General features: G+C 34.1%; 4 protein-coding genes across 9 annotated transcripts; 1 reads left to right on the forward strand and 3 right to left on the reverse strand.

The window, feature by feature from the left end:
• Positions 1-11,533: 11,533 nt before the first annotated feature.
• LOC113781707 (carbon catabolite repressor protein 4 homolog 6) lies at positions 11,534-25,781 on the reverse strand. Of its 6 annotated transcripts, none has more exons than XM_027327678.1 (18): positions 25,671-25,781; positions 25,097-25,544; positions 23,605-23,771; positions 21,422-21,487; positions 20,306-20,358; positions 18,831-18,912; positions 18,675-18,721; positions 17,949-18,030; positions 17,128-17,220; positions 16,939-16,971; positions 16,741-16,829; positions 16,203-16,645; positions 15,871-16,106; positions 15,670-15,755; positions 14,662-14,746; positions 12,099-12,289; positions 11,830-11,937; positions 11,534-11,728 (listed from the first exon to the last, which is right to left on the reverse strand). In XM_027327678.1, exons 1-16 carry the CDS (start codon positions 25,686-25,688, stop codon positions 12,167-12,169), a joined length of 2,151 nt encoding a protein of 716 aa, XP_027183479.1. In that variant the 5' UTR covers positions 25,689-25,781; the 3' UTR covers positions 11,534-11,728; positions 11,830-11,937; positions 12,099-12,166. The 6 variants fall into 6 exon arrangements, with proteins under 6 accessions (XP_027183479.1, XP_027183481.1, XP_027183480.1 ...); XM_027327680.1 differs by having other exon boundaries at positions 15,871-16,088; positions 17,949-18,045; XM_027327679.1 differs by having other exon boundaries at positions 15,871-16,091; positions 17,949-18,045.
• Positions 25,782-39,000: 13,219 nt separating this feature from the next.
• On the forward strand, positions 39,001-41,980 carry LOC113780629. The gene is made up of 7 exons (XM_027326411.1): positions 39,001-39,184; positions 40,147-40,189; positions 40,276-40,368; positions 40,455-40,517; positions 41,151-41,246; positions 41,379-41,456; positions 41,667-41,980. The coding sequence occupies exons 1-7, from the start codon at positions 39,060-39,062 to the stop codon at positions 41,751-41,753; spliced, it is 585 nt and encodes a 194-aa protein (XP_027182212.1). The 5' UTR covers positions 39,001-39,059; the 3' UTR covers positions 41,754-41,980.
• Positions 41,981-43,026: 1,046 nt separating this feature from the next.
• On the reverse strand, positions 43,027-46,309 carry LOC113779097 (probable N-acetyltransferase san). The gene is made up of 3 exons (XM_027324536.1): positions 46,009-46,309; positions 43,510-43,632; positions 43,027-43,392 (listed from the first exon to the last, which is right to left on the reverse strand). The coding sequence occupies exons 1-3, from the start codon at positions 46,160-46,162 to the stop codon at positions 43,181-43,183; spliced, it is 489 nt and encodes a 162-aa protein (XP_027180337.1). The 5' UTR covers positions 46,163-46,309; the 3' UTR covers positions 43,027-43,180.
• A 3,238-nt stretch (positions 46,310-49,547) lies between these two features.
• On the reverse strand, positions 49,548-50,734 carry LOC113780651 (UDP-glycosyltransferase 85A8-like). Its single transcript, XM_027326433.1, has 3 exons — positions 50,446-50,734; positions 49,876-49,967; positions 49,548-49,790 (listed from the first exon to the last, which is right to left on the reverse strand). The coding sequence occupies exons 1-3, from the start codon at positions 50,732-50,734 to the stop codon at positions 49,548-49,550; spliced, it is 624 nt and encodes a 207-aa protein (XP_027182234.1).
• Positions 50,735-70,988: the final 20,254 nt, after the last annotated feature.

The raw sequence follows: 70,988 nt of genomic DNA on the forward strand, positions 1-70,988 counted from the left end.
GCAGAGAAGATGCATACAAAGGATGGTTCTCAACTTTATATATATATATATATATACACACACACACACATGATTTTTAACTTCCCAAAACCCTCACTTTCACCTAACCTATCTAGATCTGTAAAATTCTCCCACAAAAATCTGAAATGGACTGAGTCCCAAACATCTTGCTGAATCCGAAGTATCAATCTTACTGAAGTCAAAGATGGCACGTGTGATCAGAGAGACAAAGACAAAAGTCGACCCATTTCATTTGAGATATTCAATCGATAACTCCTCCAATTTTTTTTTTTTTCTGTTTTAGGAAAAAGATGCTCTAATGTAGTTGATTATCATATATGCCATAAAGGGACCACTAAATGAATGTCTATGTTTAAGGTTTACAAAAACTGTACTTTTATACTCGTGCGGCACTGTCTTCATTGTGCTTATATGTGCATGTACATAGTAAATTCATTTAAGCCGTTATTGGCAATGAGAACTTTACTATAAAAATGAACGGTGGTGGTTATTTTCGAAATGGACAAAAGAAGAGAATTGAGGGGACAAATGAAGTCATAATGCATGCAATAAAAAAGCTAGTTCCGTGATAGAGTCTTTGAATAGGACTGGATGCTTAATTGGTGATGGTAATAATGCTTCATGTTTTTAACGTGCTGAATGGAAGACTGTAGAAGATAATAAGAACAGAAATGATGATGATAGATTTGTAGGCAATGAGAATTATGCCAATGATGATACAAGTACACTCCAGCTCAACAAAATGCAAGGAACAAGTTTATGACTGCAGATTGGGTGGCTGGTAGATACATAAACTATAGATGAGGACTACCATGTTGAAATTACTAAGTCCGAGGCATATAAAACTTGGACAAAGGCAGTAATAATGATTAATGAATCGTATATACAGAAGTGTGAGTGTATTGCACAGAGTTAGATAGAACATATCTAAATACCACGACCAAAATTGAATTCACTCCAAGCGAAAATGGCAGTAATCCAAGATTCGCTAGGTTGTACTGTTGCTTGGGACCATTAAAAGAGGTTTTCTAGAGGCATGTAGATCCATCATTGGAGTTGATGAATGCCACCTAAAAGGGCTTTTTCCAGAGCAGCTATTGACAACAATTGTGACTAATGTTGACAAGTTTTTTGATCAATTGCATTACGCTGTTGTTTTAAAGGGAGGCAATGAAGCAATACAAGTGGTTCTTGAAACTTCTCAAGCAAGATCTGAATATTGATAACTAGTTTCATTGAACATTTAATTCTCATTAGCAAAAAGTAATTGTATTATTTTTTGGTAATTGCTTATCATGATGAATTGTACTAGCTAAAATATGTAATAAATTGTAGGAGTTGAATACTATATTTGCTGAGGTTTTGCCTGACTGTGAACACATATATTGTGTACAACATATGTATACAAGCTTCAAAATGCAGCACCCTAACAAAGCCTTGAAAATGATGTAATGGAAAATTGTTGCTAGTTCAACAATTCAACAAGAAGTTGCTGTATTAGATGAACTGAAGATACATCACAAAGAAACTCAAGCTTGGGTGAAAAAAAAAAAAGCCAAGCCTGTACAGCACTAGTGCAAGGCTTCCTTTTTCCACAACACACCAAATGTGATCTTCTTGTTAATAACCTTTATGAGTCACTTAATAGTTTAATCCTAGAAGCAAGAGACATGTCCATAATTTTCATGTTGGAGACAATTAGAAAGAAACTTATGCAAAGGATTTAAGAGAGGAGGACAGCAATTTTGAAGCATCTATTACCAACATATCCTTAAATTAGATAAATCTTTGATAGCCATGTTGTTATTACTAGTGCTTAGAAGTCAACTTGGAATGGAGATTATGTCTACTAAATGAAGGGTCTTGATAAAACACAATTTGTTGTTGATATGAAACCAATGACATATAGTTGTGGGCTATGGCAGTTGAGTGGCATTCCCTGTGTTCACCGGATCATACTAATATACAAGAAAAGCTTTGATCCTTATGTGTTGGTAGACAAATGCTACAAAAGAGAGACCTATGCCACCTTATATGGATACTTTCTACAACCTATCAATGGAATAGCAGAATGGCTTCCAACTGATCATGTTGTTTAGGATCCACCAATCCCATGGTTACAGCTCGGTTAGAAGAAGGGATGTGATTAAGGGTAAAAAACTATGGAAAGAAGTTGAAGAAGTTAGCTATCACGCATTATGGTTTATGCAAGGAAGCAGGCCACAGTAAGTCTACATGGAAGGGATCAAATTATATGCCAAAAGATACTAGAGATATACATAGACATCAAGTGCTGCATCTTAACACATTGGTCAACAATAAACTGCTGAGCCACCTATACCCAATTCAACTCCCAAGAAAAAAAGGATGCCTAAGAAAAACGTTGTACATTTTCTTTCTGTTTCAATTTTTCATGTAAGAGTACAGTAATAGAAAGGTTTGCTAATGTTCAACTTTATTGCACATGTAACAAGATAGACTCGAGCAGGTTTAATTGATGTTCAAATTGCTATTAGTTCGAAGGCCGCTATTTCTGAAGCAGGTTCAAGTTTTTCGCGACCTATTGTAGCTACTTCTAGAGTTGAAAGATCACAAATTTTCAATAGTGTAGCAAGCCAAAGTGCTGCTCAAAGCAGGAGTGTTTCAGGTTCCTTTCAAGCTGGAAAATCTATTGCTCAAATTCATAAAGTTTCAAGAAGTCATAAGAGAGCTACAAAAATGTCTCCTATATTGGATTTTCACCATGCTTGATTGAGAAAAGATACGCCACTCTATAGTCGAGCAGGAAAGGGAAAAAGGTCAAAAAAGAAAGTAGATAATGTGATTTGCTACTATTGTTGGTTTCTAGTTTTCGGAAGTTGACTACTACTTTGTGTAGTTTTCTGGTTTCTAACTTTTTGCAATTGGCTACTAGTCCTTTATTGATGGATGCTACTATTTTGACAACATATGAACTATGACTCCTCATTTTTTTTTGTCATTGGCATTTGTTTTATAATTTGTATGAAGCAAAGTGTCAATTTAGCATGTATATTCTGAATATAACTTATGAAATCTGATCTAGTTAGATCAACCTTTTAGTGTTTGAACCATTTTTGTTATTTGAATGAATCTAGAATTTTGCATCCTTTTTAATAAGTATTGAAGACTTAAGTTGATTAATCATTGATTTTGATGATACGAAACAAATTGATGATTTAGACTAATTGTTTTATATGAGAAAGTGCCTAGAACATATATCAAGTCTAAAAGAATGAGGAAAAGATTTGAAACAAATGAAGCAAAAAACGGCTCAAGGTTTCGGATGCGAGCATCAAAGTATCGAACATCCGATAATCAACGAGAAAATTTCGAATAAAAGCTATCAGACACTTTACAAGAGTATAGGACGTCCGATAATCAAAAAGATCTATTGAACAGTCATATCGGACACAAACTTCATGGATTGGCCATCCAATGAATTTTAAGGGAACATCTCAATATTCGGATCTCTGTCGGACGCAAGACCTATGGGATGCAAAAATTCCATCGGTCATCCGATAAGAACTGAGAATATACTACCGGACACACACATCAGTGGATCGGACGTTCGATACTCCTAACGGCTAGTTTTTTAACAGCTAAATTTTTGAATGAAAAAACTTTCAAGAGTGGTAGTTGATTGTTTATAGGTGTGGAAAAGTTGGATTTGTGTGGTTTCTCAAAAGAAAAACTAAAATCTTGTGAATGTGAGTCTCACTTGTATAATAGCTCTTGGTTGGTTGGTTAGTTGGCAATCAATTGTAACAAAATAAAGGTTTACTAGAAGAGTTGTAAAACTCTTTGTCTCAACTAAAGAATATTTAGGGTGAGTAAAGAATGATCCTTCTTATGTACAAGGTGGTTTGCAACACCATCAATTGAAGAGGTTATTGGATTGGATTTGACTTCAAGTTTGGAAGGAACTTGAAAGTTTTGGTTTGGATTTTTATCTCTTTCTTTTCATCTTTGATACTTAAATGTGCAATCTTTATTGCTCTACATTTGTTTTATAATTGTGAATTTGTGCAATTAGTTTGAGTGTTTTTATTGGGTGAAAACTTATTTTATTTGCTTGGTTTGTGTGATCAACCTAATTCACCATTTCTTAAGTTGTCTTTGGGCCTTACAATTGGTATTAGAGTTTGATCTCTTAGAGATTAAACTCAACCGATTTAGGAGAAAAGATCATAATGGCAACCAATTTTGTGTTAGGAAGATCCATAAAGGAACCACCTATTTTTTACGGTAAAAATTATGATGTGTGGAAAAATATGATAAAAGCCTTTGTTAAATCTATTGATTTTGATTTGTGGTATATTGTTGTGAATGGTCCTCATAAAATTTTAATCACAAGGAAGGGAAAAAACTAGAGAAAAAACTAAAAAAGAGTTAAATGAAAATGATAAGTGGATGTTGGCTCAAAACATACAAGTTATGGAAATTTTTTATGGAGTTTTGGATGGAAATGAATTAAAAAGAATAAAGTATTGTAAAAATGTTCAAGAGATTTGGAGAAAATTAGAAAAATTCTATGAGAATAAAAAGCTTACTTTTAGAGAAGAAAAGAAAGAAAATTCAACTTCAAATTTTAATGAGACAGAGAATATAAATGATTTAATGGTAGAAAAGATTGTTAAAAATTTGCATGAAAAGTTAAAAAAAGCTAATGAATTGAATAAGACATTAAAATCTCAATTGATTGAATGTACTTTAGAGAAGATTCAAATTAGAGATGAAAATGTAAATTTAAAACTCACCATTAATAAGTTTATTAAGTGAAGAAAAACAATATTATTCAAACTTTTTTTTTTTTTTTTTGTAATACACGAAATATGAATTTTTTCCATTACACCTCGAAGTGTTACATGAATTTTTTATTTTACTAATGACAGTAGTCCTTTTGAAAGACCCATGGAGCCACATTTTAGGTGTTTAATTTCACAAAAGAAGTTGGAGAACTCAAATGGAACAAAAAAAAAAAAAGGAAAATTACCAAACTCAATTCCGCAATTGGTGGGTGCCCTTTTAGTTATGTATATTAATTAAAATGTTGATTTTGTTCAACATAACGGATTTTCTTGTCCCACTTATTCGGGCAAATTAATCTCTTCACTTCTTCTTCTTCTTCTTTATTATTATGTTGTTGCTGTTACTATGTTGCGTTCCAAGTTGATCAAAGGATTTTATATTTTCAGTTTTCACTGAGAATATGTTGGGTTGGTGAGGAAAGGACAGGCAAAAACATTAAATATGCAATTCTTAAAGAATTTTATTTTTGTCTTTGGCTAGTAGGTTTAGTGCTACAAGGTAAATAAAATAATCAAAACAATGGGGGAATAAAAAAAAAAAAAACAAAGGGGAGACTATTAAATCCACAAGTTTCAGCTTTCAGTAAATAATTTTTAATAGTACAAGTCATCCATGCACGTTTGGATTGCATTTTTTTTTTTTTTTGGAGAATTTTTTAGAAAAAATTACTGTATTACTTTTCTAAAACGTGATTTACGTGTCATAGTTGATACATCAATATCGTTATTTTATTGTCTATTCTGCATCAATTTCGAAACTGGGTAGCCCAGGGCAATGATGCAATCTTGAATGAATTTCTCATGGTACTTAAGATAGGCATCCGATGTCAATTTTTCAAAAATTAAAAATAAAATTGAAAAGTTTTTCAATGGAAAACAATAAACACATGGGCGGCTTAGGAAATGTTTGGTAAGTGAGTTAATGATACACATATATAATTAAGGTCAGCCGAAATCGCATTAATTAGTTTCATAAACTCCTTCTATGATTTCATGATTAATTATCAAAGAGTAAGGCTTCACTTATCTATTGTTTTTTTTTTATTACTAAAACTCATCGTTATAAAATTACCAAACACTCTACAGACTCATTGCTACTCTCTAATTTTATCACATCCATAGTAATATTAATAGTGGGATTTGAACCAAACGGCTGGCTTATAGATAAATAATTTGGTGTAACTAATCAATGCCTATTAGATACCCATTAAGTAAATCCCTCCTAAATTGCTATCCGGAATGTGACTACTAAAAATGGATAAGAGGATGATTATAGAACATATACCCTATTCGGCAAATGAGTTTTTTAGGGTGTTTGTATAAAATTTTACCATAAAATTTATAGAAAAAGTTGTTAAAAAACTTGTAGAAAAATAGTTCGGTAAAAAACTCGTTTAACAAGCAACCCTTAAAAGGATAACTATGTACCATCATGTAATAAATGAGAATGTTGTCAATTGCTATCAATGTTGAGATGGAAAAACAAGGTGCGTGGCCAATTTGCCCACACGCAAGCATCCCCAATCAGAAGAAATGGTTGGTAGTTTTGCAGTGACCCTTAAGCATGAAGGAGGAATGGAAGAAGAAGGAAGCATCCACACCCTGTAACCCTAAAGTCTTGAACAACGTTCAATTCTCCATCTTGACAATTAATCTGCGGTGATGAGGGAGACAAATATGACAAATGAATTGTGTGGTCAATTTTATTGTTCCCATTTCTCATACGCCAACGAAATAAGGTCCAAGGACCAAATATAGACAGACAAGCCTACGAAAGGTTGATCATATGGTCATATTCAGCATATGCAGACAAAAGAAGCTCCAATAAAATTGTGTAAAAACTTCACAATGTGAAAAATAAAAAAAAAATTCCTTTTAGTGAAGAATGTGTTCTTATTTTTTATTTTTTATTTTTTTTGTCGATTGGGAGGTATCTTGACTTGGCCAGAATCATCTGAACTGGCCAAACTACTCCTCCTAAGTTGGGAGAGCCCGCCCCAAGAATCACAATACGAAAGCATCCGAGAGTTGAATCTAAGACCTGTTCCTAAAGAGGAAACTACGGAAACCGTTTGAGTTGCCTGAAGGAGGGGGCTGTGAAGAACGTGTTCAAGAATCTCAAATTTGTTGGTGATAAATGATTCTTTTGTGATTTGTTTTTGAACCTTTTGAGTATGTAACATGTTTACCTAAAACCAGGGGAATACAAATGAGGACGAATTGATGGATCGCTTTTAGCTAGTTAAAGGTGATTTGAATTATACTAACTAGTGGAAAATGATGAGCAAGCAACCCAAATTGCCCCATGATGGATGGTGTACGTGTAAAACAATTGATGACCAACTTTAACTTGTAATTGTTGGCTTTTTCCATTAATACGTTTTCTAATGTTGCAAACCTTACCTTGATTAAAATTTTATTGAATTCTTTTACTTTGGTTAATAGAAAGAAAATAGTGATGCAAGTCACAGCTGTCAGTGATAAATACGTGCCCTTCCTAGGAATGGGTCCATAGATTCCTCAAAGGGCTGTCCTTTGAAAAGAGACCAATCATGTAGGTCACGTCTACGGCGGAAAGTTCACTTTTCTGCCCACCGGAGTCAGAAGCAATGCCGGCTTTTGGGCTCAAAAGATACCGGCTTTTGGGGTTCTCACGGGATTAAGAGTTAGTAAAAATTTGCCAAAAAGCTTTGGGCTTTGGTCAAGAGAAAGCAGCCTCTGGGGGGGTCGGGTTCAGTTGGGCCTTGTAGCAGGCTTCCTCCGTTTGTGGAGGCTTTGTCCCACATCGGAGTTCTGGGGGGATTGGGAAGGGTTTATTAGTTCCCTGTGAGACCTCAAAAGATACCGACTTTTGGGGTTCTCACGGGATTAAGGGTTAGTAAAAATTTGCCAAAAAGCTTTGGGCTTTGGTCAAGAGAGTCAGAAGCAATGCCAGAGGGTCAACTGTGTCGGGGGGACGCACAGGGCCAACTGCCCACCGTCTACAGTTATGTGTTGTGCATTATTAAAATAAAAGAGGAGAGGAAATATAATAAAAGAGGAGATAGTGGAATATTAATGCAGCATGTGGATCCATGCTATTATACTTTGTGAGTGTAATCCATTATGAATGAGAGTGTAATAAAAAGAGAAAACAGTAAAATACTGATGTGACATGTGAATTATATCCTCAAGGGTATAAACCGCTGTGAATGGTCTAATGGATATTATGCGTGTAATCTCCATGACACGGTCTTCCATCATATTATGCGTGTAATCTCCATGACACGGCTCCAATGGAAGACCGTGTCATGGAGATGCCCTTAGGCTAAATGATGAGATTTTTATGATGTGGAGTACTTTTAAGGATTTTTATGAGATTTGAGAACACATTTTTTATGCATTTAATCTAATTCACATTTTATTCCATTTGAAATATAATTATTTAAAACATCAGGGACCATATTGACCAATTTTTCAAATATTAGGGACCAAAAAAATACAAAGTCAAACTTTTGACTATTTTTAATTTGATTTTGACCGTTAGATATTGTAATTTTCTATTAGTTGTCCTAAATTTGCTTAAAATAAAAAATTTTGGGACCGTTTTGGTTAAAACTTTAGGGATTAGTTTAACTCATAAACCAAACATTGGAGAACCAAAATTGCACATCTCCCTTTATTTTAATCATGTCTGAGTTCCCAACTCTTCCTTTTATATTTACGTTTCAATTATTTCAAATATCAAACTCAATTAAAAAAGAAAAACTATCACAACATTTGCTTTGAGATGTATAAAATTAACTAATTAATGTTGAAAATTTCACCAATTTTTCATTACAACAATCTTGTCTATCTTTCCGTGCCTTTTTTTCACGTTTCTTTGACATTCACTTTTTCGCTCTTCCCCTCCTTTTATCGGGACCTGCATCTTGCTGGAGCGTTCACAAAATATTTTCTAAGTATTGGGCATTAGATGATGAACAAATTTTTAAGAGGACTTTTATTGTGATTTCAAAATGCATTGCATTATTTCATCCACGCACAACCGGCTTTCTCCAATGCCCGGTACGTCTTTTCGCTGCCAGAGAAATAGTTATTCACATGTTATGATCGCGAGTTCATTAAAGTATAGAAAGTTCATAGTCAATCTCTAACATTCTATTAATGAAATTCAAAGATAAAATGTGAAATGTTCGTTTTCTTTCTATTAACAACGTGAGTAATGTAAAATATAGAGCGCAAAGCCAATCACAAACATCGTCTTCGTGAATAAAGAAAAAGTGTGCAATTCTCATGTTTCTTTTATGATGTCTTTATCTCGTAAACATATTCATTCAAAAAAACAAAAAGTACTGCACCGAAATTTTTAAAACCACCATCCACCTGGAGCAACTATTAACTCCTAGGACTAATAGCTGGTCCTTCGCATGATATTCAATCGTGTTTTCAAGATGATGCATGGACCTTGAAAATGATGCATGGACCTTTGCCAGCTGCTGCAGAGTTTGTGCAAGACAAAGGGTGGCCGAAAAGGCTGAAAAACTTGACAAACTGTGCGGGCAGCTTTGTTAGCAACTTGTTGCACGGATTTAAATCAAAACTGGTGCACGGATTTAACTGAGTAGCAAATGCATACGTATTGTTTGGTAACAAAGATGTAAAAAGAATTGGTTGAAATAGTTATATGGAGATATACATCATATTTATTTGTCAAAACCTGAACCATCAAATTGATGGCAATAAAATAAAGGGTTCAGTCTGATAATAGCCCGAATTTAATTGATGCATGGATTTAACTAAGCAGCAAATGTATACATATTGTTTAGTGACAAAGATGTAACAAGAATTGGTTGAAATAGTTGTATGGAGATGTGCATCGTATTTATTTATGGAAGCCTAAACCATCAAATTGATGGCAATAAAATAAAAGGTTCAGTCTGAAAATAACACGGATTTAATTGGTGTACGGATTTAACTAAACAGCAAATGTATACGTATTGTTTGGTGACAAAGATGTAACAAGAATTGGTTGAAATAGTTGTATGGAGATGTACATCATATTTATTTTATTGAAGCCTGAACCATCAAATTGATGGCAATAAAATAAAAGGTTCAGTCTGATAATAGCATTTTGCTGTCACTTGTACTCGAAATTACTGTCTTTGTCCGTTCTCAAGAAATTACTGTCTTCGTTTACAATTTAGGAGACTGAAGATGGTGATGTTGATATTGCTTGTTATCAGATTTAGGGATATGAACCACCTATCACCAGAAATAATATCAAGATTTCTTTGCATGTCAAACATTTGTATCCACCAGGGTCTGGATCAAGAAATAAATTTGGAAGTTGGGATATCAAGTTGCAGGCAAATGCTAAGAGTTCGTTTAGACTGTATTTTTTAAGTTTTTGTGGGAATTTTTGTAGAGAAACAACATTGTAGCTTCTTCTTTTTTTTTCTGTTTTTGGAAATATGATATATGTCAGACAAAAAAAAGATTGTGAAATTTGTCAGGCTGCCCCAATGTTCTTGTTTTGTCCAAATTTGTTCAACAATTGGGGCATGGAATTCACGAAAAGCTATGGCCTTGATTGAACTCTTTACGAGGCGCCGAGGCCTGTGGAAAAGATTACCACAATTCCAGATTGCTTTTCCCTTTTCTTCAAAAGGGAAAATTTTAGTTCTTGTCATAGGCCTAAAAGGTAAAAATTAAAGGAGTTCGCCAATAGTTTCAATTAGAGGTGGGAATTTGGATTGAGATCCATTTATCCATCCATATAATCCATAATTAAATGGATTTGGATTATCCATTTATAGTATTGATTTTAAATGATTGACCAAAGTAAAATCATTAAATTAAATGAATTTATATGGATTATCCACAAAAACCATATATATCCATTTATTTAAAAACCATGCTTCTGTCTTGTGCTATTGTGGCATACATTTAAGGAAATGCTTTCATCATGAAAGTTTCATTTGATTTTGAGAAACGAAAGGGACCACCCTTGCTGTTAGGCCCAGTGTTGTACTGGTCTGACTGGCAAGGAGCTTGACTCCCATTAAACAAGGTCTCGGATTCAAATCTTGTGAGTGGAAAGACAGGTGCTGGGAGAGCTTGCGCCTCTTATGAGGTGCAACCTAATTCAACTCCGGATTAGTCAGGACCCAAAGTGGCTACTGTATACAAAGGATCTGGCAAAAAAAAAAAGTAACTAAAATATTTAAATTGATTATAAATAAATAATTGATTTTTTTATTCAATCCATCATTTAGATCCATTTAATAAATGAATCTAAATGAATTGGATAAATTTCATCCACCATCCATTAAATCAAAACCAATTATCAACCATTTATCCATATTGCCACCTCTAGTTTCAATCATGTATGTAGGATTGACTATTCTATTTACTTCCCACTCCCATTTTTCTCGTGGCATTTTATGCCTTGTTCAACCTGTACTATTAGCAAGCTATCTTTAATTAGATAAGATGAAAAAAACAAGACTTAAACAATTGCAACCAAACAGCATGACACAATAATAAACATTCTCAAAATATACCTTTGTTTAGTGAAGGACAATGTAGTGAACATTCACATCATATACACTCGAGCAGTAGAACCATCATATTCTTCCACAGACAAGGTGAATATTTTCAAGAATAAGCGTTAATGTAATAATTAAGTTTACATGCTTTGGTACAGTTGTAATTACAATAATAGTCTATTTATACAGCTGTTGCAACTCAGTTTTCTGTCCGTCAAAGACACAGACAGACGCACAACAGATGAAGACACAAAGCCAGAATCATCTCCGTTAAAAGAACTGAGTGTTCCTTTGACACAAGTTTCCTACTTCACAAATGGTGACAACCTCTCATCGAATTACAATTTCCTTTAAAAAAAAAAAAGTAAAAATAAAGAACAAAAAAACAAGAGAGCCATAAATACAGGAAATTAAGAAAAGAAAGAATTTAGTACAAGAACTGGACTCACTGCCAGACTTCTGGATACTCCTCAAGGCACAGAATATAGGGCTTAAATTAAGAACCTGGTGGACCCAGTTAAGTCTGAAGATTCAAAAGTTGAATGCTGAACATGATCCTGCAATTTTACATCAGCATTCAGGCTGGAAATATCTTCTCTTAAGGCCAATTCCGAAACCAAAGATATATGATCACTTCCCCATTTTCTAGAAAGCACAGCCAATAAATTGACGCCAGCATATAGAAAAAAAAGGAAAAAAAGTGTGTAAGTGGACTCACTGTCAGACTTCTGGATATTCCTTGAGGCACAGAATATAGGGCTTAAAAATAAGAATCCATGGACCTACTTAAGTCTGATTCAAAGTCAAATGCTGAACATGATCCTGCAATTTTACATCAGAATTCACGCTGGAAATATCCTCTCTGAAGGCCAGCTCCGAAACCAAAGCTATATGATCACTTCCCCATTTCTGGAAATCACAGCAAACAAATCAACGGTAGTATGTACAAGATATTAGATTCTTAGTAAGTTCACAAGGATCGGTATATGAGAAGGCTGTTACAAGAGATATGAATGCCAAAACAATAATCTAGCTAAGACAATTAATTGAAGGACTAACATCAAGAATATGAAGTCACCTACCACACTGATGAAAAGCAGAACCTCCTGAACTTAAGGTCTGGCTCAGTTAGGTTTTCTGATATACTAATCAAAGTGAAAATATCACAATACTGACAACTTGGACAGGTTTTTATTAAATGAGTTAAAGACAATCATAACCCTAAACGCACATTATACATACTTTAAAATAACTCTCCAAAAGTAACTATTTTTCATTTGAACCAAAGATTCAACAATTCAATAACGCATCAGTTTTTTGGGCCAATATTTCAGCAATGACTAAGAATTCCAAAAAGTGAACTAAAAAAATTTAGTTGGGGAGAAAGTAACCAACTTTTGATCAAGTACAACTTCAAATGTTAATCGAGTTAGTTGCAGCAGGTACTGAATTTTAGCCCCCACTTTTGGACTGTAAACAGGAGGACAGCTATTCTGCTTACTAAAGTAGGTCAAAAGTCTGCTTGGATTACTGTGCTCATGTTTTTTAATTCTAATATATGCTCAAAGATTTCCCAGTTTCAAAAACATTCTAAGAGTGGTATCCATGGTTTTTCATACTTTTCATACTAAAAGGACATCACATGGTTTTACATATTGGAACAAATGTACACAAGCAAACTAGCTTCATCGGAATATAATTAAAAATAGAGCAGGAAGCTTAATTCTAGAAGAGCAGAGGCAACATTATTTAAGAGAGTCAAAATATACCACAAATACAACACCATTGGTATCTTAAACTAGCATCAAGGAAATATAGTAAGAAATGGGGCAGACAATGTAATTCTAGAAGAGCACAGACAACATTATACAAGGAAATACCTAAAATTCCTACCATTTGCAGTGATTTGTATGAAGTAAAATAGTTATGTTCAGAATTTTCTGATTATCAATTTTACAAGCCCTGCAGACAAACAAAAAATAACCCATGCAAATGCAATACTAAACAAGGATAGAGTTATTAGGCAATAGGTGCAAGTCTAAGTACAGTTACACAGCTTTCTATGTTACACATTAAGAAATGTCAGGGTTGCATATGCTTGACCCTTCATTATATTTTACCTACTAAAAATTTGAGTGATTGAAATACTATGAGATTAAGATTGAGAAATTGTCAAATTGTAGTCTTCCAGAAGTAGGGAAAAAAGCTGTAAAAATGTAGTTTTCTTTGATATAATGTATAGTCATGATTCTGAGGTAGCTAAGGTTGAATGCCTGTTCCGGTGAATTTGAACATACAAGATTAAAAAGACAACATTAACCACTCTAAACAGTAAATACTTTCAACTTTAATCAGTCATTAAGCAACGTTAGTAGCTTATAGTCTCCCACAGAAAATACAGCAAAAGGCATAGATACATGTTAGTAGGGACTTGAAAATAAAAATGTGACACACTAAATCCTCTTAAAGCTATGAACAGTAGTCATTACCAATTATTTATGCAGTTAACCAATTTTGTCAATCAGTCTTTGAGAGCCCATGTATGTGGGTGGTTTTAGTTTCAAAGATAACCTTTAAAGAAAAACAAACAAGCAGAAAAGAGCTACACTTCCAGAACTTTTTATGCAAGAATAAACAAAATGATTTAATAATGAACAACTTTTGTTCAACTAAAAGGGTGACAAAATTTATGAAATTACAGTATGATACTAAATGAAGTCATATTCTTTTAGCAGATGGAAATATGAGACCAAAGGTGACCCAGATCATGAAAAGGATGGAAACTGTTATTCATCTGGACATCTTTAGTTTGATTTTCAGAAGATTTTTGTGTACCCCAGTGTACACTACCACGGAATTAGGAATATCAAGCATTGAAATGACCTCAGCAGAAGTTCCTCTTGTAGGATAAAGAAACTTCAAACTTGGACCTGTTTCACAAATGACCGATGTTGGAAGGCTACAATTGAGGCTGGAGAGCATTCATGTGATTAGAAACTTACTCAAACACTTGGCTTATGACAACCACGAGAAACAACTGTAACAGAAAAATTTTCAGGAAAAAGACTAAGATAATACTTGATCCAGAGCCCACACAGGAGTTATTTAATGACAAGATATTAGTTGCTCTACTTGGATTTGATTTTGAACAAAGATGGTCAATACCATGTCAAGTTGTTTCCATGAGCAAGCTCATAAGCCTATTTCATTAAACTTGGGAAGAAAATGGAAAAAGGCCATATTATATAATTATTCAGATGGACAAGGTTTGAAAGCAATACCTTTGTAGGGAATCCCCGTGTCCACTGCATAGCATGCTTTGGAATAGGGGCAAGAACCCTGGAAGTTTGGAGACCTTCAGAGCGCCTACAGCTACAGAGTCAGGAGCCAAATCAACAATTATTGAACTAAAACACCTAAAACAGTTTTTAAACATCTACCTAGCAAAATGATTCGGACGTGTTTGGTAGAGAGCATAAAGAAGAAAAGCTAAACTTTCCTTCCTAGCCTCCTATTCCTTTCCAATGAGGAAGCAAGAACCAGAACAACGAAATGGCCCATAATGTAACATTTCACAAACCTAACGTACAAGAAGAAAAGGATAAAATAGTAAAATCCAGAAAACTTATTTCCTGTATATTACTCCTCAAGGAAAAGAGTTCTTTCAGATTTCTTCCTCTCTCGCTACCAAATGATCTCATACAGTCAAGCATATCCAGTTTAAGATGTTGTAAACAAACCAACTGAAGTCATATCCTTATAATCTAAATGCTGTAAGTTGATAATCTCTAATGATGACTTTTCAAGGACCAAAAAAAGATAAAAAATAAAAAATTCAAGGTCTACTTAAGCTTAATGTGTGCACATTGCTTTGTTTCACAGTATGGTATCTATATTTTCTTCTTTGTTGATCACAATGTCAACCTTTTTTCTTCTGTCAAAATTTACTTAGTTTAGCAAAATAAAAAAGAGATCTTAATAAAGTTCAGATTAGGTTAAGCATGGAGATTTTTCTAAAGTAATAATTTATTTTTGCTCAGGATAACCAACACAAACTTGTCCCATCAGATTGTGAGTGGTAAAATAGCACCAAAATTAGATTTCCTACACACTAGGATCTCAAGAAAGAAATGAACTTCTGCAAAAAATCCTGAAAAGGAAGAACATGCATCCTCAACTTATTTACTTCTTCGGGGGACATAACTACTCGAGTCTGACAAAGGTCCCAAAAAGAGAGCTGTTCATCCAAATAGATGTTGTCATTGACATGAGGGAAACTACACTCTCACCATATATAATCAACTGTGCCCAAGAAACGCCTATGGTAGCTGGTTACTGCAGGTTCTCCAGTTGAATCTCTTGTACCTGAAGAATCCTGCAAGTTAAAGTACCAAAACTTTACAGTTCTTCACATTAAATAGATACTATCAAGAAGCAATGCTTACAGCAAGTAGACTTATCAAGTATGAGCTTAAATATCTTAGATCCACCTCAACTTCTCCATATACGCTTCGTAGCTTCAAAGGGTGTTCCATTACTAAGCAATCTGAACTTCCTGTCGCAGTTTCTAGTTCCACCGGAGTCCAAGCTGATGGATCATATTGTGACTGTTCCACATCAATAATCTCGGAATCCACAGCTCGCGTGTCAATCAGACTCTCATTTCCAAGTGGATTAGTCTCTTGGATATCGGAGCTTGTAGTTGTACCTTCTTCAAATGAACCATCTGCTTCAGGTTTTACACTTTGAGAGTGACAAAAGTGATCTGTGAAAGGATCAAAATTTAATATATTTCAGACAAAAAAGCTACAATTGTGTTCACCTTCCTTTGTGTCTTCAAGAAACTCATCTATAAGTAAGTTGTCCATTTCATCACCCAACAAATTGATATCTTGGATTACGTCCTTAACAGGACTAACAGAAGATTTCATGTCATCCTGAATCACAACTGGACTTTCCTCCAAGTCATAAGAATCACAGATGGTAGATTTAATTTCATTGTCGCTTCCATGAAAAATTTCAATATCATTTTCTCTTAATTTTGTATCAGTTCTTTCATCTACGTATATGCTGTTAATGCAAGACTCCACAGGCTCTTCCACCACAGAAGAGAGAGGCTTAGACAAGCAGTCCGCAAAATGCTCATTTCCTGAACATTCATCAGGATAATTTTTCTTCTCTTCAGCTAATGGAGAATCACAGCTCTCTGCTTTCATCTGACTGGCTGTTGGCAATACTTGAGAAAAGTTACCAGTGGAAAGGGCCCTATAATAATAAAAGCAGTGTCAATTTTGGAAGCGTGTAATGTAGCCTCCATGTGCTTGACACATAAAAAGTTAAAAAAGTAAGAGCATAGATACCCAGAATTAGGATTAGATGGCCTTGATGGATAAAATTCTGCCGATGTTTGTCCTGAAACTTGATCACGAGGAAGTTCTGACAGGTCTAACTGCAATAATACAAGGAAACTATGACCAACGTTTGCAAACTGAGTAGAAAAGTGAAATTGCAGGAAGTGGGAGGGTGTGGAGCTGAAGGTCATCAATGCTACCATTCACCTTTTGTTCTGCAACAAAGTTGTACAATGGACTCTGATGCAAAAGCAAGAAAGAATATCAGAAAAATCAACATGAGGCCAAAAGAAAGGCAACACTATGGGCTAAGACATAATGGAAGCATATAAAGCAAGAAATCAAGACAACAGACCAAAAAAAAAAAAAGTTACTTAACAAAATGAATTATAGCACCTTTGGAGTACTATTAAAATCCCCACAAATAATGACAGAAGCATCATCCCAAAGCTTTGAAACAGCATGAGCCCGAGCTAGAAGCACCCTTATCTGCTTACAGAACAAGAAGTTGCAGCAACACTTAGTAAAGATAACTTGCAGTAAACAAATAAGCAGACATTAATTTTGTCAAAAAGCCCAAAGGAATTTGTATATTGATCACCATTTTCCCCATAGCCTGTGATTCAATTCAAGTCAAGTTTGCGACATTTGGTACGATCATAAGCAGCATCTTTAAAGAAGCTATACTTGTGATTATTAGATAATTTCTGAAACAAGGTTGTTCCAATCTCGTAGAAACTAATATTCTAGAATTGAAAATCTTGACCTAGCTAGAACATGAAAAAGTAGAAACCCCTAGCAGTCAAAGCAGATGGGAATAGAGCCAAAAAGTTCCAGTGGGGCTGAAGCAAAAGAATTGTTCAGACCTATCCATAACCACCCATATAAATTAAGATTCCTGCTCCAACTGTTGTACTGAGTTCCTTATTCCACACCGTCTATGTACATCATTGAATCAACTTCCAAAAGCACCTTTTTATATGATGTATAAACTATACAGTAGCTAGCAGAATGGCTCCAGAGAAGAACAGAATCAGGAAAATGTTCTTTCTTCTTGCTAGGATGTTGCTTAGTCAATTACACGTGTCCAAAAACATTATAGCGTGAAGAAACTTCCAAAAGCGAAAAGTACGAAATTAGCTGCTGCTGATTCTTGGATGAAATCATAGAAATCACAAGAGACTATCAACACAAAAAGGATGAAGAAAAAATGTTACCTGACCAAGCTTGATTTCTCCCCTTCTAGGATTGAAAAGCACATGAATGTTACAAACCACAACCTTCTTTGCCTGTTTTGAGCTGCAATAACAGGATCTGAGTCCAAGCGAATGAAGCAGAAAAAATCCCAGTTACCCAACAAAAGGAAAACCCAGAAAGGTGGTCCAATTATATATCAGAAAAATTGGAAATTTATGCTTATCAACAAGCTCCCCCCAACTTCCTCTTTATCTTCTTTCCCCATATGCTCTTGTTCTGCTTTGAGCAGATGAGTTTATTAATTATTGAATGAATTTTTTAAAATATAATAATAGCAATATGAAGATTACCCATGATACTTAAAACTGTTGCAGCTATATGTGACTGAAACAATCATGAAAAGCTTCAACTTGATTGCCAAAAATGTGTAATTTTTGCGAATTGGTTCTAAAGGGAAAAAAAAGACAAGATGTTTAACAGAGAATAATTGAAAGAGCAGAAACAACTGAAGTCCAATGCCCGAGGTGAGGTGTAAGCATATGAACTGTTTTATTCTTTTCATAACGCCACTATCAAAAAAATAAGGATCTAAAACTCAGCAACCCCTTTGAATTTCGTCTAAACAAGAACATATACATTATGAAAGCTTTAATACTCTTTTCCATATCAGGATCACAGAACATTCAAACTCAGAACTTTTACTATTATACAACTTATCACCAATTTTAGAAAAATGAAAAAACTACCTTTTCGAGGGAGCTGGTGCAGTGGTACTGTTGCACTGAGATAAAGACTGTTCAACAGAGACAACAAATTAGATGGACAAACTTGACATTTCATGGTAAAATTACATATCCAAACCACTTCAAGTTTCCCATTTGGCATCTGCAAAACTCATGTACCTCAAATACACATATCTGTGCAACATTATCTCGAAGGCCAAGTGCACTGAATTCGATGGACTCCTCATGCACCAACTTGAATCTAACAGACAATAATAAAGCCAATTCTAAGGGGGAAAAAATTGTTTTAACACAGCAATATCATATTCGTGAGGAAGCATAGCGTCTAATTAAATATACAACAAGGAAGGAGATGCCAGTTCTTGTACCTTGAACAGAAACACAACTCAATTACAAGCCAAAAACTCTTAAGAGGAGAAACAAATAAATCACTAAGAGAAAGAGTGGGTACAAACAAAATGACATGGAAATATTAAAACACAGAGACTTACATGAACAACTGCAGAAAATGTTAACCATGAAAAAATGACTTCCATTTTATTTAATCTTTTGGGGACAGTATTTGGAAACAACATAACAACAATTCGGGATTGAAGATTTCTATGAACACTGTTGCTTCCATGGCATTACCCGCATCACTGAATTACAAATATAGCAGGAGTTCCACAGTAAAATGAGTCAAATTGTCCTAGTCTTGGCTAGTCGACTCTACAGCCAATATACAACCCATTTACTAAGGATAGCCAAGAACTTGGAAAAAGCTTTTAATAGACAACTATTTAGTGCATCACCCTCGTAAAAAAACTAAATACAGCATGTCTATAACCACTCTAGAAGAAACCAGAAGAGTTTACTACAAAGCAGGAAAAAAAGGTGAACAAATAGGGCAGCAAGTCAAATTCTTTATTGCATCTGCGTACTAATGGATCTCTTAATTCACCCAAATATCCATGGAGTGAGATTAGTGCACTGCTCAAATAGCAAATCCACAACCACACAAACACAGAAGCAAAGAGTTCTCAAACACAAGCCCATAGTGGCATGCATAACAAGGACCTCACACCAGAAAGTAAAACCAACAAGATTCATCCTATTGCTTCTTGTGATAAAAATGACCTAAACTACTGCTTATCATAAAATCTATAACATGAAAATTCATAAAGAAATGAAGCTGAACAGATTGTTTTAATGAACAATGAAAACCAAAAAAGTGTAAATAGCACACAGATTTATGTGAACTAGAAAAAAAAAAAAAACATTCCCGAGTCCTTTGGATCTGACGATAAAGCACTGGAAAGCACATTACTCAAATTTGCTATTTGTACACCACTAAATTCTAAAACAGCACAACATAACTTATACCTAGATAAATGCCACTTGGCAAATATCAATCACTTCATCTAATCATAATTAAATGTTAAGACATGATGTAAAGTACAAATAACATGGGTCAATAAACTTTACAAGTTACTTAAGAGAATGTTTTGTGCAGAAGAAGAAATTCTTAAATAACGAATGGAGAAATGGTAGTGGTACTGATTCCAACAAAAGGTATGTAAGAAGCAATGCCCATGATGTAATGAGTCACTGAATGACTTCACCACAGGGGACATTTGAGACTGGGCTTACACTACCTTGAGTTACGCCAGAATATTGCGCAGCCATCAACTCGATCACCGGTTCGCATCTAAAAAGTAATAGACAAAAAATTACCATCTATTTGATGTTTTTTATCCACTTTGAAGGGGACCATGTTAATAAATCAAAATTAAGTCAAGACAAGTAAGTGAAAATTCTACTATGATTTCATTCCTATATCCCACTTACTTATGAAACTCTCTGGACATCAGACAACCAATTTAGGAACCAAGAGGCAATGCAATTGAAAACTAAGTTAAACTAAACCTATTGGTAACCCCCCCCCCCCCCCCAAAAAAAAAAAAAAAGAAAGAACAGTTTATTTCTTGTTAAGCTCAAAAAGATGGCATCATTTTGCAACTTTCTGCAACAAAAAATTCTTTCAGCCATTGGGTGTCAGTCATGTTGGTTAGTCTTAATTTATTTTGTTAAGTAGCATTGATAGCATTTAATTGGTAGACATCATTGGTATGGACTGAAACTTGTATTTGAAAGGCCAAATGCAGGGGATGGTAACCAAATCTAGCATAGAAATGATGAATCAATAAGCAAAGAAGAAAAGACTAGAAATTTTCCTATATAACCATTATGCATCAAACTTCCAAAAATACAAACTGCCCAACAGTGCTGATAGAGTATAACATAGCAAAACAGTAGTGTTTAAAGACCCAACCAAAGCATCACCAATTTTTGTGCAACTCCAGTCACTCACACACACACTCACTAACTTACTCACTCTCACATGGCTTAATGAGCAAAAGAGAACCAAATAAATGTATAGTTTACTGCAGACCCCCCTATGGAGCCCATGGAACAAACTCCCAAGGCATCTTGGAAGGAAGCCAACCCCAATCATCGTATTACAGAGAGAAAATGCAGGAACCCAATAGAAATTTACCATTCAAAAATCCCTCGAGAAATCTATGTGATACCAATTCTTATTGCAAAGGTGAGAACAGTACAACTATAGCTCCTTGTACATTTTGGAGCATCAATCATATCATTGCATAACACAATGCACATTCACATCATGCAAAATAGGTAAAACAGGAAAGTTTGAAAGACAATAACCATGTAATAGCACACAAACAACTAAGCACTTTTCTAAACACCTTCCAAACACCATTATATCCTCGAAGCTCCAGTTCTTCTTTCAAGTCTTGGAATCTGTCAACCTCCTGAGGTTATAAATGAAAAATAAGATTAATACAGAAAGCAGGATCACTTTTCAAGACAGAGAGTGAGATGTAAACATCATTAGAAAAGGAGCACACAAGGAAAGAACTGAATAGAAGTATTTTCATCAAATAATTATTCAGAAGGACAATACAGTAACAGCACTACATATAACATTAAACCATGCATTAATACATGACAATAGGAATAAAGGGGCTTGTTCATTGTTATCAACAGAGTTTACAATTCTTGTTACAAGTCAAAGGACAAAAGTTGAAAGGTCTTTTTAAGCAATGAGTAATACAATCAGAATGTCTGATTCATAACACATATCACTCCTGTACTAACTCTTATGCTTCAGCCTAAACCAGAACGGTATGGGCACAGCAATGAAAAGAAAATATTAAGATAAATCAAACCAAGCATATGAAGGCAACCATTGAGGATTCTGAAAAATACATTAAAGAACCATCTGCCAACGTTTGTCAACACACAGATGACCATTATTTAAAAGACTAGATGTACTTGAGCAGAAGCAAAATTTCAAAAACAAGATTGAGCTGATAATTTGCACAGTTAAAGTCAAACTTTGACTCCCCAGACTGCAAACACAGAATACGCCATTTATGACCAAATGAAAATATGCTAAATAGCAGCTTGCTGTGTATGAAAAAGAAAATCAAAATAGGTCCCCCTTCCCAAACCCAAAAAGAAAAAAAAAAAAAACTATAGCAGTCATTGGGAGCAAATCCCCAAACATGTAATGGAAAAAATGCCATACTCACATAGAACCCAAAGATCTCCAACCAAAGTTCCCCTCAAATGCTAAAATCCAAATTATCCTTCACCAAGTTGTCTCATTCATAAGATACCTACATTCTTTGCATCCTCATCAAAATACATATGCATCTCAGATAACATTCTTTTCTACTCTACCTACTATAGTTTTGGTAATTTAAGGTGGAGGGAGCAGTTCATGAGAAACCTGGCAAAATTATATCTCTTCATTTTTCCATTATAATGTTCCATTCGCCAGTCTCTTCACAAAGGACCGTGATAGTAAATATAGTGAATCAATGACATTTAAGTTACAATTCCATTCACTTGTTTTATAAGGTCTCACTATATAAGGATGACTACCATGTAAATCGGTTTCTCCTTTATGCACTTTTATAAAACCTCAGCTCTTGATCCTTAGTTTGAGTTTGAAACCTCTTAACCCAGAAAATGTTACACATACTAAAGAAAATCCACACAATCAAATATTTAGAGAATGAAAGCTTAAAACTCACGTTCCATGGAAAGCATTCATGATTCAGGGTCTTAATCAGCAAACTCAACTAAGCTACATCAGTAGATTTAGGGGAATTCAGGAGGTTTGAAGCTCTGAAAAAGAAATGCTCATGCTGAGCTGATTTTCTCAGACTATACACTGAATTTTTTCCGAGAGCTCTGAATGTATAAAGGAATTGAGATAATTCTTGCTGGAAATAGCACAGAGAAAGATCTCAATAATTAAGAAGACAGCAAGCAGAGGAAAAACTACATTTCTGAAAATCTCTTCGTTTCAAAATCTGTTCCCAAAGAGTGCCGATACATAACTATTTTTTCACGGGCATAATAAACTTGGAAAATAGGACTACCTGGTACCCAAGTGAAATTAAACTAGGAGAGAGTGGCTGCTTTTACAGCTTGACTACAGCCGACCTAGGCAACATAAAAGTCACAAAATGCCAGGATACTGCACTCAACTTAGTGAAACTACTAGACAAAATAACGAATGCATGACTACTCAAACCAGGAAGATAAATCCGAAACATAACATCTAGATGAGCGTCAAGTGGGAATCTTGCTAAATGGCCACATATATGTTACAATTCAACTCTCCAATCCCTTTGAGTTATCAACCAATTCTTTACATAGCGTCATTTGCATCAGTTCAACGCTTTCCTTACCCAAAGCATCATATAACAAAGAATCCAAGAAGAGAGTTCACATAATGCAGATGGTGTCAGTTCTGACAAAATCTTCCTTGAATTTTAATAGCATCTAGACATAAATTCATCTTCATTAGAGGAATAAGGTAAAACTTAAGTGACCATAAATGCTGCAGATTAACCTGAAAACACAATATATCAGCTGACCATAACCGAAGCTCAAAAAGAATACTTCTCTTACGCCACTTCCAATCCAACATATGGCGAGGTACGTGAAAGTAAAGCTTATGCTGATGATCTGTAGCCAGGTAATCAGCAAGTATGTTGTACGATAGAACTGTAAACCGCTCTGCAAAAGTTAATATGGACCAATGGAAACTCAAAATACTGAGTTTAAGATACAACCATACATCGGAAATTAACTCACAGACAAAACTAAAACCTTTCAACTTATGCTTTAATATGAAGATTCAGCAGCCAAAAGGACTGAAATGCCATTGATTAAGAAATTCTCAAATTTGTAATAGCCAAACGAAGTATAAAGCAAAAAATACAAACTTAGAACAAGAAGAAATTTGGCCCTTAATAACTTGATCTTTTTCAGCATTAATATTTTTAAGTAGCATTAAGTATTACTGTCTTATCAAGTATACTCCAAGAGAAATCCTACTCAAACCAAATAACCATCCTGCCTCATAAAAAACCCGGCTGTCCTCAGTCCTCATAACCATGCTGTAAATCACACTGGATAAGCCACACCATAAAAGTATTTCTTAAAAGCATTCTCAAACTCCCTTTTTTTTACAGAAATTTGAAGAAAAAAATTCATAAAAACAAATTAAATTTGCCTGTTTCCTAAAGAAATAATGCTGGTTCCACTTCACAGACTTACTGAAAAGAGATAGGAGAATTGTAACCTTATATCTTTTGCTGGCAAGTACTTTTAGCTGCTGATGAGTTGTGCGGTGAGAAATTTCTAATTTATGACATTAATAGTATTCATCATACCAGACAATCTTGCAATCCTTTAAAATTCTCACTCCCCCTTATGCCTAAAAAAATTTAAGACGGATATCTTTGAACTTTCTAATAGTAACAATAAGATAGTTTCAACTAGATTTAAATAGATTGGATGAGTTTGAAACCCCAGAGGGTGCAATACGCATCATGCTCATCATAGGGTAACCATGGATTGCTAATCGCATCAGTTGCTTCCTGAATAATTGATTGAATGATACAACTATATCTCATAAATCCCTCTCAAGCATATCAAATTGCATGTAGCAAAGATGTATGTATGAATTTTTGGGACATTTCATTATTTCAGCACCTTAAATCTTATATACGCTGCTCATGTTTGAGTTCTTTCTTCTAATTGATAAAAACTGCAGAACACATCATCATTGATTCAGCACAAAACTTTAGACAGGCCATTAAGCAGTTTGTAGTTCAAAAGGCTATATAAGACGAAGGTATAAAGTTGAATTAGTGAATTCCACTTAGCTAAATACAAATTGCCATGAACCCAGAGCAAAAATTCATTTTATATCTTAATAACTCCACGTAATTTTTATCCAATCCACAGGAATTGTTTGTGATAGTAATTCCATTCAAGTAGTAATATTCATCAAATTCATAATAAATACAAAGATTACAAAGAAACAAGCAATATACCCCATTCAGGAGGAGGCCCGGGTTTCGCATGCTCCCAATTCCTATATTCCAAGTCCTTCGGAGGCCTTGGCCTAGGCTGCCACGGTCTAAACTGTTGGTTAAAATTATAATGTGGCTGTGGTGGTCTATAAGCTTGCTGATTTTGATCAACAGGTGGCTGCTGTTGTGGCGCCGGCGAAGGTCTATGGAACTGACCGACAGACTGCTGCTGCTGTTGTTGAGGCCGAGGATTGTAATAATTAGGCCGAGGACTAAACCTAGTAGATGATTGAAAGTTAGAGTTAGAGTTTCCTCTGCTATATGGTGGTCGAAACCCTCGGTTGGAGTCTTGAACTTGCCGGAAGTGAGAGTCGCCAGTGACAAATTGCTCAGCAGTGTCCCTGCCGTCGACTGAGGGACGGTCGGAGTAACTTCTCCGACCACGGCCCCGACCCCGGCCTCCTCTAAACTGTGCATATTCAAACAAAATTTAAAATTTTACAGAACAAATTAACATATGTACAGATGAAAACAAGATAGCTAGTATTTAGTGATAGAAGAGGTAATACTGTTATGCTAGAGTAAGGGGGCTCACCGAGGTGCGAGACAACATCACAGTGCAGGTGGTGCTGGTGGCAGCGACGGCGGCGGTGGTGGAGGCGGCAGCGGCAGTAGCAGAAGAGAGCAAATGGAGGGAATAGCAAGAGCGTTTCATGAGCGACGAGCTATAAAAATTTGTTCTTTTCATTTTATAGTTTTCTCTTGGGAACAAAATTTTTGATTGCCATGTACCCATTTGAAATTGGATACCGGTTACCAAAATTGGGCACCCATGTTTTTTTCATTTCATTTAATTTATTTATTTTGAAAAAACAAAAAAAGCCCTCGTGAATGGTGTTTTTTCTATTTTTTAAAAGTTTTTGTTGTCAATTTGAATGATGTGTTTATCTTTTTTTATTTTTTTTAGTTTGAGCAAGATTCAAGTTTCATAAACGGGCCCTCCGGGGCTTAGTCTGGTGATTGAGGTTGCTGAAAATGGAGCCTTAGGTTCCTGATTCGAATCTTGCTGCTAGCAAGTTGTGGAGGGTGGGGAATAGTCTGTTGGGTCCACTCCCTGCGGGACACCCTTAAAAAAAAAAAAAAAAAAGTTTCATAAACGGAGAATGTAGAGTTTGAGGAATTAGACCAATGATCTCACTCTTGATTGGACTAATATTCTCGGGGAAAACTATTGTGTTCATTTTGCTTTTCAATAACAAAATTTTTTAAGAAAAGAAAACCATTTGGAAAATTTTGCCTATTGCTTTTTTTTCCTTTTAAGGGAAAATTTGTGAAATAGGAATAGGAAGATTCATTAATAAATAGGGTGTAAGTTTTAAAAAAACTTTTGAATGAGATATGTGATACTTTTCATAAATTACGAACAATACACAAAATATGATTTTACTCTTTTGTGGACACTCTAGCACTTGTTCAAGCACAAACACTCGTATGTGTAGATTTATGCATATGTATATGCATCTATATCAATTCAAATATGTACTTTCAGATATCTACGTAGTTCAGCAAAGTGCACATTATATTAGTTGGTGCAGCTTTGTATTTGCATATTCGAATGTGTGTTCACCAATGATGGCAGCAAAGGGGAGAAAGAGGGAACTGCCCCTCATGTTTACCTTAAGTATACACCAGAACATTGCACAGCCATCAATTGGATCGTCAGATCTCATCTATAAAGTAATAAACCAAAGTTAGATACCTACCTCTAGTTTGGAAGTTTAGGATAGAAAAGAAAAGAAAAGATACCTTAAGTTATGAAAGAAAAGAAAAGATGAAAAAAGAAAAGAAGAGATTTTAATGTTGTTTGAGAGTTTAAAAGAAGAAACGAAAAGATTTTGGATATATATGTCATTAAAAAACACAATTGGCATTTTGAAAAAAAATTTTAGGTACTCTTCCGCTTTTTATCCAAATTAGCCCAAAATAAGCAGAAAACTTTTCTCTACTGTGGCCTCAAAATAGATCTAACCAAATCAGCTCATTTCCCTTCTTTTCCTTGCAAACGAGGAAAATTGATTTCCTTTATCGCTTTCTTTTCTTTTCTGGCCAAATCTCTCCACCCAAATGCACTTTTATTCGGTGTTTTTCAACCATTTGGAGCAGACCCATGTTAATAACGCAAAATATCAAGTTAAAGTTTTTTTTCTTTTTTCTACAACGACAACATTTATCTTATTTTTACACCAACCTACATTATAAGGGAGGGGAAGAGTAAGAAGTCTTGTCTGAGAGTTGGGGGTAAACCATCAGACCAAACAAGTGCACCATTATACTTTCTAAGATTTTTTAGAAACAAAGGAAGCACTGTACTTCCTTATGATGCAATTGGGTTTGAAAACCAATCTGGTCATTGGCCAAGGCCCAATAATCATTAAAGCCGGGCAAGTAAATGGAAATTCTCTACTATGTCTTTATTCCCATATCCAGGACTTTTGATGGAAATCTGGACTCACCAATCAAGGCAATTGAATCAGTTAAACTCCTACTGCTATCACAAAAAAAATATAATATAAAAATAAAAAATTTTATTTCTTGTTAAGCTAAAAGATGACACATCATTTTGCAACTTAGTGCAACAAAAAGTTGTTTCAGGCATTGGGTTTCAGCCATGTTGGTTAAGCTTAAATTTGTTTTGTTAAGTGGCATCTCATTGGTTTATTGGTTTATATTGAAATTCATATTTAGAAGCCCTAATGCAGGGCTGCTCATGATTAATCTGATTTGTTGGAGTTTCACAATATAATCTTTGTTATTTTTTAATCTGTTAAATCTTGTGATTTTTCATATTAGTTGTATTTGTGATATATTCAATATATTTACTGCCATTTGTTCAACAGTAACACCACTATATGTCAGGAATGCATGGCTGCTCATACAAGCAAAGCATCAAGTGGGAATCCTGCCAAATGGGCACAAGAATTCAACTTCCCAATCCCCTTGAGTTATTTAACCAATTCTTTTCATAGTGTCATTTACATCAGTTCAACTCTTTGAACCGCCTTCCTTAATCCATCATATGGAGAGGTCGGTGAAAGTAGAGCTTTTGTTGATGATCTGTAGCCAGGCAATCAGCATGTTGCACAATAGAACTGTAAACTGCTCTGCAAAGATTGATATGGAACAATAGAAACTCAACATACTGAGTTAAAGATGCAATCTTACCTCTAAAATTAACTCAGTTGCAAAATAAAACCTTTCAACTTATGCTTTAATATGAAATACCATATATTAAGAAACCCTCAATTTGTAATAGCCAGACGAAGTATAAAGTGAAACAAAAGACCTTAGAACAAGAAGAAATTTGGCCCTTTACTTGATGGCTTGATCCGTTAAGTATTACTGTCTTATCAAGTTTACTCCCAAGAGATATCCAACTCAAACCAAATCACAGTAAATAACCAAGCTGTCCTCACTACTCAGAATCATGCAGTAAATCACAGAGGATAAGCCACACCATAAAAGTAGTTTTTAAAAGCATTCTCAAAATCCTATTGTTTACAGAAATTTCAAGAAAAAAGTTCACAAAATAATTAAGGAAGTTGCCTATTTCCTAAAGAAATAATGTTGGCTTCACTTCACTGACTTACTGAAAAGGAATAGGAAAATTGAAACTTATAACTTTCTTGGCGAGTCAATTTAGCTGCTGATTAGTTGTGATGGGGGGTGAGAAATTTCTTAATTTATGACATTAATACTATTCATTGTACAAGACAAGCTTGCAATCCTTTAAAATTCTCACTACTCCTTCAACGCAGAAAAAAATTTAAGACAGATATATTTGAACTTTCTAAGTTTCAAAAAAGATCAATATACATAGGGCCAGTTTGAAATCCCAAAGGGTGCAATATGCGTCATGCTCATCTTAAGTTAAACCTAAATTACTAATTGCATCAGTTGCTCACCAAGATAACTGATTGAATAAAACAAATATATCCCATAAAGCGCTATCAAATTGCATGGCAAATATGTTGTATGAATTTTCGGGACATTTCACTATTGCAGCACCTTGAATCTTATATACGCTGTTCGAGTTCTTTCAGCTAATTGATAGAAACTGCAAAAGACATAATCATTGATTCAGAGGAAAAGTTTAGACTGCCCATTAAGCAATCAGTAGTTCAAAAGGCAAGATAAGACAAAGATGTAGAGTTGAATTAGTGAATTCCACTTTAGCTAAAAATGGATGGCCTTGAATTCAGAGCCAAAGAATTCATTCAAAATAATTTTCAATAATTCCAAGTAATTTTCATCAAATCCACGAGAATTGCCAGTGATAGTAATTCCATTCACCATTCAAGCAGTAATCTTCATCATATTCCAAAGAAATACAGAGATTTCAAACAAACAAGCATTATACCCCATTTAGGAGGACCTCCGCGTTTCGCATACCGCCAATTCTTGAGAGCCTATGATTGGTTTTCTCAACTCAAATAAGTGCAATCTGCTAAACTTTTCTTCCTTGTGATGTAAATGGCCATTAGCAGAGTTGGGCAGCATGGATTGCTTTGGTATTCAATGGACATTGAGAGAACAATAGATTATTGCCCCAAGTACCCTAGCTTCTATCCATATGCGCGTCAACTAGGATAGGGATCAGTTTTAGTGATTGCTGAGTTTATATGTTTTTTTTAGACTAATCTCTCTTGTACCCAATAAAATACACTTGTGCCTGCATCTATAATTGATGATTGCTAGAAAATGCAACAATGAATCATACAAGCCATCAGCACGTGCAAGTGCAGATAAGGTCCGGGTCTTGAGTAATAAACTAGGTAAGCCATTTGCTTTTTAAAGGCTTTGTACCTGGCTTGAGAACAAAAGCCTTCAACGCAGACACAGCATGAAATCTAAGTCCATTATCCTAGTACATGGATTGGTAAATGAGAAATTACAAGCCATCACACATGTCAAGTACTCTTTAATCATGCCATAAGCGAAAAACTATGACAGACACTAAAGAACAGGTCATTCGCACTCAAGACTTTAAAGTCTTCATCTTTTTGCAAATTCGCGGATAAGAAACCTGCCCCTTTCTTAGGTTATTCATCCGCTGATTCCTCTTCTTACTATTATTAGCCTCTCGTTTAGAATTCTTGATGCAGTTATGCTCTAACAAAGCTCTATCCAATTCAAGTCCATCCAGCGATGCTAAGGTAATGCAATAAGGAAGCACAGTAGGGTGATATTTAAAATGATATCCCAGCTTCACAGCATCAGAGTGCTGCAATATCCCTCTAGAGCTGAAGTTGTACGACGTAACATATCCTCCAGTCCTTGTAATTAAAACCTCATTGTGAAATGCCAAGGGTTTCAATTCAAAATTAAAATGCCCTCTAGGAGGAGATTTTGAATAGGATGGCAATAAATATGGATCATCTACTACACACCAAAGCTTCTCAATGAAACCAGCTAGAGGCAACTGGTGCTTCAACATCCAACTAGGCTCACAATAACTTTTTAACTTCCAGACCTGAACTTCACACCTATAAGCACATATATAATGGAAATCTCCCCTAGATTCCCCTAAGCAGATACCTACGTGACATTCATACTATCATAAGGTGTAACACCAGGTAACTTGATAATACTTCACAGCTCCTGCTCAACACGAAAAACTACAATGTGGTGGTCATATGTCAACCAGTAAAACCTTCCCTTGACAAAATCATTGGTTTTCCATAAATATTAGAGCCACAATTACAAACTTCCTTGGAGATTTTCCAGCTCCGCGTCTTTGATGAGTGAATAGCAATGGCATATGCATTTGGGATTTCTTTTGAGTGTATAATGCTTACCAACTTGAAATTTAATGAGTTTCGTGAATTGAATGGAGAGATAAACATTAAAGTCATAGCAAGGGAACCAACTTTTCCAAATTATTTAGTGCTTACAGTAGTCCACTAAGTGCAGTAATTGTACTTAATGTTGTTAGAAATATTTACTGTTGTTAGTTAATCATGTTTGTTTGTTTTGTTCTACCTAATTAGTGGAGTTAGTGAAGTTAGTGGAGTAGTTAGTAAAATTAGTGGAATTAGTGGAGTAGCTAGTGGAATCATTAGTAGAGTTGTTTTGAACTCTATAAATAGAACAATTTTATGTTATGAGTTGAGTATCAGTTTTACAAAGAAATAAAGTCTAGTTCTTTACTTTTCTTATTTTTCTCAGTAATTGTATCAGTGGCATCAGAGCTAAATTTGTGAGTAAAAATAAAAGTGAGTTGTGAGATTTGTATTGGTAAATCACGATGGCCACTGACAACTTTGTGTATCCAGCAGTTACTCGCTTTGATGGTCACTATGATCATTGGAGCATGCTAATGGAGAATTTCTTAAGATTCAAGAAGTATTGACAGGTTGTCGAATCTGGAGTAACAAAGCCAAAAGCCAGAGTAGTATTGTCAGAGATGCAGAAAACAGAGTTGGAAGCATTGAAACTATTGATCGAACTATCTTGGAGACAATTCTTAGCAAAGATACTTCCAAATAGATTTGGGATTCCATGAAAAAGAAATATCAAGAAAATGCGATGTCAAAATGGGTGCAGTTTCAATCTCTTCAGACTGAATTTAAGAGTTTACGCATAAAGTCAAGCAAGTCGATCACATATTATTTAGCAAGAACGATGGCAATCGCTAATAAGATGAGGATCTATGGAGAGAATTTGGAGGACGTTACTATTGTCGAGAAGATTCTTCAATCGATAACAGCAAAATTTAATTTTGTTGTATGCTCTATAGAGGAATCAAAAGATATTGATGCACTTTCAATTGATAAGTTGCAGAGTTTTTTGTTGGTTCATGAACAAAAAATTAACCAATAAGAGAAAGAGGAGCAAACATTGAAGGTTTCAACAGAAAGTCACTTAACATAGAGAGGAGGCAGAGACAGAGGTAGAGGTAGAGGAAATAATTAATGATTGTGATAACCAACAACAACAATACCAGCATCAAGAAAATCAATTTCAATGAAGAAGAAGAGGACGAGGAAGCCATCAATCAACAATTCAAAGGTCAAAGTCAGTAGACAAGTCTAATGTTGAATGCTACAAATGTCATAGGTATGATCATTATCAATCAGAATATCGAACTAATTTGAATAGACAAAATGGAGAAAGGACTAACTTTGTAGAAAAAGAAGAAGAAATATCTCTTTTGATGGTGTATCACATAAGTGAAGAAACTCAACAAGACGTATGGTATTTAGATACCGATTGTAGCAATCACATGTGTGGAGATAAAATGACATTCTGTGAATTGAATGAGTCATTTCATAATACTGTCAAGTTTGGTGATAACTCTACAATTTTCGTTATGAAAAAAAAGAAGGGTAACTACCAAACTAAAGAAAATTTTACTCACATTATCGCTGATATTCTTTTTGTTTCAGACTTAAAGACAAACTTGTTTAGTGTGAGTTAATTGTTAGAAAAAGAATACGAGATTTCTATCAAAGATGGAGTATGTCGGGTTCGAGATGCAAAGTTGGGCTTAATTGTTCAAGTTAAAATGATGACAAATCATATGCTTTTACTCTATTTGCAAAATTTAACTCATTCATGTTTTTCAGCAAAATCGAAAGATGTGGCATGATCATGACATTTTCATTATGGACACCTAAATTTTAGTGGATTAAAGACTTTGCAGCAGAAAAATATGGTGGCTGATTTACCTCAAATTATAATTTCTTCAGAAGTTTGTGAAGAGTGTATCATTGGTAAACAAAATCAGAATAGTTTTTCAAAAAAAAAATCATGGAGAGCAAAGAACGTATTGGAGATGGTTCACTCTGATTTATGTGGACCCGTAAATCCGCCATCTCATGGTGAAAAACATTATTTTATAATGTTTATTAATGATTATAGTCGAAAAATTTGGATCTATTTTTTGTAGAAACAATCTGAAGCATTTTCAACTTTCAAAAATTTCATGACTCTTGTCGAAAAGGAAGCAAACAAGTCCATAAAGATTCTTCGCAATGATCGTGGTCGAGAATATAATTCACAAGAATTTATAAATTTTTATGAGAAGCACCAAAGTAGCTTACAACAACTTATACACCAAAACAAAATGGTGTTTCAGAGAGAAAGAATTGTACAATTTTGAACATGATAAGGACCATTTTGACAGGAAATGATGTTTCAAAAAGTTTTTGATCTGAAACTATCAACTGGAGCATTCATATATTGAACAGAAGTCCCACATTTGCTGTTAAAAATATGACACCTGAGGAAGTATGGAGCGGATAGAAATCAACAGTGGATCACTTCAGAATTTTTAAATGCATTGTTTGTACTCATATTCCAGAGCAAAAGAAGACAAAACTAGATAATAAGGGAGAGCAATATATTTTTTTTAGTGTTAGTGATCAGTCAAAGATCTATAAGTTTTATAATTCTATCACTAAGAAAATTGTCATTTGTTGAGATGTAATTTTTGATGAGAAAATTTTTTTACCATGCAATAACAATGTTATTAAACAACAAATACCTGCTAATTTTGGTAGAGTTGATGAAAAGAACAGACAGTAGTTGACAAAACAAATTCCACCAAATGGTTTAGATGATATTCCAAGTTTCCAAACAGTAGCAGAAGATGAAGGACGACCTCAACATATTAGGAAAATACCTGTATGGATGATCGATTATGAGATAACTAAAATTGACCAATATGAGAACCCACTTGCATACTTTACTCTATTTTTCGATTGTGATCTTACAATTTTTGAAGAGACTATCAAAGATTCAAAGTAGTAGAAGGCAATGGATGAAGAAATTGCAACTATTGAACGAAACAACACATGGGAATTAACTGATCTTCCAGACGGACAAAAGTCAATTGGTATCAATTGAGTGTATAAGACAAAATTGAAGAAGAATGGAGAAGTTGACAAATACAAGACACGTTTAATAGTTAAAGGCTATAAGCGAGAGTTTGGGGTGGATTATGGAGAAATCTTTGCTCCAGTCGCAAGATATGACACGATCAGGATAGTGATTGCATTGACAGCACAACATTCATGACCTATCTTCCAATTGGACGTGAAATCAGTATTTTTACATGGTGATTTTCATGAACAGGTATTTATTGATCAACCTCCTACTATGTGAATGTTGGAAATGAATATAAGGTATACAAATTCAAAAAGGTATTATACAGATTAAAACAAACCCCACGTGCTTGGTATAGTCGTATAGATGCTTATTTTTCTAAGGAGGGATTTAAAAAGTTTTCATATGAGCATACACTTTTTATAAAGATTGGAGATGGAGATAAATTGTTCATTGTTTGCTTATATGTTGATGATCTTATTTTTACTGGAAATGATAGTGCAATATTTGAGAAATTCAAGAAATCTATGATGGTTGAATTTGATACGTTTGATCTCGGAAAGATACATTACTTTTTGGGTATTGAAGTGGTGTAATCTACTGTTTAAATTTATTTTTCTCTCAAAAAAATATGTGCAAGAAATTCTAAACAGGTTTCAAATGAAAAATTGTAGTTCTATTAGCACGTCGATTGAAATGGGTTTAAAAATCATCAAAGAACTTGAAGGAAAGAGAGTTGATAGCACCCTTTACAAGCAAATTGTAAAAAGCCTCTTGTATTTGACAGCCACAAGGCTTGATATTATGCATGCAATAAGTCTTATTAGTAGATACATGGAAAACCCAAAGAAGACACATCTTCTAATTGTCAAGAAAATTCTTCGATACTTGCAAGGAACCATTGAATATGGACAGTTCTACAAGAATGGTGAAAAATCAAATTTATTTGGTTTTATTGACAGTGACTATGCACACGATCTTGATGATAGAAAAAGTACGTGTGACTATATATTTATGATGGGTTTAGCAGCTATTTCATGGTGTTTAAAGAAACAATCAATTGTTACTTTATCAACAACTAAAGAAGAGTACGTAGCTACAACGGCTTATGCCTGTCAAGCAATTTGGCTAAGAAAAATCCTTGAAGAATTGCATTTTCAGTAAGAAGAAGTTACTATAATTTATTGTGACAATAGTTCTGCCATCAAACTCTCTAAAAATCTAGTTCTACATAGAAGAACTAAGCACATAGACATGAAATTTCACTTTCTAAGATAGCTCACAAGGGATGGAATAATTGGTTTTCTCTACTGCAAAAGTGAAGATTAGATTGCTGACATAATGATCAAACTATTGAAATTATCCACGTTTCAAAAATTAAGGAAGCTGCTTGGAGTCTGTGCAATTGATAAGTACTATTAAATTGAATGTTTGAAAAACTTTTAGTTTAAGGGAGAGATTGTTAGAAATATTTACTGTTGTTAGTTAATCATATTTGTTTGTTTTATTTTACCTAATTAGTGGAGTAACTGGTGGAATTAGTAGAGTAGCTAGTGAAATTAGTGGAGTAGTTAGTGGAGTTAGTGAGATAGTTAATAGAGTTATTTTGAACTCTATAGAGAAATTTCATGTTATGAGTTGAGTATCAACTTTACAAAGAAATAAAATCTAGTTCTTTGCTTCTCTTATTTTCTCAGTAATTATATCAAATGTTCCTCAATGTAAAATGATAAGGAAGTAGACCATCTAAGATGAAAGTAACTGATAGAGAATTTTGGTAGACTCTAGTGGTCTGAGAAATTTGCTGGAGGTACGAGTTTAGAAATTTCTAAAGGGGTAAGAATATGAAATTATTTTTCCATAACACTGACAATAGGAGAAAAGTTTTATATTCTATTTCCTTTTAATTAGACAATTTAAAGTCAATTATCAAATATTCACATGTCACTATTTGGATTTTTTTCCCTCTAACAAATTTTGCTTATTAGGCTCTTTTTTTTGCAATTTTTTTAAAAGTAATTAATTATTAATATGTTCCCTAATATATATGATCCTCTTGTGTGAAACGTTACTACCATCAATTAGAGTATTCAAAATTGACCCATAGGTTAAATTTCATTAGGGAATAGAAGTAGATAATTTAAAACTAAATACTTATCATGATAGAGGAGTATTTTTGTCCTTGAAGAGATTAAGTGATACAAAATAAAGGTTAGGAGGTAAGGTAAGGATCAGGTATTGCTTAGGGGTAAGTGCAGTTTATCCTCTTAAGGTATATCTGATTCTTACTTTATTCTCTAACATTTATATTTTATGTTATTTAACCTCTTGAGAGATAAAAAAATCTCCCTCTACTATGTAAATTCTGGGTTAATTATAAAAACTTCCCCTAAAGTTTAACTACTTTTGTACTTTACCTCATAACATTATTTTTTCTCACTTTACCCCCAAACCGTTAGTCAGCTCTAACATTGAGTAACAGAAATGTCGAAAAGATATTGATACCCCTAAGGGCTAATTATAGTGAATCTCCTTCAAGTATATCTATTTTGTACTTTCTTCTTTAATATCATTTTTCTCTTAATTTGTCTATTCGTACCTAAAATCATTTGTCAACTCTAATATTTTTTATTACTCAACATAAAATTTTTAGATGTAATAAAAAAATTTCTTTAGAAAAATTTAGCAAATCAAATAAATTTTAATAGTATCGAAACATGGTGAACAACTCTTAAAATTTTGAACTCCAAATCAATCATGTTTCTCTTTTTTAGTGTTATTAAGACAAAAAATGTATACTTTCATATAAAAAATATAGCTATTAAAGCCATATGCACATTCCTAAAAAGAAACTGATGACAATATTCCAATCATTTGTAGACTTTTAAAAATATTTTTCATATTTTATTTAATAATAATTTTTGTTTGTTTTTCCCACTATTGAATCTAATTAGCAAGATATTCTCCTCAACCCAAAAAAAGGTGTAATTATGGAATGAAATTTAACTAGGATCATATATATATAAAAATTATTTTTTTTTTATTTTTTTAAAATATTGGTTTTTTAGATATTAATTATTCTAGGTGTTATCAAATATTGGAGTTCATTAATGATTTTAGTAATAAATAAATAAATTGATAAAAAAAGATATTAGGGGATAAAGAAGAAAACAAACAATACTTTAAGGGGATTTATCGTAGTTACTAGTTAGCTCTCGGGGGTATAAATATCTTTTTGACATTATCATTAAACAATATTAGAATTGACCAATAATTTAGAGGATAAAGTGAGAAAAAAATATTAGGCGATAAAATGCAAAAGTGAAATACCTTAGGGGGAGTTTTTGTGATTATCCCTAAATTTTTTTTCCTTATTTTGTCTTTCTTCTCTTTTTCATTCCAACTTGGTTTTCTTTTATCAAATTTTTATTTTTGAAAAAAATAAACTTCTCTAACAAAAAATTTAGGATGTCTATTCTCTAATTTACCAAATTGAAAATTGTATATATTTTTTACAAATCAATTTAATATATTTTTTGAATTTAAGAAATTAAGAAAAAAAATTTATTCTATTTTTTATAATTACACTATTCACGGTCAATCACCCATTTTATAGTCACACATTCACATGTCAGCACTGAATTTTTTTCCTAGGAAAAATTGTTAGTTTGATACCTCACATTTTTAGAAAAAAAACTATTTTAGTCTATCACATTTAAAATCAGCCAAAACAATCTCTCAAATATAAAATTTCTGCCCGTTTTGTCCCAAAGCTCAATTTTGCTCTGTTTTTGACAAAAAATGCATGTGTACTTCATGTGCCTATAATTAAGGCAAAATGAAACACTCGATTTTTTATTTTGGCTATTGGTATAACCAATTTACTACTAAGAATATGGCAAAAAGAAATAACAAAAAAAGGAGCTCCAATATAAATGTTTTAGTTGGTGCATAAACTGATTGTATATCATCACTAATAAACACTAAAATAGGTGATATTCATTGGACCAAGTGTATCCTCTCGATTAAAAGCTTTCACAGCCCATTTACTAAAATAAGGATTCCAAATTGCATGAGCAATACGCCTTATGTGTAAAGAGTTTAATGGATGAAAATTGAGGGAAAGATAAGGCCATGTGTATCAGTGTGTGTGTGTGTGTTTTTTTTTATTAAGGGAAACGAATTTTGTTCCCATTTTGATTTTGAAATTATAGGTATGTGAGATAGACGTGCATTTTTTGGTAGAAATTGAGGAAAAATGAGCTCTGGAACCAAAAATGCAAAACTTTTACATGTAAGGGACTATTTTGGTTGATTTTAAATATGATGGTACAAAAAAGCTTTTCTCGAAAATGTGAGGCACCAATTTGACAATTTCCCCTTTTTTCTATTATGAGCTTTTGCTTATTAGGATTTTTACACCATTTTTTAAAAATATAATTAGTTATTAGTGTATTCCTTAATATAGACACTCATCTCATACGAAAATTTTACCACTATCAATTAAAATGGTCAAAAAAAGTTTAATGATTAAAGAAAGTAAAATATTTTTTCAAAAAAAAAAAGAAAGTAAAATATTTGAAAATAAAAACTTAGTATAATAGAGGGATATTTTTTTGTCTCTTAAGGGGTTAAGTGACAAGAAATAAAAGTTAAGGGGTAAAGTGAAAATCAAGATAAACCTTAAGGACATAAACTGTCTTAACCCTACCTTATAGTTTACACTTTATAAATTTCGATACAAGAAAAGACAGAATCCACTAATATTGTATACGGATCGTAACGTAACCGGATGGACCAAATGGGCTACTTTCAACAATAAAAAGCAAAGGAGAATATATTTAAAAAATAATTATTTAAAATCAGAATTTATAAAAAGATAAAAAGCCCTTAATTAGTAGGTCGCAGGCAATCTTACACAAGAACATAATTCCATGGGTCAAGTTGCAATTCTACCAGAAGAAAATAAACCAAAACAAGAGGGCAAAAGTAAAAAAAAAGGGGAAAAAATTTAACCTGATTCAGAAATACTAGTGCCACTCCATCACTTGATATAATTCAAAATTAACCTGCAGCTCTTCTTGAGCAACAGAAGACGATGTCGTTTGGTGCCTGTCTATCATCCCCAGCTTCCCTTTCTCTCTTATGCAGCGGCAAACCGTCCATTAATGGCTCTCGAATTTCAGCTTCCGCTGAAGTTCCTGACTTCCTCTCTGCTGATTGGTACTCTCTCTTTTTCTTTAATTCCATCTATGAACGTTACATTTATCGGAATAATTATACTTATCTTTTTCTTGTTATTTATTTAATTCATAATTTCGTATTTTGAATTTGTATTTGGGAGAAAGATTTAACACTGATTATAGATTAAAAAATGGTAAAGAAGCTTAAATAATTCGTGTTTCAAACCCAATTTTATGAGGGAATTCAAGTAAAAAATCCCAAAACGATACAAAAAACCCCATTTATTGATCCTGTAATGTAATTAATGCAAGATTGTAGGTACATATGATTTTTGCTGTCCCCGAACTCAACTTGGATGGTAGGAAATTTGCCAAGTAACTCTGAGTTCCGGGTTTGACTCAAAAGCCCTTTTACCCTTTCCCTTGAATCGAAACGAAATGGAACATATAATTCTTGCTAAAGAATCCAACTGTACATTTTTGGTGTCACTTTGAAAGTGCAAAGAAGCCCAATCATTTCAAGCATTGTCTTGGTATTTGAGAAAATTTTGTATAGCTTGGCTTTTTAATGAGCCAGTTGGATTCCAAAATTTAAACTTTGTAACGGGTTGAGAGAAATTAACGAAAAGCATATGATGTACATAATTGTAAAATCTTCTCTTTGAAACTGCTGAATATTCAAACAACTCAGTGGAAATGGAAGTCTGATGGTCGAGATTGCTGTGCACTTGTAGTTTTTGACAGGACCTGTTTAGCTGCCTGGCATGAGTTTTGAAGTCAGAAACTCTTCTGTAATGTGATTATTATCTATGGTCCTATTTTGGAGATTGGAGCTGGAGAGTTTAGATGTTTTCTTTCTTTCCTTGCTCTAGTTCTTGAAAATTTATCTGCGCTATGATTTTTATTTCTCAATTTATCGGAGAGTTGTCTTCACTTCAGGCATTGCTTATTGATAAGTTAGCTTCTGTGGAACTAATAAGTAATGTTCTTCACATTTTGCAGGCTTGAATCTCGCAGGAAAAGGCCTTTCGGCCCAAGACTGAGTGTAATTCCCTGATAATAAAATCTGTTAGCATACTTGATCCTTGCTATCACTTTACTAGATGAATTGACATAATTGATTTACTGTAGTTTAGTGCAGAAGAAGCTGTCCAGCACCAGCTCGATGCATTGAAGTACAATGATCAACCACGTCAAGATTATGGGATAGAGGTTATGTACAGGGTAATTGCTAATCTGGAGTACCTTGCTGTTGGTTCTGAATTCCCATAATGCTTGTGGGTGTGAATCATCTCATCTGCCTTGTACAGTTTGCTGGATTTGATCCATTTGAAAGGTCCACATACTTTGGACGCTTCTTTGATTTGGGGCAGGTGAGTAACGTTTCGGCATTCACTGTGTAGAGTATACCTTGAAATCGAAAAGCTTAAACTTTTACTCTTATCCTATGTCATCCGATACTCTCAACCTTTTTTGGTTGCATAGACATTAGAAGCCTCTTTGTAAATTTTTAAACGATAACTGACATTCAAAAAAATTCACATACATACACGTATATGTATGTATGTATATATGTATATACGTGAATCAAAACCTTGAACTTTTACTCTTATCCTATGTCATCCGATATTCTCAACTTTTTTTGGTTGCATAGACATTAGAAGCCTTTTTGTAAATTTTTAAAAGATTATTGACATGATTCAACAAATTCACAAAAAAAAAAAAGAAAAAGAAACCTATTATTAGCTTCCAGTTTTGTGGACTTGAAGAAAAATAATTTAATGAGATCAAGTAGAATAGACTGCTGGTTTGAATGTAAAGTCAGTTTTATCAGCTAATATTTGAGAGAAGGGATAATGATTAATTTGTCACTCAAAGAACCAAAAGTACAGGTTCACTAAAGTCCAGTGGTGGCAGTAATACTGAAAAATCATATTATACAAAATTGGAGCACAAGATGCTCTGTGTGCTAAATTCCTTTCTTTATTGCTTTATTCTGTATGTAGTTTGAAAGGTTTAGGAGGATATTTCATCATTCTACATATCGAGTTTTACTTGGTCACCAAGAAAGGAAGATCTTGAGCAGTTTGTATCCAAAAGAGGTTAGTCAAGGTTTAAAGTAATTTCTTAATAGTATTGAGGAACTAACACATCTTAGTTGAATTTTACCAAGTCATTGCTGGAATAAACATGGTTATATGATGACCACCTATGGGGGAATGTGTGTGAAACAGAATTGCTATAAGCAAAGGGTTTGGGTTCGAGGAGCTCGACCTGAAGAAGAAGAAATCTTCCAATTTACCATGGTTCAGGTTTGAGCATTGCTCTTCTCTGATGACTAAGTGCACCATGTATTTGAGAAATATTGTTTTGTTGCTGGAGTTGACATATTGTTCATTTATGAGCTCATACTAGTCTGATCGTATTTGCCGCAACTAGTGATATGCAGTATGCTGAATATTGCCAGCCTTGTAATCTATTTGGTTTGCTTCCTTTGTTCCCCTTTTTCATTGATATTGCAGCGAGTTGGTGGTTCTTGGGATGGTTATTGGCTGACAGAATCATTACTGCATGATGGAGATTGTTTTTCTGGTGGCTTGGCGTATTGACTGTTGACCCTGCTGTTTGATGATGGAAATCGTAAATTTACTATTAGCAACATGGGTTGCTTGCTGAATTACAGGTTCTGTAGATATGCAGTAAAAATTCAAATCATCGGAATTTCTATTATTAAGTTTTCTTGACCTTGTACAGAAACTTCAGTCAGTAAAAGTATAGCCTTATGCAGAAGACACAATTTATAGCATCCTAACATGGAGCCTTTGATTTTTTCTTATCCTAAAGGTAATGGAAACTTCTAGTTTTTGTTCCACTATGTAGGTGGTGTAAATGGTCACGGCGTGAAAATCTCCAGGTTCAGCAATATGTTCATCCATTTCATCCTATTTTGGTGGAAATGACCACCTCCAACCCCATAAAGAAAATACAAATATGCAAGGCAGACAGGTGCATCCGATGGTGTAGTTGCATCCATCAAAGTAAAACTTATTGATGGTTCTATATTCTCAGAAACAGGAAATTATGGTGTCAAGCATTTGCGAGATAATAACTACCAGGCAGCATTATATTTTCGCATGTCCGCCCAAAAAACATTCTTTTTGACTGGGGTGTGCCGGGGCCTTGGTTCTAAATTGTTGACATTCATACTTACTTTTCTCCTTTTCAGATCTTGTTTTAAGATAGTTTAGGGGCTTGGTAGAGTTCGGGGGTGTGTCCCAAACTCTGGTCTTCTCCCACCATTGACAAGCTTCGATTGCTCACTGTTGTTTTCTGTCCAAAGATTGTTGAAGAGCTTGGGTCATGAGGTTCAATCATTGGGGACTTAGGGTCCTAAATGAGGGGTACTATTTTAGGTAGAAAATGGAATGAAGATGGAAAACTTCAAATTTTGCTTAGCCTACCACATCAAGTTGGAGGATTTTGTTGCCTGGCTTTAGTTTGCATCGATATATTTCTTTGGAATTACAACTTGGGGTGTAAACGCCAGCAGAGCTGTTATGATTATTGCCCAGAAAAGCCTTCAGATATTAGCGCAAGAAAATTCAATTTCACATCTGCTAGGGTTACCATAAGTAAATTCATTTTTACGTCTAACACTAACATGTCAAAATTTAGCCCCAATTCAGCTCCTGATAAGATAACTATGGCGTATTGGCCTTCGGATATCATCATAACTCGCAAGTAGAAAAGAAGGTTTTGGATAATTCAAAGCTGTCGTATAACTTCAATTTCAAAGCAACTACATTTTGGTATCTTGATCACTGGATTTTTCTTGTACACAAAATCCTTCCTGCTAATGGTTTCAAAAGTTTTGCTCTCCTATAACATCAAAATAAGAAATGCATTCACTTAAACTGATCTGTTCTGAGCATAGATGATGAATGCATTACAATCCTCGGGCGTTAAATCTAAAATGTCAAAACTTGATCACAACAAAGCCTGAGATGCAGTCTCATTGAAAAATTGCTCTGAGATATTACTTCTTTGTCTGAGTGAAGAACTTGGTAACAACATAACAGTCTGGTGGTGTAATATTTGTATAGTAGTTTTGGATGGTATCTGTAATTTCAAACCCAAAGTTCTTATAAAACTTGATGGCATCTTCATTGTTGGTCTGCACATGCAAGAAAATCTCACCAATATTCTCCTTGGTACAAAGGTCCAGCACATGCTTCAAAAGCTTTGTACCTACACAAATCCAATATCCACATTAGCTAAGCAAATAACAGTTTAAGATCATTAAAGTGAAGGTAGGCTGTTAAGGTAGATCTACTTAATAAAAGAGAAAAAAGAAAAATCACTTACCAATACCCAAACCACGATATGGTGCCAAAACACCTAAAGTCATTATGTATACACAATCAGCACCTCCTTCCTTCTTCTCTTTCCGACATGCAATTGAACCAACACAGATATCACTGTAGTATGCTGGGTGAAGCACAAAAACCATGTAAAATTCCAAGTGAAAAATTGTTTACCTAAGGTGTTAAAAGACATGTTCACATTGTCTTATGCTTTCCTCAATACTGAAGATTCCATTTAACAAGAATGAGAGACAAGATCAAACCAGGGATAAGTAACACTAAACTTACTAGAATTTCTTTCTCTGTAATTTGGATATACAAAATTCAGCTTTTAGAGTACTTAATCTATAACCGACGTGCTATAGTTACTTTCAGGAAAGAAAATCACCCACCTTCATTGCGCCACTTTAACCCCACCAATTTTATTGTTTTATGTTTAAAAAATCAGTGAGGTATCCAGCAAAAGAGACGCAGGGATATGTCTGTCCATCAATATCTCAGAATTTACCCCATGCCTTAAAAGAAGTCCACGTGTCTTCCCAAGTCAGGGTAATTGGAGCACTTTATGCGTGAGATAATTGAAACACTCCATTATGACATTTATGATGATGAGTTTTGGAATATCTCCCGATGGATCAATGGTGTTACTGTAGTAATGAGCCTCAAATTACTTTTACATCAAGAATTTCTTTCTGTCTTAATATGCATAATGAAGCAGCTTGTTCCATACTAAGTCCACCAAATTCACACAAGTAAAAGAAGAGGAGGAATGACCCATGAAGAGCAAGAGCTGACTAAGCACATAACTGGAGGATGATGATGTGTATTGATAGAATGTTGATCATGGGAATCTTGGGACTTTGTTGGATGACTTCCCGCAGCTGCAGAGCACCATCTTATTGAATTTTCCTTACAGAGGGTTGCTCTTTCTTCCTTAAGACCCAACTGCTACTGCTACGGCTACTACTACTTTCTCTGGATAGCTTTTGCCCATGTTTTACATTGTGATGCAAGGATTCTATTTTAGGTTCAGTAATTGTTCTTTCATCATTTAAGTTACATTGCAGAAACATGTTGATTTATCTCCTCAAAGAATCCGTACTTACCCAAGCTATCCATAATGGTGCATTCAATTACTTTTGTGATTACCTTTATTTTGTTGAAAGGCAGTAAAGAGCAACAAGCCTAGCAAGATAGGCATGACCTATATGTTACTCTTTAACAAACACACAGTACGATTCATTGCAGAAACATGTTGATTTATCTCCTCAGAGAATCCGTACTTGCCCGACCGATCCCTAATGGCGCATTCAATTACTTTTGTTTTTATCTTTATTTTGTTAAAAGGCAGAAAAAAGCAACAAGCCTAGCAAGATAGGCATGACCTATATGTAACTCTTCAACAAACACAAAGTATGACCTATAAAGTATTCTATTAAGTTATGTATTGTGATAGTCACTTGTACTTAAACCTGATGATAGTGCATTTCCTCTAAATCAAAAAAGTTTTGGCCTTCCAGTGCTGCAGTTACCTGATCTCCTAAACATCTTTTTATGTTTCTATTGCCTCTATATTTTGCATCTTGAGATGAAACATGAAGTCGGGCACAATAAAAACATCACTTCTAGAATAAAGGCGGAAGGTATAAATCATTTGAATAGAGCCATCATATAAAAACCTAGAAACAAATATAGGTTAATTAATCTAATACAGATCCCAACAAGAGGTTATCATGGATCCCTCTTAAACACAATGCAATATGCTAAGGTTTATACATCCAAGTATGTCAGATCACACAGATATAATACAATTCAGGGAAATACTAGAGTATTCAAGGCAAAAGCAACCGCCAAAACTATAGAGTTAGAACATTTTATCACAATAAAGTGACCTTTTATCACAGTAATCTAAGACCTAACAAGGGAAGGTGACCTTTTATCATTTAATGCCCATAATACTGAATTCAACTTTGAAACATATGAAAATCCTTGATTACTATAATGAACATTTAGCCTCCTCCAATTACTTCAATTACGCCATCAACTCCAAAATGCTAAACCACAAGTCAAACACATCAGAAAAACAAAACCACTAGCAAGACAGATTTCGTACAACTGCAAATTCATATCAAACAGACTAACTCATAAAATCAAAAGTAAAAACATAAAGAGGATGAATTTCTATTTCCATCTCCAGTTTCTTGAACCTAACAACCTCAAATAAAAACGCTTAAATGATTGGAGAGGATAGGAACAAAAGCATTCATTTGAAAAAAGGGTCATATTAAAAGACACCAACCCGTAAGATTCAAATTGAGTTACTACCATTTTTACCATTTTACTGCACGTAAAAAAAATGGAATAAGCCAACTACAGATAACCAGATGATAAAACTGGAAAAAAAAATGTGAAACTTTATGCACGGGAAGCAAAAAAAGAAAAAAACACCCAGATGATAAATTGAAAAAAAAAATTGAAAAACCCAGAAAGGAAATTGTACCAAGCTTGGTGAATTCGCCGGAGTTAAGAGCATCAGTATAGTATTTTTTGTTGTAACGGACTGGGAAAAGGGCAATATTGAGCTTCTTCAGCTGCATTATATTCTTGTCCCTCACTCCATCCAAGGAAATTGCTACTTCTCTCCCAGCCCCCATTTTTATTTTTAATGTTATTAATTTATTTGGTCTATTTAGGAATGATAATTCGGGGAGATTTTAATGGAAATATCAGAGAAGAAAAGGGCATAGGCCAAAGAATGGAGCTCTTGTTGAGGGGCTGCGGCAGCACTGCAACGGAAGAAGGGAAAGCGAAAGGGAAATCAAATGATGATGATCAGTTAAGCGACGTCGTATGAAGTTATGATTCTTTTTTGTGTTTTGGTCCTCAATTCCTTATAAATTTGGGTTTAGACGCCCTGAGAAAGGTTTGTAATTATATCTATAATCCTTTTGTTTCACTGAACTACTATTGGACCAAAAATATTGGAACCGATTTTTTTCATCGCATGAGTTATAAAATTGGTTGTCAGCTTTTGCTTTTCTTAAAGCTCAATATTGAAAATTTATTGAACGAACTGAAAAGTAAAACTTTTTCGTTTGATATGGTTTCAAAAGCTAAATGTTGGTCTATTTGATTTTAAGCTCCTTTACTTTAAGCTTAAGATAATCAATATTTAAAAACTAAAAATAGTTGAAAATAATTTAAAATGGCTTTTAATCTTAAAAGAAGTTATAGTAAAGTGTCTTTATACAAGTGAGAAGAAGCCCTTAATTGTTAAAATTATCCTAGACGTCTATGATAGTTCCAGTTGACTAGGAATAAAATATACACAATCAAGTTTGTAATTCTTTTTAATTTTCTTATTTATTTTGAGTGTAGATATCCATTTTGAATTATTTCTGCTAATTTTATGAACTTTTTAATTTTTCAATATTAAACAATACAAAATGGTTAGAAAAATCCCTTTTTATTAGCTTCAATTAGACCATTTCTGCTTTCTTGTATTTTCTTTCCCAAAATGAAAAAGGAGGTTCTAATGGTTAGCCCATTTGTTTGCTAGGTCTAGTTCTCACTAGATTTTTTAAATTTTCTTAAAAAATCACTTAATTTTGAACCTAACAGTCATTAACTAATGCCCACTACCACTTGCTAGAAATATCTAAGAACTACATTGAAAGAAAAAAAAATTCTTTGCATAAAGTAGAAGGTGAATGGTGCTATTTTGCAAGAAAACAAAATTAAAGCATAAAAAAGATAATGTTGACTTTTCCTTCATAAACTAATTTGTTAATTAGGGATAGTTACACAGTTTTGGCTGGGACTTGGGACTAGGGATGTCAACAGGTCGAATTTAAGTCAGAATTGAAAATTTCAGACCAAGACCTGACCCGGAATCGTTTTTATGTAATAGACCCGGACTCTACCCGTATACCCGACGGGTCTTGATCTTAGAGTTTCAGAGTCGGGTCCGGGTCGGATTCGGGTCTAAAGGATTCAAATTTAAATATTTCAAAATCAATCACAAATCCAATCTCCAAACTTAAACAAATTAAATTGCAAATCACTCGCAATAGTCAATCCAAAACTAACCACAAATCAATTTACAAAAGTCATTACTAAATTGTTAATTTGGAAAAAGGATGTATTTAGAAATATTTATATTTTACAATTATTAATATATTGTTCGGATCCGGGTCAAATACAGGCCGGAATTCTATATTTCGTATCCGATCTGTTTTTTTTGGAAGACACCATTTAGAACTCCACTTACAAGTTGAGGGACGTCTCAAACACTTGTTCAGGGACCAAATAAGACCATGGAGAAAAGTTGATGGACTATTGAAATTAATTATGCAACCTAAAAAGGAAAAATTATAAGCCATACATCTTTAAGTTTAGAGAATATGTATTTTTACCTTTTTGTTGTTATACTTTTTAATCCCATAAATTAGTCAAAAATAATCTATCCTGCAAATTTTTGCAACTACTGCCTTTTATGAAAATGTTATTAAAATGATTAGTAGAATATTTTGATACTTTCACATAAAATAATACTAGTTGTCTATTTCTAGATTATGAGAAATTAGAAAAGATTTGAAGAAAGTTACTTCAGAAAACTCATGATTTCTTTAAGAAACTCTAGTTCTCATTGCTCAAATATTCAAAATTCCCTCTTATTTAAGAATCATTATATCCAAGATTTAAGAATAGATTCTATTAGAAGCATTCAAAGCTTTTTCAGATTACAATTTACGCTGTGTTTGATAACTCAGTTCAGTATTTAAATTTAATGGATTTAAATCTTAATATATCCTGACCGTTTAATAACGAAAAATTGAACATCTGAATTAATTATGTGACACTGAATTTCTTAAGCAAAACTTACTCCCAAAATTAAATGATAAGCTATTCACTTATCACTGAATGTGATATGCACTCAAATGTATTAGATTTAATATTTAACAATTCAATAATTTAATAGATTCAGGTTTCAGATTTCAGATTTCAGTTTTATCGAATGCACCCTTAGGCTTTAAATTTACTTATCCAAACACTTGGCCTTTAAATTTCAGTTTTTTTTGTTGAATTACGACGAGGGGCGAATTTCAAAGGGGCAAACAAAAGAAAGGCGGATTTTGATTTAGTTAAAAATAAAATGCTAGGGGATTTACTTGTAAGAATGAAAGCTCAAGAATGTACAAAATATTTAATGAAACATCAAGGGCTTACGGACACGTATATTAACAAGAAATTTGATGTTTCACTGCTTTTTTTTTTTTAAAAAAAATTTTGACAGCTTATTAGCAACGACATCAAGGCCTTACGGATATGTATATTCAAGAGCGTGAAGCACTGGGTGTTAGCTAAATCAGATAATCTGAGAGTATCAGCAGCCTATTTGTTTAACCAAAGTTCGAAAGTCTTTGGACCGTTAAAGGAGCTTCTCTCGAACAAAAGCCCTCCAATATACCGAGAAATTCATGCTTCTGGATGCCTCTCGATTTTCAAATCAAAGCGGTTGGATGGTAAGCCAGTGCTAGATCACTTTGAAATATGAATTTAGTGTCAATTATAAGGATGACAAGGTCATCCTGGAAGACAAAGCAAATGCAGACTGATATGTGTATTGTAATTTATAAGCTGCAATTTTCATCTTTTAAAAGTTACTGTCATACTTGGAAAGTAAAATGACTTTTATGGAAATAAGATTGAGAGGTTGTTAACTAGTTATTGCACAAGAGGAATTATTAGCTTAAAGTAGAAAGTGAATGGTGCTTTTTTTTTAAAAGAAAAAATAATAGAAGTATAAGAATTTCTTCAAGGCACAATGTATATACTTTTAAGCGTTCAATGTGGTAAACTATGACTATCCACACAAAGCTCGAGGGTGCAGTATGATTAACCCTAAAAACAACTATTCAATCTTTGTCGATCAAGATTTCTTTTGAACATTATTATGAACTCAACTTTTATCCTTTCTTTTTTTTTTCACACATTAAAATCAAAAAGGAACTTCCACCTTGTCCTGCAGGTTATTAGTTAATTGGACAATATAGGGAGAAGCAAGTCGTTGATAAGTTGGTCCAAATTCTGGTAAGACTGTCCGTGTGGTCCTGCAGCTGCTTCACCTTTGTTCTTCCAGTCCAAAGCCTTGTTCCTCATCTTTTGTCCCTTCTCACCATCCATCAGTTCTCTCACAAGCACCTCTATTTCGCCTCTCTGCACATCATTGTTGATCTCCATTTCCCACTCCGCGCAGCTATACCTGCAGTTGGTCTGCTGCTACGAGAAAAAGGGCCAGCAGATAACAGGTATGCCTGCACAAATACTTTCTAAAGTCGAGTTCCATCCGCAATGTGTTAAGAACCCTCCAACTACAGGATGATTTAGAACTTGTGCTGGTGAGCACCAGCTTGCCTCTTTCTTTAGTTTTGGTCAGAAATTCTAGTGGCAAGATGGCTGCATCATCACCAGCAACCATATAAGGTCTTATAATCCACAGGAATGAGGATAAGCATTAGTTGTAAGGGACTGGTGCTATAAACGTGAGGATACATGGCAGAAAGGGCATCGAGAGAACTGTGCTCGAAGTCATAAAATGTATTTAAGACGACAGCTGTGCCTCTGGCGATATTCTTAACTTCTCCAATGAGAAATTGAACATTAAATCATCTGCCACAGTTGTTCTTATGTAACTTGGAAGATCCCTCAATCGTATGTCGCCTTTCATTCCAGGAATCCAAGTTTCGCATACCCAAATAACTGTTTGTGACATAGCTCATATCTGTTGATCAAAAGGCAAACGATTAATCACTTCAGTTGCTTAAAAAGGTATCTGTAAGCACCTAATTATCCAAGTCATCAGATCACAAATACAATTAACTGGATCAATGAATCTGAAAATACAGATCAATAGTGCATCAGAAATTGAACGTACCTTTGAGAGGTATGTATCCCTGTTTAACAAGGTGGCAATACTGCATGTACGCTAACATGCCGCAAGCACTAGGAGTCCAAAAAAGTACTTCGGGAAGGCCAAATTGTTGGGCAGCTTTGGCGGTGAAGCTCATGATGCCATCGGGGATTATGCCAGTCACCGGTGGGACATCTGGGGCAGCCTTGGAAAGTCTCGAAAGGAGGCTAGAAAAGGGAGCTAAACATGTCTTGGAGGTGGATTTAGAGAGAGAGGGCATATCTTGGGCGGAGTCGGCATCAGAAGGAGGCATGCCATCAGGGATGGTTGTTGGGGAAATCGGATAATTTTTCACTCAAAAATACAATTAGTGATTAAACCGATTCAGTAATTCCTAGAAAAGATCGTTGAAACAATCTCCTTAGACAGAATTACCATTCCAAATAAATTTCCACGAAAGGCTGGAGGGATCACAAGCGGTCCCACTTAAAACCCAGTCTCCTAGACAGAATTTACGTGCACGATGTATTATCACAACTAGACCCGTGTATACATAAATATTACGTACACACGAATAAAAAAATACACCCAAATGAATCGTATAAAACACTACAAATAAACCTGACAAATATGGACAAATATATTGAATACTATACTACAATAGAAAAGAAACTACTAAATAAGTGCGGAATAAATAAAAGAGATAAGGTAAGAATGCACCCGAAAAATTGATAACGGAGTTCAGCAAATTTTGCCTAATTTCTGAGCACCACTCAAATAGTCTGCTCTTATAATTTAGGAGAAGAAAAATTACAAAAGAATTACAAAATCCTTTTTGGGTAATTCTTTTGTTTTTGGTACATTTGAATTGAGGAAAAGGAGTGCTTATTTATAACTAACAATCACCTCCCTTCAAAGCCAAACCACTGATGTGGGATAAGAAAATTTTGCCAAACAAATCAATAATTGTTGGCTCGAGATAGTCAATAATGTTGGTTTTGAATTCAAATGTTGGCTTTGAATTCAACAAATCTCCACCTTGGCACAAATTCAAAGCCAACATTTGGATTCAAAGCCAACATTATTGATTATCTCAAACCAACAATTGTTGATTTGTTTGGCAAAATTTTCTTATCCCACATCGGTGGTTTGGCTTTGAAGAGAGGTGATTGTTAGCTATAAATAAGCACTCCTTCTCCTCAATTCAAATGTACCAAAAACAAAGGAATTATCCAAAAAGGATTTTGTAATTCTTTTGTAATTTTTCTTCTCCTAAATTATAAGAGCAGGCTACTTGAGTGGTGCTCAGAGATTAGGCAAAATTTACCGAACTCCGTTATCAATTTTTCGGGTGCGTTTTTTCCTTATTTCTTTTATTTATTCCGCACTTATTTAGTAGTTTCTTTTCTATTGTAGTATAGTATTCAATATATTTGTCTATATTTGTCGGGTTTATTTGTAGTATTTTATACGATTCATTTGGGTGTATTTTGTTATTCATGTGTACGTAATATTTATGTACACACGGGTCTAGTTGTGATAATACACCGTGCACGTAAATTCTGTCTAAAAAATTGGGTTTTAAGTGGGACCGCTTGTGACCCCTCCAGCCTTTCCTGAAAATTTATTTGGAATGGTAATTCTGTATAAGAAGATTGTTTCAACGATCTTTCCTGGGAATCATTGAATCGGTTTAATCACTAATTGTATTTTTGAGCGAAAAATTACCCGATTTCCCCAACAAGTGGTATCAGAACTAAAGGTTCGTCTTTTGGCTTGTTTGTAGTTTGTTATATTGAATACTATCATTTGAGTCTGTAATGGCATCTGACAATTCCACTTCAAGAATTATATCTGGGGCATCGGCTTCCTCGTCCACATGGTCGAGGATTCCAATGTCAAGTTTGAAGGTGGCGGTGGAAACATTTGACGGTACTGGCCATTTCGGCATGTGGCAAGGCGAGGTCATGGATTCCGTTTTTTAACAGGGTCTTGACATTGCCATTGAAAAAAAGAAACCAGATGACATAGAAGAGAAGAAGTGGAGTACCATAAATCGGTTGGTATGCGAAACTATTCGATCGTGTTTGTCCAGAGAGCAAAAGTATGCTTTCAAGAACGAGATTTCTGCATGGAAATTGTGGAGGGCATTGGAGGAGAAATTTCTGAAAAAGAGTGGTCAGAATAAACTCCTAATGAAGAAAAGATTGTTCCGATTCGATTACCAACCAGGTACTACTATGAATGAACACATCACTATGTTTAATCAGTTAGTAGCAGACCTGTTAAATTTAGATGTAAATTTTGAAGATGAAGATTTGGCTTTGATATTGTTGTTGTCCTTTCCTGATGAATTTGAACATTTGGAAACTACGTTATTTCATGGGAAGAAAAATGTGTCTTTAGATGCTGTATATTCTGCTTTGTATAGTTATGAATTGAGAAAGTAGGATAAAATAAAGAATAAAGTAGTTACAGCAGATGAAGCGTTAGTGGCAAGAGATCATCAATAAAGCCAATCAAAGGGGAGAAGAGGAAGGTCCAAATCAAAAAACAGAGTTGCCAAAGATGAGTGTACTTTCTGTCGTGAGAAAGGGCACTGGAAGAAAGACTGTCCAAAGTTGAAGAAGAAAGGGAATGCTCCGCAAGACGTAAATGTTGCAGAGTGCAAAAGTGATGCAAAATCAGATTTCTCTTTGGCGGTATCACATTTAACATCCCATCCAGATGAGTGAATTTTAGATTCAACTTGTACCTACCATATGTCTCCCATACGGGAGTGATTTTTTGAATTTAAAGAACTTGATGGTGGAGTTGTGTACATGGAAAATGACAATTCATGTAAAATAATTGGGATAGGTTTAATCAAACTGCGTAATCATGATAGATCCACCAAAATCCTGAAGGATGTTCGGTACGTGCCGAATTTGAAGAGAAATCTCATCTCCTTGGGACTCTTGGAGTCAAAAGACTTGGAAGTGAAGATGCAAGATGGAATTCTTAAAGTAATTTCGGGAGTATTTGTGATGTTGAAAGGTGTGAGGAACAATAATCTGTATTACTATCAAGGTAGTACAGTTATTGGGACAGCAGCAGCAACATCTTCCAGTGGCAAGAAAGATGCGGAGGCAACAAAATTATGGCACATGCGATTGGGACATGCTGGTGAAAAATCCTTGCAAAATCTTACCAAACAAGGATTATTGAAATGTACGAAAGTTTGAAATTAGAATTTTGTGAGCATTGTGTTCTGGAAAAACAAAGAAGAGTGAAATTTGACATTGGTATCCATAATATCAAGGGTATTTTGGATTATGTGCACTCAAATGTGTGGGGACCTGCCAAAACTTCATCCCTTGGTGGCAGGTATTATTTTGTCACTTTTATTGATGATTTTTTCAGAAGAGTTTGGGTGTTTACTATGAAAAGCAAGGATGAGGTGCTAGGGATTTTTCTTAAATGAAAAGCTCAGATTGAAAATCAGACGGGAAGAAAGATCAAGGTTCTCCGAACAGACAACGGTGAAAAATACAAGAGTGATCCCTTCCAGAAGATATGCCAAGAGTGTGGCATAACTCGGCATTTTACAGTTAGAAGAACACCGCAGCAGAATGGGGTGTCAGAGCGTATGAATAAGACACTAGTGGAGAAAGTACGATGCATGCTGTCTAATGTTGGGTTAGACAGAAAGTTTTGGGTTGAGCCTATGATATACGTTCAATATCTCGTTAATCGCTTGCCATCATCTGTAATCGATGGCAAGACTCCATTAGAAGTATGGTCTGAAAAATCTGCAACAGATTATGATTCTTTACGTATTTTTGGTTCTACTGCATATTATCATGTAAACGAATCAAAATTGGATCCACGTGCAAAGAAAGCTCTCTTTATGGGCTTTAATGCTGGAGTTAAGGGATACCATTCGTGGTGTCTAGAAGAAAAGAAGACCATTATCAGCAGGGATGTTACCTTTGACGAATCTGTCATGTTGAATAAGGTAACACAAGATGAGACCAGTGGTACTCTGCAACAGGTGGAGTGTATGCCGAAATTGGTGGAGTTTGAGCAAATAATGGTGAGCCCAACAAATTGCACAATCAGTGATTCTCCCATGGCAGAAGAGGAGTCAGATGAAGAAGAGGTTTCAACCCAAGAATCTCAACAGCAGCAAGAGTCAATTGCCGTCAATAGGGCGAGATGAGAAATTCATAAACCTGCTCGTTTTGTTGACATGATGGCCTATGCACTTCCAGTTATTGATGATGTTCCATCCACATTTTCTGAAGCAGTTCGAAGTACAGAAAATGATAGATGAAAAGATGCTATGGAAGAAGAGATGCAATCTTTTCAGAAGAACAAGACGTGGAAGTTGACACAACTACCGAAGAGTAAGAAGGCAATTGGATGCAAATGAATATTTGCAAAAAAAGAAGAATTTTCTGACAAGAATGATGTTCATTACAAGGCAAGATTGGTGGCTAAAGGTTACGCTCAGAAGGAGGGAGTTGATTATAATGAGATATTTTCTTCAGTTGTTAAACATTCCTCTATTAGAATTTTATTGGCCTTGGTAGCGCAGTTGAATTTGGAGCTAACTCAACTTGATGTGAAAATCGCGTTCCTTTATGGTGATTTGAAGGAAGAAATCTATATGTCTCAGTCAGATGGATTTAAAGTTGCTGGTAAAGAGAATTGGATTTGTAAACTGAGCAAATTGTTGTACGGATTGAAACAATCACCGAGGCAATGGTACAAACGATTTGACCAGTTTATGATGGGCCAGAAGTACACAAGAAACAAATACTATCACTGTGTGTATTTGTGCAAGTTACGAGATGAGTCCTACATCTACTTACTCTTGTACGTTGATGATATGCTGATAGCATCAAAGAGCCAAGTTGAAATTGAGAAATTGAAAGCTCAGTTGAGTAAAGAGTTCGAGATGAAGGATTTGGGAGAAACCAAGAAGATTCTCGGCATGGAGATAAGTAGGGATAGAACGAGAGGCAAGTTTTGTCTGACACAGAAGCAGTATTTTAAGAAAGTACTACAACGTTTTGTCATGAATGAAAATTCAAAACCTGTAAGTACTCTACTTGCTCCTCATTTGAAACTTAGTATCCTATTATCTCCAAAAACGGATGAAGAGCGAGCATACATGGTAAAAGTCCAGTATGCTAATGTAGTTAGTAGCTTGATGTATGCAATGGTGTGTACGAGACCTGACATTTCATAGGCAGTTGGTGTGGTAAGCAGGTTTATGCATGATCCGGGCAAGGATCATTGGCAAGTTGTGAAATCGATTCTACGGTATATCCAAAATACCGTAGATGTTGGATTAGTATTTGAGCAGGATAAATCACTTGGTCAATGTGTAGTTGGATATTGTGATTCTAATTATGCAGGTAATTTGGATAAGCGATGTTCTACAACTGGCTACTTGTTCACGTTTGCTAAGGCGTCAGTTAGTTAGAAGTCTGCTTTGCAGTCAACGGTGGCTTTGTCTACAACGGAGGCAGAGTATATGGCGATTACAGAAGCTGTGAAGGAGGCAATTTGGCTTCAAGGATTGCATGAAGACTTGGGAGTTGGTCAAAAATACTTTGACGTGTTTTGTAACAGTCAGAGTGCTATTCACTTAGCAAAGAATCAAGTCTTTCACGCAAGAATGAAGCACATTGATGTTTGCTATCACTTTGTGCGGGAAATTCTCGAAGAGGAGGAGATTTTTCTCCAGAAGATTCGGACTACGGAGAATCCTGCAGATATGCTGACCAAGGTGGTTACAAGATCCAAATTTGAATATTGTTTAGATTTGGTCAATATCCTATATATTTGAATTGGCGCCTGAGGGCGCAAATTTGAAAGCACCGCAATGACCGTTTGTTATTTTTTGGGTGGGATTAGAAATTATGCCAATGTGGAGATTTGTTGAATTCAAAGCCAACAATGGTCTCGAACCTGAAATCAGGCAGGTCATTGCATTCTTTGTTCACAAATGTTATGTAAAAGCCCTTGTGGTGGAGGAGTTTAGCTTAGCTAGTTTTAGTATTGGGTTGATATGACTAAGTGCTGGATATGGAATGCATACAGCATGTGGCTTATTGCTTGCTGCAATGGAATCCATCTTTCTCACTATAGCACTTCCCACAATGCAAACGATGTTATGGCACCTCTCAAGTCTCAACACCACTTGATATATGTCTATCTTCCAGAATAGCCTATTCTAATTATAGAAATGTCTGTTAGGACAAATCAGTTGGGGTTGGAAATGTTGCTACATATATTGTTAATAATACCAAATAGTGGCCAACAAGTAAACTGACTGACTGATCTGTTATACCTCACAATCATTGCTAGCTGTTCTTCCCACCAGACAGAGTTCTCAGGGCAAGGTGGTGAATGCATGCAAATTTCTTAGAATAATGTTAAAAGAAATATTGCAAGAATAGGGCATTTGGGGGGTATTTTGTTCTTCCCAGAATCTACAGGCTGTGAGTAGTTTTGCTTGATATGGACTTTTCATGAATGTGCCATCTACACATATTGGATTAATCTTTTCATACACTGACAGTGTCTACACAATCAGCGTTGAATAGATGGATAATAATTATGCAAATTTGAATTTAAAATTTAACTTTCACGTGTCATGGATCCAATGATGACAATGTATACGCTGTGACTGTATATAAGATTTACTCTGCTTTATTTATTTGATTCACACTGAAGGTTAGATTTAGTCTCCCTCCTACATTTCATTTTCTTTTCTCAATCAATAACTACCAAGCTAGATACGACTCAAGTGACAAAAAGAAATTACAAGATAACCCTCCTTCTTGATTTGATTTTAGAGATTTCTATATTTGTGTCTATCGTTTAGTAATATTGTGATTTAGAGTTGACTTTTGTTGGTGGACTCTAAAAAATTACACATTCAATATCTACCAATTTTTCAATCATCCCAAAATTATCAAATAATCGGGCTCACATAATCGATATAGAATCAACTTCTCAAATTAAACGAGACAAAACTTGAATTTGTTGGGAAGTTGACACCAGATAAACTAAATTTTTTTTTGGGTACAATGGAGGACTTTCGAACCATTAGCTTGGGACAAGTCTTGGGGTAACCACCCCTGCAATGTCCTCTGCTAAAATATTCTAAACCCCATTAGGTGGATCCTGCAAAATTGTAAACCCTATCTCCCTCTCTAAACTACTGACAGGTGTCTAGCCTGTACAATAATAAATATTTACTCAATTAAGATACAAATTTTGTATATAGGGTGAGTAGGGTCGAATCCACATGGACTGGGGACAATTCGTTTCTTCTAAGGTTCAGAGTCTTGGGGGATTTTTATACAATTGATGATAATTAAACAATTCAGATAAATAAAATAAAATAAAAACTAAATGACAATTTAGCAAAATTAAATCAATAATGAATAATTTCTAACTAAGAAATAACTTTAGAAATGGTTCACTCAATTGATCATGGATGCAATAATAATTTCATTCACTCACTATTAAACAAGTTATAACTGTTAAACACGCGATGACAATCAATTTCTCCTTACTGTATCGATGATCAAGGTATGACCGTTAATTACTTCTCTAATTAAGAAATAACTCAATGTATGACTGTAGAGTTCAATTTCTCAATTGCCTTAAGAATTAGAGAAACCCTGTTCTAACCAAATAACACGCTACGAGGATTATTTGAAATTAACTCATATGTTCCCCTGACACAAATCCAATCATGTCAGTCATTACTAATTTAAAGTAATTAAATAATTACGGATTTAACTACTCTTACTGGTTTTAGGTTATTAGATTAAATTAAATATCGGACCCTTGATATTCAAATAAAATAATAACTATAAGAAATTAAATCAGAGAACGTGCGAATACCAGTAAAATAAAGGAAATAAATATAATTAATTCGATCTCACAATTTTAGATAAATCACATCCTCCATTGTTCCTTGACTAGAAAGAAGCATTTAGCTCATTGTCAGGGAAAAAGCGACGCACGAAATAGTTGAGTTTATTCCAACGGCCATTCTCTAAAAAAATGCGATGAAAAGTATCGAATTGCCTAGAAAAGGCAAAACGTCTCTTTGTGTCTTGTGAAAAGAAGAAAAACTACCTACTACTACTTCTACCAGTCTCTTAATTTGGAGAAGGGAAAAGATAAAGAAACCTACTCCCTCCTTCGGTTCCGTTTCCTAATAATACTAGACTACTTCTACTTAGCAAAAAATTCAATTTCCAATCGGCCTTGGCTCTTTTCAAAAAGTCAAGATAGTAAGAATGGACTAGTGTCCTATTACAAACGAAAGAATACCCATTCGGCCAAATCTGATCCTCACGACTTTGATTCAGAGTTGAAAATCTTCTTACCTGCCAAATCTTGAGTTTTCGGACGTACAGAATTTAGGTTTTCGACGTGCTCATGCCGAATAACAAATATAGTGAAGAAATCACGCCATTTAATTTCTTTTTACTTCAAATCTCTGCAACTAATACAAATTACCAAAAATAAGTAAAATTCACCAATTAACGCAATATTTGGTAAAATAAAAGGGAGAAACAACTATAAAATTAATAATAAAAACGCAACCTATCAATTGCACTTAGCCAGATAATCTGCAACTCTATTTCCTTCTCTCCATGTGTGTGTTAGCTTACACTCCCAATCTCTATTCAATAATTCTATAATTTTCCTGACCAAGTTTGAATGTGGCCCTTCTTTGCAGTCCTCTTCGACCAGCATTACACTTGAAAGTGAGTCAGTTTCCACTTCCACTCGCCTTGTCCCTTCTTCCTAGGCCAATTCCAACCCTTGGACAATGCCCCATAACTCAGCAGTTGTGTTGCTTGTTATTCCCAAATTAACGCAAAAACCCTTCTTCCACACCCACATTTCATCCCTTATGACACCTCTTGCTCCTGCAACTCCAAGTCTTCCAGTAGACGCACCATCAACGTTCACCTTCATCCATCCCGTCGTTGGTTTCTTCCATCGTATTCCTATCCATTCAACTGAGTTCAGCAGTTGTGTTTCTCCCTACCCTGAGTACGTCTTATTCCTCCTTGATCATGTCCATTAGCTTGTTCCACGGCATTCTAAGTTGTTGGTAGGCTCCTCGTGCGTTGACTGTATTTCTGGCTGACCAGGCATAATACACTATATGTTGAAATGCAACTTGCCAGCAAATATCTTCCCACTAAACTTTAATAAGCCATTTGAGCCGTCAAAGTTTCTAAATCAATGATAGATTCCTCATATTCCTTCTCTTTATCAACAGAACTTCTGTCCACAGCAAAATGATCCACATAAGAGGCTTGATTCATAGGTCCTTTATCATGTTGAATCATCAGATACGAAGAAGGCACAGGAAAACTAAGATCAATCAATGCCTGAAGCATATAAACCTGATTAATCAATGCCATCAGCAACATGGGATCCCCACAATGCGCACCAAAATCAGCATTCTTAGAACACAAATTCCGTAACGAAAACTCCTCCAATTGAAGGGACTGTTAATTGAGAATACCAGATAAAAGAGGCTTGATTCATAGGTCCTTTATCCTGTTACAAAATGGAATTAGCAATGTTCACTAGTGCCTGCTTAGGAGCAAAAACTTGCTTCAAAGGACGCTTGCCCTAATTAGCTACCACCTCTTAAGAGATTAAGCTCAGGATTCTTACGAAAACAAGCAGATTTAGCATGTCCTATTTTCGAACAAAACTTATAGAAGTGAGGCCATTTTTCGTATTCAATTTGTGCCAAAAACCATAAGAATCATCACCAATTCATACTCCTTTTTTGGGTTCGAGCGCAACGTCCAATACCACTAAAGGACGGGCATTGGAAGGCCGCTTCAAGGTAGTCATAGCTTTGTTAAATTGCAACGGATTAAACTATAAATTTTGAATAAATATTGCTTATCAGAGAATGAAATAAGTACTTCCGGCAAACTAATCCATATAGGGACTAAAAAATGACTCTTGATTTGGCCTAAAATCAATTAGAGCGTCTATAACTTTAAAACTTCCAGATGTCTGTTGATGTTACTTTTGCTCTTTAGAAATTAATTTTGATTCAACACGCAACTCTACAAAATTAATAACTGTTCGAACGTGAGAATAGGATCAAAAGAGGATAGAACATGAGTAATCCCCTTTTAAGAGTTTAAAGCTACAAGTATTATTACCTAACATATTGATTTGGTTTGACATTATTGCCACTTCTATACAAAACGCAACCTACATTTACAAGGTCTTCACAGCATTCCAAAGAAAAAAAAAATGCAATGCAATTTGCCAAACAGACATCAAATCCATAGGTAACAATGTGTGTCATACAAAATTTGGTTAATTGAGTTAAAGTTATATAAATATCAGGTTTATTTCTTCTTCGGTAGTTAAAACAAACCTAAACACAATTTATGAAACATTGAACAATTTAATTAGTAATAAATCATATCATATTAAAATTGAATAACTTTTTTATACACTGTCAATGTATAATTTTTTTTTACACTAACTGGTTTAAATCATGTCACATCATATGAATTTAAATTTAAAATTCAAATCATGCACATATGACATACATCCAAAGTTGTTGGTGTAATAAAAAATATATATATTGTCAATGCATAAAAAGTTAATCTATTAAGTTGACATAGCTAAAGTTACATAGAATTTGAGTTTATTTCTTCTTGGTGATTTCTTTTGTTAACAACTTCAAGATCTTCACTATAACTTTTAAAATCTAAAAAAGATTTTGCCTCCACCTAATTATGTTTAACCTGCCATTAAGATAGTGATATAAATCAATTCGTGCCGGATGTTTTTCAACAAAATTAATGAAATTTGCTTTTTAAAAAAAAAAAATAATAATGATCCCTCAATTGCACTGTACTTGCAATTATACAAGTTTTGTATTACAAATAGGAAAATCTTTATTAAAAAAAAATAATGATCCCTCAATTGCACTGTACTTGCAATTATACAAGTTTTGTATTACAAATAGGAAAATCTTTATTTGATACTGACCATCAATTAATCTTCGAGAAACATGAATTGAAATTTGGGCAAAGACTTCGCCTAAATCCAAAAGCTAGCAACCTGCTTATGCAAACAGGGCAGTCTAGGCAAATTTTTTGGGAATCCAATTTTCATTAGTGGAGAAGACCTTCTTTTTTCTATTCTATGTGCACCTTTTAGGTCTGACTCGACGAAGTCTCCCAAAAAAATTCTACAAGTGAGGAAGCATGAAATTTTCAGAAAAATGAAAATTCTACCAAGATTGATTCAAATTACGCAATGAAACATGAAATTAAAGTTAATCCATGCAGCTTCTCCTTAAATGTGTTAGTATTCATCCAACCATTTGCCTATTGTGATTTTTTTCTATTTAACTATTTTATCGACCAGCTGTTAAACCAAGCGTTCACGTCTCTTTACCCTGAAACTCACCACTTTGACTATTATTCAAGGAATCATATTAAATTAGCGATTTAAAAATCATGATAAACAAACTCACTTTAGCCTGCAGTGTTCACAAAGTGCTGTTGCATAGTACTGTATGACCATCATAACATTCCAAAATAGCCACAAAATTCCTGTGATTTTATGTACAGAGGAAAATGGATGTAAAGCGCCTCAAATTATGGCGATTGACCCACATGTGCTCTAAACTGGCATATAATGAAATTATAATATCTATATTTGACCTTCGTATGGTTTGTACAATAATCCTCTTAACCCCCTTATAATTTTGCATATATCCACATAATTTCCATATGGTTTTATGCAAAGTAATTTTTTCAAAGAATTGAATTCAATCCTTTAAGTAAAAACTCAATCACTATTCCGCCAACCACTTTTATATGTGCCAGATTTACCATCGAAATTCTATAAGGAATTCCAATAAACTAGCATGATGCACTTAGATATACACTTAGAAAATTAGGGCATAATTGTGACTTGAGGTAAATCTTGGGGTACTCAAATTTAAATTTTTATAATTGTCCCAAAGCCCAAATAGCATTAATAACTAAGTTTGAGAACCTAAAAGAAATTTTTAAGGTTCAATTAGAAGCTTTGCAAAAGTTCAAGGGATCTTTGGGGTATTTATCTCTCTATGTGAAATTGTAATTCGAGTAAGCTTCAATATATCTTCACCTACCAACTCATACCACTTTCACAATGCTAAACAAAATCATGGTATAATCTGCCAGAACGACGAGACTTCCGGAGTAAAAGATTCGACTGTGGATTCAATTTCTTCATGAGCAAATTATCTGTCTGTTTGGCCCTTGAACTTTTAGTTTAGATAAAACTTAATCCTCTAACTATTAATAGTCAACTTTTAGCCCTCCAACTTGTAAAATAGGGAACTTGGGGCCTTTTTGGCCAGTTTATCCGGTTTTGCAACTGGAAAGACAAATCACGTGAATGGCAATATACTTTGCAGAAGGCTCTTTTTGTCCACACAGAAACAAACAAAAACTAGACGAATTACATCATCTTCCCCTTGCCTTTAAAAAATAGTACAAAGCATTGTCTTCCTTCTCCTCTCTGCTTGCTCTCTCCCTTTCTTCGCCACTTCCCACCCCCCAAAAAATCCTCCTCCCTCCTTCTACTACTGTTACATCTGGTCTTTCCGCCACCTTTGATGGCTTTAACCAAATGGCCGTGAACTTGAACGTCCTTTGCCCATATGGTAAAGTCTACGTTATGATCTCCCATTAGGGGTGGGTAAAATTATCCGCTAACCTGAAAACCTGTCATATCCGATCCAATCCGAAAATAAAGATACCCGATTTGTATTATTTGATCTAGTCAAAAGAGGGTCGGGTACCAGTTAAGATGAAGGACTAGTTAGGAATTAGGATCACATAATTAAAAATCCACAGGTACCTAACTCGCTCCGCATATATATATATATATATATTTATTTATTTTTATACACACTATAAAATAATAATTTATAATTAAATAAGTAATTTCATTGAACAAATTGCATTACAAATATGAGATATTATAGTTTATTTACAAGATTCATTTGTAGAGATCATAATCTTATATTTTATAGAAAAGAGTTTAATTAATGTGGAACATATATTTTAAAAATGTGCTACTTATTTTAAACTTTTATTGATTTTGAATTTTTTGAATTTTTTTCTTTTATCTTGTATTCTCTTCTCATGCTTGTTTTTGGTGGAAGACTTTTTTTAAGAAAAAAAATCTTTATTAAATCTTAGATAAAAAAATAAAATAAAATAAATATAAATCATTTTTTTAAAAAAATTAAATGATAAATGGGATGGGGCGGGTATCCGTTGATTCGACTCTATCTCAGCGGGTATAGGGTATCCGCTGATATGCAGGGTGGGTAAGGATCAGAAAATTGTTGACTTGCATGGTGCGGATCGGGACAGCCAAATGGTTGATGGGGCGGGTACCCGACCTGCACCCACCCCTACCTCCCATCATATTTTAACCATGAATTGCTACAAAATTGCCATGAGCTGAACCCCCTGAAACTTGATCTGTGACTTGTTTTCAAATCACGGCTCTCAAAAAAGTCGCAAATGGGATTTCAGAACTTGTTCCTGAAAATCTCAGGCAGGCATGGTATTGGACTGACTAGTTTGCTTTGGAGATCCTTCACCACAACCGAATGATGAATTACCATTGCAGAAGTTTGGAGCTCGAATCTGCTACAGCATTCTACATACCTTTTTACACAGGACTAGCAGTGGGAAATTACTTATGGTATATGACAACATGCTTTGTAGAAGGGCCTTTCTTGTCTATTGCACTAATAGAGCCATTGCTACTATCGCAGGGATCTTTTCTTTACCAAGTATCAACTCAACAGAATAGCAGCACATCTGCTCGTCGATCCAATCCCAATACCCATAGCCATCAACTTCTTGTGAGCAAACGACGTACCTTCTCCCCGGATTTCTATCAGTCGACAAAGTAATCATCTTTGTGACTTTATCACAAGGACAAATAGGAAGGGGAGGGCTGCGATATTTGTGCATTCTTGCTTGCTCTTGATGAACACCTCTCTCCCTTTCCTTTGCAATTTCGTGTGTTGAGATGAGTAAGGGATTTCGTTTGATTGGGAAGATGATGCACTTGATTCGATTTTTGCTTGTTTCTGTGCGCACAAAAAGGCCCTTCTACAAAGTATATTGCCATTCTCGTGATTTGTTTTTTCGATTGAAAAATCGGATAAACTGGGCAAAAAGGCTACGCGTTCCCTATTTTACAAGTTGCTGGGTTAAAAGTTGACTATTAATAATTGGAGGGTTAAGTTCTACCTAAACTAAAAGTTCAAGGGCCAAACGGATAATTCGCCCTTTCTTCATTAAATTCTTAGGTTAAATACACTAAATCCCCTAAAACCATTTACTCTGACCATTCAAAACAGGTGCAAAAGACTATATTGTCCTTGAACATGTATCGACCAAAATGTTATACCCTTTTGGCATAGAAATATATACATTATTTCCAGATCTGTTATACTAATTTAAAACTGAGTTAGAAGGTTTATTGTGTCCAAATATTAGAGTTGGGGGATGCAAAGTGAAAATCGTTAATAATTTAGATATGCAAAGTAAAAAATTTTCTTCCAAATTACTAGGTGCATAGTGCCACTAATAACACTGAGAGTTTAGGGTAAAAGTCTCACTATAAAATTTGGCCTTTTTGTGGTAGCAAGAACGCGTCGTGAACACTCTACAGTTCGTCACTATAAGCCTCCGTGACAACTCCTTCATCCCAGATAGCTAGTGGCTTTCACTTCAGGTGCAAACTGAGAATTAATTATAATTTGGAGGGTGCAAAGTGAAATTAGTCTTAACAAATAATTGAGTACTTTTTTTTCCCTTCTTTTTTCCAGTTAATGCCAACCAACCTTTGTGGGAGACAAATAATTGAGTACTTATTTATTGCCAATTGTCAAATTTCATCATATTTTTAACCGTAAATTGGCCCATCCATTCGAATACTAAATGGAATGCCAACTGCCAAGTACCAAATAGGTTGCCTTTGTTGATAAGCGTACCTAGAATAATGCATGTTTCGGGCATATTGGCAAAGTTCAAATAAGTGCCAGTGGGGAGAGGACCCAGTGCACAACAAATGTTTGAGCACTTATTTGTTGCCAACAACAAATTTTATCATGTTCCATGACTTTAAATAAATCTATTTGCAGGCCTGCTCAGCAAAGATTCTGCATTCTGTTTTATCCCAAAAAAAAACAAAGAAAATATTCTGCATTCTGTATTTGGTAGAGGTGTCAACCACAATTTAAAAATTGTATTAACCCACCCAAACCCATCCACTAATAAGTGGATTTGAATATGCAATAAATTTTTTTGTCTAATAATAAAATGACATTATTTCTTGTCAAATAACATGCGAAATTTTTTTTTAAAAAGTAAAGATTCAAGTGAGTTATAAATGAGTAATTGGATATACCCATAATCATTTATTACATAGATATAAATGGATTGACTCATTTTGACCCATTAATTTATTATGGCCTACTTAAATCCATCCGAATCACCCATTTTTACAACTCTAATTTTGGCTGCAAGATTAGATGAGATGACAAACTTCATGTTTACCAATACCGTCGGAGGGACATCATTATCGTCCAAACATAAAAAATTATGGGAAAATCGTTCAAAACGTCCCTCACATTTTACAAAATGACTTTTTTCGTCCCTCACTTTTAAAAGTGTAAGTTTACATCCCTTACAAATTCACATTGACCAAATTTGGTCTCTACCTAGGTTTCTGACCAAATTCACATTGATTGGAATCTACCACGTGACTTGCATGTGATCATTTTTTAAGGGTAAAATTGTCAAATCAAATTTTTACATAATCTGATTCATAGTCCCTCACATTTCACAAAATAAATTTTTTTGTCTCTAACATTTTACAAAATGAATTGTTTCGTTCCTCACATTTCAAAAAATGAATTTTTCCATCCCTCACATTTTTCAAAATGAATTTTTTCATCCATAGCTTTTTTTCTATAAACCCACGTATATGTCTATTTGATTTTACCTGAACAGTACGAATAACATGTAATTTATCTCTATTGGATTTCATCTAAAAATGCTAATCGTAGTTATACATATGCTATTCAATATATATTTATAGGGGTTTAAAACTAATAATTTTGTTTGAAACCGGTGTATATATTTATATGATTTCACCATTTGAACATATTCAATATTTGTGACATTTCTCTTTTGGTAATAATTTATTTATTGATTTGTATAATAAGGTCATCTAATTAATGGGTCCTAACTTGAATTCTATAATTGTGCTAACAAATTAAAAAATTTCAGTTTAAATCTGAAATTTCTACTCGACACTTTTAAGACCAATAGTTGAATTATTTGCCTTGTGATTGTCTTAAAATTTGAAAATGCCAATCACTTATTTCTTTTTGTCATACTTTTCTTTTGTTTATTTTTTCTGTCCAAATTTAATTCGATATAAACACTCGATAATATTTAGGATTAAATTTCTTCTTTATTTTCAAATTTTGAGTAAAAGAAAATGAATATAAGTGAAAAACTAACAATTTTTTTAAACCCATGTATATATCTATTTGATTTTACTTGAACAGTACGAATAATATGTAATATATCTCTATTTGATTTCACATGCTATTCGTGCTGTTCAGGTGAATCAAATAGATATATACATGGATTTAAAAAAAATTATTCACACACATGATCAATAAAAGATGAAAAAATTCATTTTGAAAAATGTGAAGGATGAAAAAATTCATTTTGTGAAATGAAAGGGACGAAAAAATTTATTTTATGAAATGTGAGAGAATATGAATCGAATTATATAAAATTTGATTTGACAATTTTGCCCTTAAAATATGATCACGTGCAAGGCACATAGTGAATTCTGACCAAAAACTAGTCGGAAACCTAAGTAGGGATCAAATTTGATTAATGTGAATTTGTAAGGGACGTAAAATTACATTTTTAAAAGTGAAGGATGAAAAAAGTTATTTTGCAAAATGTGAGGAACGTTTTGAACGATTTTCCCTTAAAAAATTGTATAAGCGTAAGAGGTAATAAATGTGATGGTCGACATTTGAATGATAAATTAGGTACAAATTAATTAAATTTGAAATGTTTTTTAAATCCAAGATGATTGAGAAATGATTTTGGAGCATAAAAAGTTAACTTTTTTTTCTTTTATAGAAAGCAAATTTCATTAACAAATTGTTGGAAAAATCATCCACGACGAGTTGATTTATATCACTACCCTATTGGCAAGATAAACATACACTGAAAATTACAAATTTATAATTTAACAAATATGATAGATTTGAAAAATTACAAACAGAACTGAAAAATATAAGAAATTTTAAAATTACCTTCACTGCAGCTCCCCTTCTGTTCAGTTGCAATAGCCACCATATCTGCTAATAAACGATATTAAGCTCCAATAGTGTGATGATGAGATCAGTCGAAATGTATTCAAGATGCAAAAAAGTTTCAGATCTGACGATTAGATCTAAAATGAATTAAGAGCTAACAACAAAGTTAGAAAAAAGCAACACAAAAATCTCCATTTGATTCCCTAGAAAAAAAAAATCCTCACTAGGAATCTTTACGAGAAATAAAAGGCTCTAACTAAGAAAATTTAGAAGAGATTTTATTAGAAAAACAAAATAAAACGAAATTCATGGGAGAGAGACCATAGTGTGATTGCCCTCCCTAAGAGGGAAGCCTTTGAGAAGAGGAGAGAATTTGAAGAAGAGAAGAGATAGAGAGGAAAGGAAGATCCTAGTTTGATTCATAACATAAAAAGTTAACTCAAGAGAGGTATGTTAAGCATCAATCAGATACATTGAATAGAAAAATCTACAGATAAAAAGCTACTTGATTTTAAAAGTCTATGCGAATTTTAGAATGTAAAATGATAGGAAATCTGTTTTGGATTTCCCAATCAAACAGTGGGTTTTTCTTATTTAATAATCATTTAAAAGTGGAACTTTACAAAATTAAGAAAATAGTTTTGAATCAATTCGCGGTAAGTGGAACTTTACAATATTAAAAACTATTCAAACACGAGAATTGGTTGATTAGAATTCAGACATGAGTGGTCATTTTTTAAGTTTAGAGCTACAAGAGCTATTACATTCATCAAATTCATTTTTCACAATGTGTATCATAACAAATTTTGGTCGATTGAGTTAAACTTATATAAATTTGTGTTTATTTCTTCTTCGGTGGTTAAAACAAACCTAAATGAAATCTACCAAACATTCAACAATTTAATTAGTAATGATTTTCATCATATTGAAATTTGGTTGATTGAACAACGCATGTTTCTGGCACATTGGCAAAGTTAAAACTTAAAATAAGTGCCATTGAAGAGAGCAGCCGGTGCAATTGGAGTTTAGTATGATTCAGTTGTTATACTTTATATATTACTTAATGTAAAATTATTTTATATTATTATATTTAAAGTAAAAGTAGTGTACATGAATAAAATATTTAACACATATTCAGTACAATATTATGATGCATTTGTACACCAAAACTTTGAACATGTACAATGATTCGAAGAAACTCTACAAAATATAATTGTACCAAGTCTATGTGCATGTCGGTGCATAACAAATGCTTGAACACTTATTTGTTGCCAACTGTCAAATTTCATCATGTTCTAGGACTTTAAATAAATCTATTTGCAGGCTTGCTCAGCAAAGATTCTGCATTCTGTTTTATCAGGAAAAAAAAGAAAGAAAAGATTCTCCATTTTGTATTCTTGATAGAGGTGTCACTCACAAATTAATTATGTTGATCCACCCAAATCCGTCCACTAATAAATGGATTTGAGTATGCAACGAATTTTGAATGGGTCTAATTGAATACCCAGTGAAACTCATTTAATTGGTGAGTAATGAGTTAACTCAACTCACGCAATTATATCCTTATAAAATAATTATGCATTTAAACTCAATATTTAGTGGGTATTATAAGCACATAAATTTAAAATTCATACCAATCTAATAATTATAAAATGACATTATTTTTTGTCAAACAACATGCAAAAATATTTTTAAAAAAATAAAATTTCTAGTGAATCATAAATGGGTAATTGTGTATGTCCATAATCATTTATTAAATGGGTGTAAATGAGTTTGCTCATTTTGATCCATTTATTAAATGAATATAAATGAGTTGATTCAATAATATCCATTACTTAATTATATCTATTTTGAGTCACTCATTTTGACCCCTCTAATTTTAGATGAGATGGCAAACTTCATGTTCACCAATACTGTCAGAAGCACATCGTTATCATCTAGAAATAAAAAATTATATCCAAAAGTCAGTATAATAGTTCTCTTGGTTCAATTTCAATTTCTTAGTTTATTCTTGCAGCTTTCTGTAAATCAATGAATTTGTACAAGCTTGATTATGGGCAACGTTTGTTCACTTTGTTGTAGAATACTTAAAATAGTGACAAACAATTTCCCTAGATTTGAGTCCTTTTTTTCCCTTTTTTTGTTTTGCTGAAACAATATGTGGCTGCAGGCGTGATGACAATTTTAAATAAAAAAGAAGTTCGGTTTTCTATGCAAAAATATGTTACTTAGATTGGTCTCCGATCTTAAAGTAAGGTAACGGTTCGAAGTCTTACATTAAATTTTTGAGTAAATTACTGATAACGTTCCTGTGCTTTTATATAATATAGGGCAAATTATATTTTACCCCCTATAGTTTAGTATTTTTGTACATAACTCTCCTATGGTTTCAAAAAGTATACATAACCCCCTTATTGTTTGGATTTAAGTGTCAAAATGACGGAAATGAGCATTTATAATGGAACTTTTGAAAATATCGAAATTACCCTTGTTTAAAAATTAAAATTGTTGAAGTGACCAAAATATATAAACATAATATACATGACGCAATAACCCCGTATGATTTTATGTTTTACTATATAATTGTCTTATGATTTAATGCTTTAGCATATAACCCCCTTATAATTTTTAAAATATACACATAACCCCCGGTCATTAATAAATAATTTTTAATTTTACATAGGGGTGTTTTTGACATTTTAAGTGACTCCATTTTGGATTGCAAATTCAGTTACTTTAACGCTTTAATCCAAACCATGAGGGGGTTATGTATAGCTTTTGAAACCATGGGGGAGTTATGTTAAAAAAACACTAAATCACGGGAGGGTAAAATATAATTTGCCTTATAATATCACATACCCCTTACGGTTACAAAAAACATTCACATAATTCCTTTGCAATTTTATATAAAGCGAAAAATGAACGAAAAGCATCTCCAATTAGAGCAATTGACCGAGACACGTTTCAAAAGTGCATGTCATGAAATTATAATAACTACTTAGCCTCCCAATAGTTTTATATAAATATCCACTTACCCTCCTTGTAGTTGTATAAATATCCATTTAACCTCCTTGTGGTTTAACATTTATCCACATAATCTCTCTACGGTTTTATG

The sequence above is a fragment of the Coffea eugenioides genome, chromosome 8 (genome assembly GCF_003713205.1).
Source record: "Coffea eugenioides isolate CCC68of chromosome 8, Ceug_1.0, whole genome shotgun sequence".
NCBI classification, from domain to species: Eukaryota; Viridiplantae; Streptophyta; class Magnoliopsida; order Gentianales; family Rubiaceae; genus Coffea; species Coffea eugenioides.

Coding starts and splice junctions, on each gene's coding strand:
- LOC113779097 (XM_027324536.1), bottom strand. CDS start 46,162: ATGGGGGCTGGGAGAGAAGTAGCAATTTCCTTGGATGGAGTGAGGGAC. Junction 43,633..46,008: donor CGGCGAATTCACCAAGCTTG/GTACAATTTCCT, acceptor TGCTTCACCCAG/CATACTACAGTGATATCTGT. Junction 43,393..43,509: donor ATATCGTGGTTTGGGTATTG/GTAAGTGATTTT, acceptor GGATTTGTGTAG/GTACAAAGCTTTTGAAGCAT.
- LOC113780629 (XM_027326411.1), top strand. CDS start 39,060: ATGTCGTTTGGTGCCTGTCTATCATCCCCAGCTTCCCTTTCTCTCTTA. Junction 40,518..41,150: donor GCTTCTTTGATTTGGGGCAG/GTGAGTAACGTT, acceptor TTCTGTATGTAG/TTTGAAAGGTTTAGGAGGAT. Junction 41,247..41,378: donor GCAGTTTGTATCCAAAAGAG/GTTAGTCAAGGT, acceptor TGTGTGAAACAG/AATTGCTATAAGCAAAGGGT.
- LOC113781707 (XM_027327677.1), bottom strand. Junction 17,221..17,948: donor GAGAAATCAAGCTTGGTCAG/GTAACATTTTTT, acceptor TTCTGTAAGCAG/ATAAGGGTGCTTCTAGCTCG. Junction 16,972..17,127: donor ATTTTAATAGTACTCCAAAG/GTGCTATAATTC, acceptor CTTTTGCATCAG/AGTCCATTGTACAACTTTGT.
- LOC113780651 (XM_027326433.1), bottom strand. CDS start 50,734: ATGCCTCCTTCTGATGCCGACTCCGCCCAAGATATGCCCTCTCTCTCT. Junction 49,968..50,445: donor GGGATACATACCTCTCAAAG/GTACGTTCAATT, acceptor GTGATGATGCAG/CCATCTTGCCACTAGAATTT. Junction 49,791..49,875: donor AATCATCCTGTAGTTGGAGG/GTTCTTAACACA, acceptor TTTTTCTCGTAG/CAGCAGACCAACTGCAGGTA.